This window comes from Caloenas nicobarica, chromosome 6 (genome assembly GCF_036013445.1).
Source record: "Caloenas nicobarica isolate bCalNic1 chromosome 6, bCalNic1.hap1, whole genome shotgun sequence".
NCBI classification, from domain to species: domain Eukaryota; kingdom Metazoa; phylum Chordata; class Aves; order Columbiformes; family Columbidae; genus Caloenas; species Caloenas nicobarica.
This window is the reverse complement of record NC_088250.1, coordinates 42,743,344-42,813,907: the sequence shown is the minus strand read 5'-3', so window position 1 is coordinate 42,813,907 and position 70,564 is coordinate 42,743,344. Positions and strand designations below refer to the sequence as shown.

The 70,564-nt window shown below is 54.6% G+C and overlaps 2 long non-coding RNA genes across 2 annotated transcripts; both read right to left on the bottom strand.

Moving 5' to 3' along the window:
• Positions 1-30,032: 30,032 nt before the first annotated feature.
• Positions 30,033-33,784, bottom strand: LOC135990497 (uncharacterized). The gene is made up of 3 exons (XR_010606419.1): positions 33,522-33,784; positions 32,551-33,001; positions 30,033-30,177 (listed from the first exon to the last, which is right to left on the bottom strand). It is a non-coding gene; the product is annotated as an uncharacterized LOC135990497 (long non-coding RNA).
• A 9,310-nt stretch (positions 33,785-43,094) lies between these two features.
• LOC135990498 (uncharacterized) lies at positions 43,095-46,846 on the bottom strand. Its single transcript, XR_010606420.1, has 3 exons — positions 46,584-46,846; positions 45,613-46,063; positions 43,095-43,239 (listed from the first exon to the last, which is right to left on the bottom strand). It is a non-coding gene; the product is annotated as an uncharacterized LOC135990498 (long non-coding RNA).
• Between the last annotated feature and the right edge of the window lie 23,718 nt (positions 46,847-70,564).

Below are 70,564 nucleotides of genomic sequence, written 5' to 3'. Positions count from 1 at the left end.
TCCCCAGGCCTCCCCATTCCTCCCCGGGGCTCACCAAAACATGTCTTGGTTACCCAGGGCTCCCCAAAACGTGTCTTGGTGCCTCAGGGCTCCCCATTCCTACCCAGGGCTCCCCAAAACGTGTCTTGGTTCCCCAGAGCTCCCCATTGCTCCCGAGGGCTCCCCAAAACATGTCTTCGTTCCTGAGGGCTCCCCATTCCTCCCCAGGGCTCCCCAAAACGTGTCTTGGTGCCTCAGGGCTCCCCATTCCTCCCCAGGGCTCCCCAAAACGTATCTTGGTTCCCGAGGGCTCCCCAAAACGTGTCTTGGTTCCCCGGGCCTCCCCATTCCTCCCCGGGGCTCACCAAAACGTGTCTTGGTTTCTCGGGGCTCCCCATTCCTCCCCAGGGCTCTCGAGAACGTGTCTTGGTTTCTCGGGGCTCCCCATTCCTCCCCAGGGCTCCTCAGTACGTGTCTTAATTCCCTAGGGCTCTCCAAAACGTGTCTTGGTTTCTTGGGGTTCCCCATTCTTCCCTAGGGCTCCCCAGAACGTGTCTTGTTTCCTCAGGGCTCCCCATTCCTCCGCCGGGCTCCCCAAAACGTGTCTTGGTACCTTAGGGCTCCCCATTCCTCCCGAAGGCTCCCCAAAACGTGTCTTAGTTCCCTCGAGCTCCCCAAAACGTGTCTTAGTTGCCAGGGCTCCCCAGAAGTTGTCTTGGTTGCAAGGGCTCTCCAAAACATGTCTTGCTTCCCCAAGGCTCCGAAAAACGGGTCTTGGTTCCACAGGGCTCCCCAAAATGTGTCTTGATTCCTTGGGGCTCCCCATTCCACCCCAGGGCTGCCCAAGGAGTGTCTTGGTTCCCCTGGGCTCCCCGATCCTCCCCAAGGCTCCCCAAAACATGTCTTGGTTCCCCAAGGTAGAGTTTGCTATTAGTTCCCTTTCCATCGTTCCGATGGCTCTTGAGCATAGTGAGCTGTTCTTCCACAGCTTTCCAATCGTGGCAATTACCACAGGCTCATTCCTCCGACAATCTGGACCTCTAACTCGCCCTGTGCCTCCATCAGTAATCGGGGACAGCGCCTGCCATCCTGCCGCCATCGGTTGGTGTCGGATGAGTGACTCAGGCACCGCTGGCCGAGAGCGGTTTTAGATCGCTTACCATGCGACGTTAGAGTGATGGCAAGGGGGACTATTACTGCTTTGACAAAATATGCCGGGCATATTCAGGTGAGACTCGATTCAGAGCGATCTCTACCTGGACAGGAAATGCCGAAAGCTAAAGGGGGGCGCTCCTGTTGAGTCAAAGTTCAGATGGGACCTCGTCGCTTACTAAACTCCTGCTCAGAGAGGAGTCTAAGTGCAGCAGGGTCCAAACTTAGCCCCAGGCTGGATCTACTCTTTGTGTCTGTCATAAGGCTCAGAAAGGACCCCCTTGCTTTCTAAACTCTTCCTCAGAGAAGAGTCTAGGTGCGGCTGGATCCAAACTTAGCCCCAGATGGATCTACAGCTCATGTCTACGAGACACAGAGCGTAGGGGAAACACCTAAGGGATTACATTTATATATGGCCAAAGGATTGTATGTGCTCACTCAACCCCTTATACCACTTAGCTGGAATTTCAGAGTTTCATCATTCTGCACCTCGAGGTCCTTACCTCCCCTCCAGGGGCCTGGGGTCTGGTGGATTGCGGTTCGGATCCTTGGTCTCTTGAGGCAAACTCTCAGGCAAAGTCCATGAAAACAAGTAGCCGAACAGAGTGGTACGGCATGAGGGCTGACTCGAACTGCTGCCTTTGCTGAGGTCCCACTCGAGTGTAGAAATTCCTGGGTATTTATACCCTTACAGACTATTTACCCACCCCTCACACCATGATAGCAACAATAGCAACAGTTGAGTCTGGAGTCTTCTTGCTTCTTAGTGGATCCTTTGCACTGACCTCAGACAGGCCTTTGCTTTGTGCAGCTGTAGATAAGGTTTACGGTCCATAGGCACTTCATGCCAGCCTTGAATGTAGTGTTTTCCGTGAATGAATCCTATTTGTTCAAAGAAGTGCAATGCGGGCCTGATCTCACAGGTAGCGATCGTAGTCTGTAGCTGCTTTTGTTGCCGTGAAGCAAAGGTCATAATGACAAGTGATATACTCTTAAGAGGCATTTTCTTTAGCTAAAAAGACTCATATTGACAACACGGTCACCTACAAAGAAAAAAAATTAGTTAAGACACCGTCTGTGAAATAACAGCACGCTAGTCAACAATGATCTTTGGTATCAACTGTAAAACACAAGTGAAGGGACTGTCCACTCCCCCTGCCCATGGATACTCTATCGTGGATGATGGTACAAATTTTGCCTACAGACTTGAATGTGTCAATAGATTAACCATGGACGCCTGGGGCTCGGTCCACCCACACCTGACTCCCCGTGCCTCCGGGCAGAGCAGCTCCAAGACAAACACGCACATGTGCAGACTGACGCTGCACAGAACGCTACAAACACCTCTACTCCAACAGCACCAAAAACGTTCAACAAGGCGAACAACTCCAACAACAGAGACGGCACCAAAACAAACTACAGGGAGGCAGTGGTGAGGCAAGGAGCCTCTACTGCAACCCCAAAACAAAAAGGAGCTGAACATCACAGCTCCTTACGAGACGGCGCCACTGGCACGACAAACAAACGGAGACGGCGGCACTGGCACAAACAAATAGAGACGGCGCAAGTGCAAGTAACTCCTGCAAAACCTAAAGACTTCAGGATGCTGGGAAGAAGTGCCAGTCCCTTAGACTGGATGGGTAGAGAGCAGAGCTGCCCACGCAGCCCAGAACTACACTATAAAACACAACTGACCAGAAATGTCCAAGATGCAGGAACCATCCACGCTTTCAGCTGCTGATACAAGAAAACTGGCACCCAAGTGGCAACAGGCCAATCGGCACTGGCATTCCAGACCCCGGGACGGCGCCTGAGATGTCTGTCATGCCCCTCGGGCACGACGAGACCCCCAGGATCGTCTGAACGGCACAAGGCAGGCTTTCCAAAGTGCAGGGCAACGCAGACACAGGCTGGAGCTGCCCTGCCCGAGCTGGCATCGTACTGTAAGGTTCCCTGCGCCCCTTACCCACCCAAAGGGGACTGTTCCTGGACGGCCCTTTCCCCTCTGAGACCTTTAGCCCCCCCCACCCCGCAATTCCCAGCCCCTCCCCAGGCCCCGTGCCTCCACTTAGCTTTCAGAGGGCCGAGGGACAGGATCCATCCATGGAGGAAAACACCACATGGGCTCACGGGGATCTTCCTGCATTGCCGGGTTCCTCATCAACATCTGCAACAACACAAGTTAACACACACTCACTAAGCAGTGCCAGCACTAAATATCATGTGCATCAACACCAACGACATCCACAGCACCCACCTCCCCCGAAGTTCCCAGGCGTTCCTTTCAGCCTCTCGTGCCATGGGCGCAGGCAGAAACCCTCATCACTCATGGCACCTAAGACAGCAGAAAAAGAGCTCTAGTGCTTGGGACAAGTCCCCAGCCCCACACTCCTCCTCACCCCTACCCCTGCTCACTGCAAACGGTCCTCTGAGTCCAAAGGAGTCCACAAAGCCCATGCAAAACAAGAAGGAAACGCTGAACCGAGTCACCAGGCAATACTGTGCTCCTGAACACCAGCCACCGCCTCACCTGCTTGGCTGCTGGTCGGCGTGCGGCTTCGCCCCTCCGAGCTTGCCTGTAGCGCCTGCTAAAACAAAGGCGCATGCTCAGATACTGCCCAGAAGCACAGCCTGCCCGCAGACGGTCCCATGTCCCGCCCCTTTACCTGGGCTGCTCGCCCACCTGGCCTCCGTCACCTTCACCTGCCACGCTGTTGACCGCGTTGAGGCCCAGCTACCACCTGTAAAACACAAGCAAAGGATGCTCATACCTGCACCAGAAACACAAGACCTGAAATGAGACGCTGCTTCGGCCCAGCGCTCCTTGCTCACCTTGCCCGAGGAGCTGCGGTGCCGATACCCGGCTTTCCTCCTCGCTTCACACCTATAAAATAGAGAAACAACCAAACTTACATAGAGGCACACGGCACACCTTCCCTCTGAGACCTCGCACCGGCCCACCTGCTTACGGCGCTTGGCTTGCCTCTTCCGTCGCTCTTTTGGGCCAAGTTTTCCCTCTGCATCTGAAATCAAGGTATTCAACAGGTCACCCAGATGCTGATCAACAGCTTGACCATTCCATAGGTCTGCTTTCTATTCACAAATAACACCAGAAGCTCTAATCGAGCCCCCAAAACCCTGGTGAAGGGACTGCCCACTGCCCCTGCCCACAGCTGCTCCGTCCTAGATGACTGAACAACCTCTGCCCACACTATTAGATACGTCAAGAGATTAACCATGGACTCCTAAAGCTCAGTCCCCCCACCCATGACTCTACGTCTCCAGGCAGAGCAGCTCCGAGCCAAACGCACACATGCAAAGACTGACGCTCCACAGAACGCTACAAACAGCACACCTGCAACAGCACCAAAAACACACAACAATGAGAATGACTCCAAGACCAGAGACTGCATCAATCAAAAGAACCTGTGGGGAGGCAGAAGAGAGGCGAGAAGCCTCTACTGCAACCCCAAAACAAAAAGGAGCCGAACATCACGGCCCCTTACGAGACGGCGGCACTGGCACAAACCAACCAACCAACCGAGACGGCGGCACTGGCACAAACCAACCAACCAACCGAGACGGCGGCACTGGCACAAACCAACCAACCAACCGAGACGGCGGCACTGGCACAAACCAACCAACCAACCGAGACGGCGGCACTGGCAAAACGCTCCCGCAAGACCTAAGAACTTCTTCCCAGCATCCTCGAAGTGCCAGTCCATTAGACTGGATGGGTAGAGAGCAGAGCTGCCCACGCAGCCCAGAACTACACCATAAAACAACTGACCAGAAACGTCCGAGGCGCAAGAACCATCCACGCTTTCAGCTGCTGATACAGGAAAACCGGCACCCAATTGGCACTAGGCCAATCGGCACCCGCATTCCAGACCCCGGGATGGCACCTGAGGTGCCTGTCGTGCCCCTTGGGCACGACGAGACCCCAGGATTGTCTGAACGGCGCAAGGCAGGCTTCCCGAAGTGCACGACAACGCAGACACAGGCTGGAGCTGCCCTGCCCGAGCTGGCATCGCGCTGTAAGGTTCCCTGCACCCTTTGCCCACCCAAAGGGGACTGTTCCTGGTTGGTCCTTTCCCCTCTGAGAACTTTAACTCCCCCCTGCCCCCGCAGTTCCCAGCCCCTGTGTCTCCCCTTAGCTTTCAGAGGGCCAAGGGACTGAATTCATCCTCAACATAGGAAAACACCACATGGGCTCACAGGGATCTTCCTACAGTTGCCACTTTCCCCTCCATCACCTGCAATAAGAAAAAAACATACATGCAGACTATTGACCACCAGGGTAATATTTACCAGTACTAGTCTAATAGCCACTGCTCACCTTGGCTGAGTTCTGGGAAATACATTTGAGTGATCCACCAGGGGCCACCGCCCGCTGCAAGGGTTCTGAGGACAAGACGGTTTTCTGTGGGTGATGAGGGAGGCGATGAGCCACCCCAGAGCCAGAAAGACACTCCGCCTTATGGCCCCACTGCTTCCTTCAGAAGTGCTAGAACTCCAACTACAGATACAAGATGCTCACTCTAACCCCCGCTAGATAAACTGAGCGTCAGTCCTAGAAGGAGAGATTGTATCAGCAGCTTGTTATGCAGCACTGCAAACCAAAGAACAACACTCCATTTTCATTGCAGTCAGGAGTTCTGGGAAAATGCAAAGCACCTAGAATTGAATCAATAAATTAAGCATAGTTACAAACACACTTTCTGCGACAGCTGCTGTTGAACCTTCGCTGCTCCTGAAGCTCTTACCTCAAGTAGTCACCTCCACTTCTCCAAACACATCCGTCCACATAGATTAAACAGCTCAAAAGCTGCCCACTGCTGAAGGAGCAGCAGAGAACCAGCACCAAAGCAGCCCTGGAGCAGAATGAGCTCCTGCCCAGGGGCTTGGGCTCAAATACCCCGGGCCCCACCCACCCCCTTCCCACAATCCCCTGGGGAAGGGGAGGGGTCAATCGGCCCTGGCCCCGCCCACCACCCTGACCAAACCACCTGGGGAAGGGGAGGGGTCGATAATTAATATGGTAATAAATAGATTCTACGAGAATCTCTTCTAAAAAGCAACGCAGGGCTTGCTTTGCCTCCGCAGGACTCCGAAGGTCTCCCCAGGACCCCCCTCATCCTCCAGGGCTCCCCGGACCCTCCCCAGCTATCGCCTCGTCTCCCTGGGGCTCCCCTGAGATCCACCGTCCTCCCCAGGGTTCACATCGATTCCCCGAGGCTGCCAAGTTCTCCCCAGGGCTCATCTTGGTTCCTCAGGGCTCCCCAAAAAGTGTCTTGGTTCCTCAGGGCTCCCCAAAACGTGTCTGGTTTCCCAGGGCTCCCCAATCCTTCCCAGGGCTCCCCAAAACGTGTCTTGGTTCCTCACGGCTATCCCAAAACATGTCTTGGTTCCTCAGAGCTCCCCATTCTTTCCCAGGGCTCCCCAAAACATGTCTTGGTTCCCAGGGCTCCCCATTCCTCCCCAGGGGTCCCCAAAACGTGTCTTGGTTCCTCAGGGCTCCCCAAAACGTGTCTTGGTTCCCCAGGTCTCCCCATTGCTCCTCAGAGCTCCCCAAAACGTGTCTTGGTTCCTCAGGGCTCCCCATTGCTCCCCAGAGCTCCCCAAAACGTGTCTTGGTTGCCCAGGGCTCCCCATTCCTCCTCAGAGCTCCCCAAACCTGTCTTGGTTGCCCAGGGCTCCCCATTCCTCCTCAGGGCTCCCCATTGCTCCCCAGGGCTCCCCAACATGTGTCTTGGTTCTTCAGGGCTCCCCAAAACGTGTCTTGGTTCCTCAGGGCTCCCCATTCCTCCCCAGGGCTCCCCAAAATGTGTCTTGGTTCCCCATGGCTCCCCAAAACGTGTCTTGGTTTCCAGGGCTCCACAAAACATGTCTTGGTTCCCCAAAGCTCCCAAAAAACGTGTCTTGGTTCCCCAGGTCCCCAAAACGTGTCTTGGTGCCTCAGGGCTCCCCATTCCTCCCCAGGGCTCCCCAAAACGTGTCTTGGTTCTTCAGGACTCCCCAAAACATCTCTTGGTTCCTCGGGGCTCCCCAAAACGTGTCTTGGTTCCCCAGAGCTCCCCATTCCTCCCCAGGGCTCCCCAAAACGTGTCTTGGTTCCTCACGGCTATCCCAAAACGTGTCTTGGTTCCTCAGGGCTCCCCATTCCTCCCCAGGGCTCCCCAAAACGTGTCTTGGTTCTTCAGGACTCCCCAAAACATCTCTTGATTCCTCGGGGCTCCCCAAAACGTGTCTTGGTTCCCCAGAGCTCCCCATTCCTCCCCAGGGCTCCCCAAAACGTGTCTTGGTTCCTCACGGCTATCCCAAAACGTGTCTTGGTTCCTCAGAGCTCCCTATTCTTTCCCAGGGCTCCCCAAAACATGTCTTGGTTCCCAGGGCTCCCCATTCCTCCCCAGGGGTCCCCAAAACGTGTCTTGGTTCCCCAGAGGTCCCCATTCCTCCCCAGGGCTCCCCAAAACGTGTCTTGGTTCCTCAGGGCTCCCCAAAACGTGTCTTGGTTCCCCAGGTCTCCCCATTGCTCCTCAGAGCTCCCCAAAACGTGTCTTGGTTGCCCAGGGCTCCCCATTCCTCCTCAGAGCTCCCCAAACCTGTCTTGGTTGCCCAGGGCTCCCCATTCCTCCTCAGGGCTCCCCATCGCTCCCCAGGGCTCCCCAACATGTGTCTTGGTTCTTCAGGGCTCCCCAAAACGTGTCTTGGTTCCCCATGGCTCCCCAAAATGTGCCTTGGTTTCCAGGGCTCCCCAAAACATGTTTTGGTTCCCCAAAGCTCCCAAAAAACGTGTCTTGGTTCCCCAGGGCTCCCCAAAACGTGTCTTGGTGCCTCAGGGCTCCCCATTCCTCCCCAGGGCTCCCCAAAACGTGTCTTGGTTCTTCAGGACTCCCCAAAACATCTCTTGATTCCTCGGGGCTCCCCAAAACGTGTCTTGGTTCCCCAGAGCTCCCCATTCCTCCCCAGGGCTCCCCAAAACGTGTCTTGGTTCCTCACGGCTATCCCAAAACGTGCCTTGGTTCCTCAGGGCTCCCCATTCCTCCCCAGGGCTCCCCAAAACGTGTCTTGGTTCTTCAGGACTCCCCAAAACATCTCTTGGTTCCTCGGGGCTCCCCAAAACGTGTCTTGGTTCCCCAGAGCTCCCCATTCCTCCCCAGGGCTCCCCAAAACGTGTCTTGGTTCCTCACGGCTATCCCAAAACGTGTCTTGGTTCCTCAGAGCTCCCCATTCTTTCCCAGGGCTCCCCAAAACATGTCTTGGTTCCCAGGGTTCCCCATTCCTCCCCAGGGGTCCCCAAAACGTGTCTTCCTTCCCAGGGTTCCCCAAAACGTGTCTTGGTTCCTCGGGGCTCCCCATTCCTCCCCAGGGCTCCCCAAAATGTGCCTTGCATGTTCAGGGCTCCCCATTCTTTCTCTGGGCGCCCCATTCTTCCTCAGTGGTCCCCAAAACGTGCCTTGATTTCCCAGGGCTCCCCATTCCTCCCCAGGGCTCCGCATTCCTCCCCACGGCTCCCCAAAACGTGTCTTGGTTCCTCAGAGCTCCTCATTCCTCCCCAGGACTCCCAAAACAGTCTCTTGGTTCCCCGGAGCTCCCCAAAACGTGTCTTGGTTTCCCAGGACTCCCCAAAACATGTCTTGGTTCCCCAGGGCTCCCCATTCCGCCCCAGGGCTCCCCAAAACGTGTCTTGGTTCCCCAGGCCTCCCCATTGCTCCCCAGGGCACCCCAAAACATGTCTTGGTTCCCCAGGGCTCCCCATTCCTCCCCAGGGCTCCCCAAAATGTGTCTTGGTTCCTCAGAGCTCCCCATTCCTCCCCAGGGCTCCCCAAAACGTGTCATGGTTCCTCAGGGCTCCCCATTCCTCCTCGAGGTCTCCCCAAAACGTGTCTTGGTTTCTCGGGGCTCCCCATTCCTCCCCAGGTCTCCCCAAAACGTGTCTTGATTCCTCAGGGCTCCCCATTCCTCCCCAGGGCTCCCAAAACGTGTCTTGGTTCCTCAGGGTTCCCCATTCCTCCCCAGGGCTCCCCAAAACGTGTCTTGGTTCCTCAGGGCTCCCCATTCCTCCTTAGGGCTCCCCAAAACATGTCTTGGTTCCTCAGGGCTCCCCATTCCTCCCCAGAGCTCCCCAAAATGTGTCTTGGTTGCCCAGGGCTCCCCATTCCTCCTCAGGGCTCCCCATTGCTCCCTAGGGCTCCCCAACATGTGTCTTGGTTCTTCAGGGCTCCCCAAAACGTGTCTTGGTTCCTCAGGGTTCCCCATTCCTCCCCAGGGCTCCCCAAAATGTGTCTTGGTTCCCCACGGCTCCCCAAAACATGTCTTGGTTCCCAAACCTCCCAAAAAACGTGTCTTGGTTCCCCAGGGCTCCCCATTCCTCCCCAGGGCTCCCCAAAACGTGTCTTGGTTCTTCAGGACTCCCCAAAATATGTCTTGGTTCCTCGGGGCTCCCCAAACCATGTCTTGGTTCCTCGGGGCTCCTCAAAACGTGTCTTGGTTCCCCAGAGCTCCCCATTCCTCCCCAGAGCTCCCCAAAACGTGTCTTCATTCCCCAGGGCTCCCCATTCCTCCCCAGGGCGCCCCAAAACGTGTCTTCATTCCCCAGAGCTCCCCATTCCTCCCCAGGGCTCCCCAAAACGTGCCTTGCATGTTCAGGGCTCCCCATTCTTCCTCAGGGCACCCCATTCTTCCTCAGGGCTCCCCAAAACATGTCTTGGTTCCTCAGGGCTTCCCATTCCTCCCCAGGGCTCCCCAAAACGTGCCTTGATTCCCCAGGGCTCCCCATTCCTTCCCAGGGCTCCCCAAAACGTATCTTGGTTCGTCAGGGATCCCCATTCCTCCCCAGGGCTCCCGAAAACGTGTCTTGGTTCCCCAGGGCTCCCCAAAACGTGTCTTGGTTCCCCAAGGCTCCCTAAAACGTGTCTTGGTTCCCCAAGGCTCCGCAAAATGTGTCTTGGTTCCCCAGGGCTCCCCAAAACGTGTCTTGGATCCCAGGGCTCCCCATTCCTCCCCAAAACGTGTCTTGGTTCCTCAGGGCTCCCCAAAACGTGTCTTGGTTCCTCGCAGCTCCCCATTCCTCCCCAGGGGTCCCCAAAACGTGTCTTGGTTCCTGAGGGCTCCCCATTCCTCCCCAGGGCTCCCCAAAACGTGTCTTGGTTCCCCAGGTCTCCCCATTGCTCCTCAGGGCTCCCTAAAACGTGTCTTGGTTCCTCAGGGCTCCCCATTCCTCCCCAGAGCTCCCCAAAATGTGTCTTGGTTGCCCAGGGCTCCCCATTCCTCCTCAGAGCTCCCCAAAACGTGTCTTGGTTGCCCAGGGCTCCCCATTCCTCCTCAGGGCTCCCCATTGCTCCCTAGGGCTCCCCAACATGTGTCTTGGTTCTTCAGGGCTCCCCAAAACGTGTCTTGGTTCCTCAGGGCTCCCCATTCCTCCCCAGGGCTCCCCAAAATGTGTCTTGGTTCCCCACAGCTCCCCAAAACGTGTCTTGGTTCTCAGGGCTCCCCAAAACATGTCTTGGTTCCCCAAAGCTCCCAAAAAACGTGTCTTGGTTCCCCAGGGCTCCCCATTCCTCCCCAGGGCTCCCCAAAACGTGTCTTGGTTCTTCAGGACTCCCCAAAATATGTCTTGGTTCCTCGGGGCTCCCCAAACCATGTCTTGGTTCCTCGAGGCTCCCCAAAATATGTCTTGGTTCCCCAGAGCTCCCCATTCCGCCCCAGAGCTCCCCAAAACGTGTCTTCATTCCCCAGAGCTCCCCATTCCTCCCCAGGGCTCCCCAAAACGTGCCTTGCATGTTCAGGGCTCCCCATTCTTCCTCAGGGCACCCCATTCTTCCTCAGGGCTCCCCAAAACATGTCTTGGTTCCTCAGGGCTTCCCATTCCTCCCCAGGGCTCCCCAAAACGTGCCTTGATTCCCCAGGGCTCCCCATTCCTTCCCAGGGCTCCCCAAAACGTGCCTTGATTCCTCAAGGATCCCCAAAACATGTCTTGATTCCCACGGCTCTCCATTCCTCCCCAAGGCTCCCTAAAACGTGTCTTGGTTCCCCAAGGCTCCCCAAAATGTATCTTGGTTCCCCAGGGCTCCCCAAAACGTGTCTTGGTTCCTCGCAGCTCCCCATTCCTCCCCAGGGCTCCCCAGAACCTGTCTTGGTTCCTGAGGGCTCCCCAAAACGTGTCTTGGTTCCCCAGAGCTCCCCATTCCTCCCCAGGGGTCCTCAAAACGTGTCTGGGTTCTCTAGGGCTCCCCCAAAAGTGTCTTGGTTCCTCGGGGCTCCCCATTCCTCCCCAGGGCTCCCCAAAACATGTCTTGGTTCCCCAAGGTACACTTTGCTATTAATTCCCTTTCCATCTTTCCTATGGCTCTTGAGCATAGTGAGCTGTTCTTCCACAGCTTTCCAATCGTGGCAATTACCACAGGCTCATTCCTCCGAGAATCTGGACCTCTAACTCGCCCTGTGCCTCCATCAGTAATCGGGGACGGTGCCTGCGATCCTGCCGCCATCGGTTGGTGTCGGGTGAGTGACTCGGGGCGCCGCTGGCCGAGAGCGGTTTTAGATCGCTTACCGTGCGATGTTAGAGTGATGGTAAGAGGGACTATTACTGCTTTGACAAAATATGCCGGGCATATTCAGGTGAGACGCGATTCAGAGTGATCTCTACCTGGACGGGAAATGCCAAAGGCTAAAGGGGGGCACTCCTGTTGAGTCGAAGTTCAGATGGGACCCCCTTGCTTACTAAACTCCTGCTCAGAGAGGAGTCTAAGTGCAGCAGGGTCCAAACTTAGTCCCAGGCTGGATCTACGCTTTGTGTCTGTCATAAGGCTCAGAAAGGACCCCCTTGCTTTCTAAACTCTTCCTCAGAGAAGAGTCTAGGTGCGGCTGGATCCAAACTTAACAGATGGATATACAGCTCATGTCTAAGAGACACAAAGCATAGGGGAAACACCTAAGGGATTACATTTATATGTGGCCAAAGGATTGCGTGCTCTCTCAACCCCTTATATCACTTAGCTGGGATTTCAGAGTTTCATCATTCTGCACCTCGAGGTCCTTACCTCCCCTCCAGGGGCCTGGGGTCTGGTGGATTGCGGTTCGGATCCTTGGTCTCTTGAGGCAAACTCTCAGGCAAAGTCCATGAAAACAAGTAGCCGAACAGAGTGGTACGGCACGAGGGCTGACTCGAACTGCTGCCTTTGCTGAGGTCCCACCCGAGTGTAGAAATTCCTGGGTATTTATACCCTTACAGACTATTTACCCACTCCTCACACCGTGATTCAATCCCATAGCAACAGTTGAGTCTGGAGTCTTCTTGCTTCTTAGTGGATCCTTTGCACTGACCTCAGACAGGCCTTTGCTTTGTGCAGCTGTAGATAAGGTTTACGGTCCATAGGCACTTCATGCTGCCTTGAATGTAGTGTTTTCTGTAAATGAATCCCATTTGTTCAAAGAAGTGCGATGCGGGCCTCATCTCACAGGTGGCGATCGTAGTCTGTAGCTGCTTTTGTTGCCGTGAAGCAAAGGTCATAATGACAAGTGATATACTCTTAAGAGGCATTTTCTTTAGCTAAAAAGACTCATATTGACAACGTGGTCACCTACAAAGAAAAAAAATTATTTAAGACACTGTCTGTGAAATAACAGCACGCTAGTCAACAATGATCTTTGGTATCAACTGTAAAACACAAGTGAAGGGACTGTCCACTCCCCCTGCCCATGGATACTCTATCGTGGATGATGGTACAAATTTTGCCTACAGACTTGAATGTGTCAATAGATTAACCATGGACGCCTGGGGCTCGGTCCACCCACACCTGACTCCCCGTGCCTCCGGGCAGAGCAGCTCCAAGACAAACACGCACATGTGCAGACTGACGCTGCACAGAACGCTACAAACACCACCACTCCAACAGCACCAAAAACGTTCAACAAGGCGAACAACTCCAACAACAGAGACGGCACCAAAACAAACTACAGGGAGGCAGTGGTGAGGCGAGGAGCCTCTACTGCAACCCCAAAACAGAAAGGAGCCAAACATCACGGCCCCTTACGAGACGGCACCACTGGCACAACAAACAAACAGAGACGGCGCAAGTGCAAGTAACTCCTGCAAAACCTAAAGACTTCAGGATGCTGGGAAGAAGTGCCAGTCCCTTAGACTGGATGGGTAGAGAGCAGAGCTGCCCACACAGCCCAGAACTACACCATAAAACAACTGACCAGAAACGTCCGAGGCGCAAGAACCATCCACGCTTTCGGCTGGTGATACAAGAAAAGCAGCACCCAATTGGCACTAGGCCAATCGGCACCGGCATTCCAGACCCCGGGACGGCACCTGAGATGTCTGTCATGCCCCTCGGGCACGACGAGACCCCCAGGATCGTCTGAACGGCGCAAGGCAGGCTTCCCGAAGTACACGACAACGCAGACACAGGCTGGAGCTGCCCTGCCCGAGCTGGCATCACACTTTAAGGTTCCCTGCGCCCTTTACCCACCCAAAGGGGACTGTTCCTGGACGGCCCTTTCCCCTCTGAGACCTTTAGCCCCCCGCCCCTGCAGTTCCCAGCCCCTCCCCAGGCCCCGTGCCTCCACTTAGCTTTCAGAGGGCCGAGGGACAGGATCCATCCATGGAGGAAAACACCACATGGGCTCACGGGGATCTTCCTGCATTGCCGGGTTCCTCATCAACATCTGCAACAACACAAGTTAACACACACTCACTAAGCAGTGCCAGCACTAAATATCATGTGCATCAACACCAACGACATCCACAGCACCCACCTCCCCCGAAGTTCCCAGGCGTTCCATTCAGCCTCTCGTGCCATGGGCGCAGGCAGAAACCCTCACCACTCGTGGCACCTAAGACAGCAGGAAAACAGCTCTAGTGCTTGGGACAAGTCCCCAGCCCCACACTCCTCCTCACCCCTACCCCTGCTCACTGCAAATGGTCCTCTGAGTCCAAAGGGGTCCACAAAGCCCATGCAAAACAAGAAGGAAACGCTGAACCGAGTCACCAGGCAATACTGTGCTCCTGAACACCAGCCACCGCCTCACCTGCTTGGCTGCTGGTTGGCGTGCAGCTTCACCCCTCCGAGCTTGCCTGTAGCACCTGCTAAAACAAAGGCGCATGCTCAGATACTGCCCAGAAGCACAGCCTGCCCGCAGACGGTCCCATGTCCCGCCCCTTTACCTGGGCTGCTCGCCCACCTGGCCTCCGTCACCTTCACCTGCCACGCTGTTGACCGCATTGAGGCCCAGCTACCACCTGTAAAACACAAGCAAAGGATGCTCATACCTGCACCAGAAACACAAGACCTGAAATGAGACGCTGCTTCGGCCCAGCGCTCCTTGCTCACCTTGCCCGAGGAGCTGCGGTGCCGATACCCGGCTTTCCTCCTCGCTTCGCACCTATAAAATAGAGAAACAACCAAACTTACATAGAGGCACACGGCATACCTTCCCTCTGAGACCTCGCACCGGCCCACCTGCTTACGGCGCTTGGCTTGCCTCTTCCGTCGCTCTTTTGGGCCAAGTTTTCCCTCTGCATCTGAAATCAAGGTATTCAACAGGTCACCCAGATGCTGATCAACAGCTTGACCATTCCACAGGTCTGCTTTCTATTCACAAATAACACCAGAAGCTCTAATTGAGTTCCTAAAACCCTGGTGAAGGGACTGCCCACTGCCCCTGCCCACAGCTGCTCCATCCTAGATGACTGTACAACCTTTGCCCACACTATTAGATACATCAAGAGATTAACCATTGACTCCTAGGGCTCAGTCCACCCACCCATGACTCTACGTCTCCGGGCAGAGCAGCTCCGAGCCAAACGTGCACATGCGAAGACTGACGCTCCACAGAACGCTACAAACAGCACGCCTGCAACAGCACCAAAAACGCACAACAATGAGAATGACTCCAAGACCAGAGACTGCATCAATCAAAAGAACCTGTGGGGAGGCAGAAGAGAGGCGAGAAGCCTCTACTGCAACCCCAAAACAAAAAGGAGCCGAACGTCACGGCCCCTTATGAGACGGCGGCACTGGCACAAACCAACCAACCAACCAACCGAGACGGCGGCACTGGCACAAACCAACCAACCAACCGAGACGGCAGCACTGGCACAAACAAACCAACCAACCGAGACGGCGGCACTGGCAAAACGCTCCCGCAAGACCTAAGAACTTCTTCCCAGCATCCTGAAGTGCCAGTTCGTTAGACTGGATGGGTAGAGAGGAGAGCTGCCCACGCAGCCCTGAACACCACCATAAAACAACTGACCAGAAACGTCCGAGGCGCAAGAACCATCCACGCTTTCGGCTGCTGATACAAGAAAACTGGCACCCAATTGGCGATAGGCCAATCGGCACCCGCATTCCAGACCCCGGGATGGCATCTGACATGCCTGTCGTGCCCCTCGGGCACGACGAGACCCCCAGGATCGTCTGAACGGCGCAAGGCAGGCTTCCCAAAGTACACAACAACACAGACACAGGCTGGAGCTGCCCTGCCCAAGCTGGCATCGCACTGTAAGGTTCCCTGTGCCCTTTACCCACCCAAAGGGGACTGGTCCTGGACGGCCCTTTCCCCTCTGAGACCTTTAGCCCCCCGCCCCTGCAGTTCCCAGCCCCTTCCCAGCCCCCGTGCCTCCACTTAGCTTTCAGATGGCCAAGGGACTGAATCCATCCACGGAGGAAAACACCACATGGGCTCATGGGGATATTCCTGCTGTTGCCAGTTTCCCCTTCATCACCTGCAATAAGAAAAGAAAACAGACAGACACTATTGAGCACCAGGGTAATATTTACCAGTACTAGTCTAATAGCCACTGCTCACCTTGGCTGAGTTCTGGGAAGGACATTTGAATGATCCATCCACCAGGGGCCACCGCCCGCTGCAAGGGTTCTGGGGACAACACCCTGTTCTGTGGGTGATCAGGGAGGCGATGAGCCATCCCATAGCCAGAAAGACACTCTGCCTTATGGCCCCGCTGCTTCCTTCAGAAATGCTAGAACTCCATCTACAGATACAAGACGCTCACTCTAACCCCTGCTAGATAACCTGAGCATCAGTCCTAGGAGAAAAGATTATACCAGCAGCTTGGTATACGGCAGTAAAAACCAGAAAAACAATGCTCCATTTTCATTGCAGTCAGGGGTTCTGGGAAAACGTGAAGCACCTGAAATTGATTTAGTAAATTAAACATAGTTACAAACATACTTTCTGCTACAGCTGCTGTTGAACCTTTGCTGCTCCTGAAGCTCTTACCTCTAGCAGACACCTCCACTTCTCCAAACACGTCTGTCCATGCTGACTAAACAGCTCAAAAGCTGCCCACTGCTGAAGGAGCAGCAGAGAACCAGCACCAAAGCAGCCCTGGAGCAGAATGAGCTCCTGCCCAGGGGCTGCAGCTCAAATACCCCGGGCCCCGCCTACCCCCCCCCCCACCCCCCCAATCCCCTGGGGGAGGGGAGGGGTCAATTGGCCCAGGCCCCACCCACCACCCTTACCAAACCACCTGGGGAAGGGGCAGGGTCAATAATTAATATGGTAATAAATAGATTCCACAAGAATCTCTTCTAAAAAGTAACCCAGGGCTTTCTTTGCCTCCCCAGGACACCAAAGGTCTCCCCAGGACCCCCCTCATCCTCCAGGGCTCTCCGGACTCTCCCCAGCTATCGCCTCGTCTCCCTGGGGCTCCCCTGAGATCCACCGTCCTCCCCAGGGTTTGCATCGATTCCCCAAGGCTGCCAAGTTCTCCCCAGGGCTCGCCTTGGTTCCTCAGGGCTCCCCAAAATGTGTCTTGGCTCCTCAGGGCTCCACATTCCTCCCCAGAGCTCCCCAAAACATGTCTCGACTCCCCAGAGCTCCCCATTCCTCCCCAGGGCTCCCCTACAGGCCTCCGTCAGACTTTGTCAGATTCGGTCGGGCGCTGTCAGGCCCTGTCGAACCCTGCCAGGCCCTGTAAGGCTCCGTCGGGCTGTGTGAGGCCTTGGCAGGCTCCGTCACTCTTTGTCGGGCTTTGTCAGGCCCTGTCGCGCCTTGTTGGGATCTGTCAGGCCCTGCCGGGCTCTGTTGACCTCTGTCGGTCTTTATCGGGCTTTGACGGGCTCTGTCAGGCTCTGTTGGACTTCCTCGGGCTCTGTCAGATTTTGTTGGGATTTGACAGACTCTGTCAAGCTCTATCGGACTTTGTTGGGCTCTGTCGGGCTTTATCGGGCACTGTCAGGGTCTGTTGACTTTGGTCAGGTTCTGTGGGGCTCTATCGTGCTCTTTCAAGTTTTGTCGGGCCCTGTCAGGCCCCGTCGGCCCTTATCGGGCTCTGTCGTGCTCTGCCGGTTTCTGTCGGGCCCGGGGGCGTGGCCTCCAAGCCGGGGCTCGGTCCGGGTTCCCCCCTGGGTCCTAGCGCCCCCCCCAGCTCCAGGGACCAGGACAACCCTCAGGGGATGGGAAGGGGGAACCCACTTACTCCCATTTGGGGGTGCACAAAAAGCGGGGGCGGGTGATGGTCTGACACCAGCCCGGGGGCGTTGGGGCTCCTTGTGGGGGGCAAGGCAGCTCCTGGGTACTGGGGAAGGGGCCACAGGGGTGCCCACAGCATTTGGGGGGCTCTGGAGGTGACACCTCCACTGGGACCCAGGCGCCTTCGTGATTCCCAGGGGGGTCCGCTCGGCATCCCGGGGGAAGATCCCTGGGGGTCCCCTCAGTGTCCCCGTGGGGGTCCCCACTGTGTCCTTGGCTCCCATGGAGGGGGGTACCCACGACATCCTCGGGGTGTCCCGCTGCCCCTATAGACTCTTCCCATAGCCCCCCCGATCCCCCGCGTTCAGCACTGGGGGTGGAGCTGTGTCTCCAAATGGCGCCGCGCCCCGCCCCACCCCAGAGAGCAACGACAGCAGCAAAATCCATCACTTTAATGGAATGGGAGGCTCAAGGTTGACCCCTCCCCCAAGATAAAACCGTGGGCCCCACGGTCCCCCCAGTCCCATGCACCCCAGGGGGCCAACAGGACATAAATAACAGAGGAGGGGCCCAAGGGCAAAGGGGCGCGGGGGGGTTGGGGGTCACCAAGCACAGGGTGCCGGGGGGGGGTCAGGGGTCCCCAAGGTGCCACAGGGGTGGTTCGGGGGAGCTCATGGAGGCTCTTGATTGCCTGGAACTTGAGGCGCTGGGGGCGTCCAGAAGCAGCGGGGGCAGGGCAGGGATGGCCCCTGCCCCCCCCATGGCGCAGCATGTGCCACGTCAGGGACGCACGTTGGTGGCAGAACCCGCAGAGCTGACACCCAGGGGGGAACGGGGGTTGGGGTCCCACATGCCCCCCCGCCTCACTGCAGGGGGTTCTCCAGTGTCCCCACTCCCTCCACAGGGGTCTCTGTGTCCCCATGTCCACACTCACCCCATGGGCGTCTCTGTGTCCCCACGTTCCCTAACCCTCATGACCCTACCCCCTAACCCAGCAACAGCCCCATTGACTCCGCAGACCCCGGGACCCCCCACAACTGCCTCATAGACCCTTGTGACTGCCCCATAGTGGGCAGTGGAGGCGTGCTCAGGAGGGAAGGGTGGTGATGTGGACAGAGGTGTGGGGTGCTGTGGGGCAGAAACCTGGATCTATGGGGCAGAATGCAGAAGCTATGGGGTGGTACGCATCTCTAGGGTAGAGTGCAGCAGCTAAAGGGTGTTGTAGGGCAGCACTGTGGCTACAAGGGGCAGAGTAGAGGAGCCATGTGGTGCTGTGGGGCAGCACTGTGGGACTATGGGGCAGAGCGCAGCAGCCATGGGGTGCAGTAGGCCACTGCTGTAGATGTACGGGGCAGTGGAGGATGTATGGGGTGCTGTGGGGCAGCGCTGTGCATCTATTGGGCAGAGTAGAAGAGCTCTGGGGTGCTGTGGGGCAGCACTGTGGGACTATGGGGCAGAGTGGAGGAGCTCTGGGGTGCTGTGGGGCAGCACTGTGGGTCTTGAGGGCAGAGTGGAGGAGCTCTAGGGTGTTATGGGGCAGCACTGTGTATCTATGGCGCAGAGTGGAAGACGTATGAGGTACTGGGGGCACTGGTGTGAATGTATGGGGCAGAGCGGAGGAGCTATGAGGGTATGGGGCAGTGCTATGCATGCATGGGGCAGAGTGGAGGAAGCACGGGTGCTGTAGGGCAGTGCAGTGGATCTGTGGGGCTGAGTGGATGAGCTATGGGGTGCTGTGCAGCAGTGCTGTGGGTCTGTGAGGCAGAGGGAACAAGATATGGGGTGCTGTGGGGCAACAGTGTGGGTCTATGGGTCAGAGTGCAGGAGCAAGGGGGTGCTGTGGGGCAGTGCTGTGCCATCTATGGGGCAGAGTGAAGATTCTATGGGGTGCTGTGTGGCAGTGCTGTCCATCTATGAGGCAGAGTGAGAGCAGCTACAGAGTGCTGTTGACCTATGGGGCAGAGTAGAGGGGCTATGGGGTGCTTTGGATCTAGGGGGCAGAGTGGAGGAGCTATGGGGTGCTGCAGTTCTATGAGGCAAGAGTGAACAAGATACGGGGTGCTGTGGAGCAGCACTGTGGGTCTATGGGTCAGAGTGCAGGAGCCATGGGGTGCTGTGGGGCAGTGATGTAGATCTATGGGGCGGAGGGGGGGAAATACAGGGCGCTGTGGGTCTATGGGGCAGAGTGGAGAAGCTCTAGGGTGCTGTGGGTCAGCACTGTGGATCTATGGGGCAAAGCGGAAGAGCTATGGGGTGCTGTGGGGCAGTCCTGTGGATCTATGGGGCAGAGGGGGGAACTACAGGGTGCTGTGGGTCTATGGGGCAGAGTGGAGGAGCTCTAGGGTGCTGTGGGTCAACACTGTGGGGCTATGGGCCAGAGTGGAAGAGGTATGAGCTACTGTGGGGCACTGGTGTGGATCTATGGGGCAGAGAGGAAGAGCTATGGGGTGCTGTGGGGCTATGGGGTGCTGTGGGACTATGGGGCAGAGTAGAGGAGCTATGGGCTGCTGTGGGGCAGCGTGCAGGAGCCATGGGGTGCTGTAGGGCAGTGCTGTGGATCTATGGGGCAGATTGGAGGAGGTATGGGGTGTTGTGGGGCCACACTGTGGGTCTCAAGGCCAGAGTGGAGCTGCTCTAGGGTGTTATGGGGCAGCGCTGTGCATCTATGGGGCAGAGTGGAAGATGTATGAGCTACTGAGGGCACTGGTGTGAATGTATGAGGCAGAGTGGAGGAGCCATGACATTGTGGGGCAGTGCTATGTATGGGGCAGAGTGGAGGAAGCAGGGTGCTGCGGGGCACTGCAGTGGATCTATGGGGAAGAGTGGATGAGCTATGGGGTGCTGTGCAGCAGTGCTGTGGGTCTATGGGTCAGACTGCAGGAGCCATGGGGTGCTGTGGGGCAGTGCTTTGCCATCTATGGGGCAGAGTGAAGATTCTATGGGGTGCTGTGTGGCAGTGCTGTCCATCTATGGGGCAGAGGGAACAAGATATGGGGTGCTGTGAGGCAGTGCTGTCCATCTATGGGGCAGAGTGAAGATTCTATGGGGTGCTGTGTGGCAGTGCTGTCCATCTATGGGGCAGAGTGAGAGCAGCTACAGGGTGCTGTTGACCTATGGGGCAGAGTACAGGGGCTATGGGGTGCTATGGGTCACTGTGGGTCAGTGTGTGGGTCACTCACCTGCTGGGGGTTCAGCCTCTTCTGGGGTGTTTTGCCCCACAACAGCCCCATTGACCCCACAGCCCCCATGACTCCCCACACCCACCTCATAGACCCTTGTGCCCCCCCCCCCATAGTGGGCAGTGGAGGCGTGGTCAGAAAGGGTGGTCATGTGGACAGAGGTGTGGGGTGCTGTGGGGCAGAAACGTGGATCTGTGGGGGAAAATGTAGAAGCCATGAGGTGCTATGTATGTATAGGGCAGGGTGCAGCAGCTAAAGGGTGCTGCAGGGCAGCACTGTGGGCCTAAGGGGCAGAGTGCAGGAGCTATAGGGTGCTGTGGGGCAGCACTGTGGATCTATGGGGCAGAGTGGAGGAGCAATGACATGCTGTGGGTCTATGGGGCAGAGTGAACAAGATATGGGATGCTGTGGAGCTGCACTGTGGGTCTATGGGTCAGAGTGCAGGAGCCATGGGGTGCTGTGGGGCAGTGCTGTGGATCTATGGGGCAGAGGGGGGGAAGTACAGGGCGCTGTGGGTCTATGGGTTAGAGTGCAGGAGCTCTAGGGTGCTCTGGGGCAGCACTGTGGGTCTATGGGGCAGAGTGGGAGAGGTATGAGTTACTGTGGGGCACTGGTGTGCATCTATGGGGGAGAGTGGAAGAGCTATGGGGTGCTGTGGGTCTATGGGGCAGAGTAGAGGAGCTATGAGGTGCTGTGAATCTATGGGGCAGAGTGGAAGAACTACAGGGTGTGGGTCAGTGTGTAGGTCACTCACCTGCAGGGGGTTCAGCCTCTTGTGGGGTGTTTCACCCCACAACAGCCCCATTGACCCCACACCCCTGTGACCCCCCACAACCGCCCCATAGACCCTTGTGACTCCCCCCATAGTGGGCAGTGGGGGCGTGGCCAGCTGGAGAGGGGGGCGTGGCCAGGCGGGAGCAGATGGGGGGCGTGGCCAGGCTGCCTTCACTGTTCTCTGAGCAGGAGCTGCAGTTGTAAAAACAAAACAAAACAAAACAAAGACAACAAAAAAAAGGCGTTATTTGCTTCAAAATCCTGGGAAATAGCCCCAACCCCCCCTGCTTAAATATTAACTTAGTGAGCAAATTGATTGCCAAAAAAAAAAATAGATCTTAAAAGCTTCTTGGAGCACAAATTATCCTAAAAACAGCCCAAAAATATCAAAAACCCACCCAAATATGGTCCCTCCCAGCTTTATATAATAGAATAAGATATATATTAATGTATTAGATATATTATAGAGTAATTATATATTACTATATCAATACATATATCAATACATATATTAATATTAATGAATATTAACATATCATAAATATTGTTATAATACACTATACATCACATTATTATATTATGTTATTATATATTAATTAATAATAGGAATTGATGGTTAGTATATAATATACATTTTTATTATTCATCATATTATTATATAATTTATATTATATTGTTAATACACTAATATGTTAATTTTCTAGATCCGTATTATTTATATTCATATATTACCATATTAAATAATATAGTAATATTGAAATAATACAATTTAAAGAATTAGGTGGGTTTAGGGACGCGGCGACCAATCAGCACCTTCCTCCCCTGGGAGACAGCCGTGCGGGGCTGAGCCAATGGGAGGCTTTCCCGCCAGACGGCACCGGCCAATCAGCGGGCGTCTCCTCACCCCGCTCAGGGTGAGGGGGGAGACAAAATGGCGGCGGGTTAAAAAAGCCGAGTTTGTTCCCGCTTAAATATTAATTTAGTAAATTATCGATAAATAGATTTTAAAAGCACCAGATCTAGGACCCCGAACTTTAGATATGTTCGGTAAAGTGAATTCAGCCCCCAAATCGCCTCAAAAAGCAACAAAATGCCCCTCCCGACTTTAAATACAATAATTTACACAATTATTTAAACAATTAAATTATTTCAACAATTAGGCGGCTTTAGGAGCTTCACAACCGCCCAAAAAGCTAAAAAAACCCCTAAAAACCTCAATTAAAAAAAAACCTCATAAAGCCCCGTTTAAATATAATAATTTAAATTAATAAGCAGTTAAAATAAAAAGCCGAATTTGGACTCGTAATCCTGGGAAACAGCCCCAAATCTCCCCCTGCGCTTTAAATATTAATCTATTGAATAGATTCGTTATCAGTAAATAGATTCTAAAAGCTTTAAAGCCCCAAATCTGCCCCTCGAGCTTTAGAAGCATTAAACAAACCTTTAAAAAGCCGATTTAGACCCAAACATCCCCAAAACAGCTCCTCCCAGCTTTAAATAATTAAAACAATTCAGCGGCTCCAGGAGCCTTGAACCCCCCGAACCCGTAAAATAAAACCGCAAAAACCATTGAAGTGCAAGAGCCCAAATAAATCGGCCGGTTGGTAAAAACCCCAATTCGGCTCCAAACCCAGAAAACCCGAATCCCCGGGTTGAACTGCTCCATAAACCGATTCAAATGAACAGTTTTAAAAGCTTTAAAGTCACGAATCAGCCCCAAAGTGGGATCCGCAACTTTAAATACTTTTAAAATGCGATTTCGACCCAAATGGCCCCTCCCGACTTTAAATACAATAATTTCGACATTAACTTTAATAAATCGAACAATTAAATTTTAGGAGCCTCAAACCCGCCCAAAATGTTCCAAATAAAACCTCAAATAAACCTTTTAAACATATTTTAAAAAATAACATTTAAAAAAACCCCCTAATCTGGACTCAAACTCCTGGGAAAAAGCCCCAAACCTCCTCCCGAGCTTTAAACATTAATTCTCCTGATAAAATGACAATAAAGAGATTTTAAAGGTGCCTTTTAGCACAAATTGGCACCCAAAACCCCCCTAAAATATGTAAAAAAAACTTCCAGAAGCCGAACTAGACCCAAACCTCCCCGGACTCCCGAGAAAAGCCCCAAACCGGCTCCTCCCGCTTTGAACACAACGATTCGAACAGTTAAAGCGGCTGCGGGAGCCTCAGCCCCCACCCCAACAGCCACAAACCCGCGGCTTTTAAACCCCCAGTTTCGATCAAAGCCCCAAATACACCCAAGCCCGCAGGGGACTCGTCACCCCGCCGAGCCCCAATTAACACCCGCACGATAATTAACGCCCTGAACCCGCCCGTTAATCGGTTCCAGCCGCTGCTCCCGGTCCCTCGGGTCCCGCGGGGGAGGTGCGGATCAGCCTGTTCGGCAGCCCCGAGAATCACGCGCGGCCGCCGCCGCCACGTCCTTTATCACCTCGCTGTCCCGCCCGGTCCCGCCCTCCGCCCGCCCTCCGGCCAATGGACGAGACGCCCGCCTCAGCCGCGCTGGCCAATCAGCGCCTCGTTACTGTGGAAGAACGTCAGCGGGAAGACGGCGACCAATCAGCGCCTTTTTTACCTCAGAGGCACTAGCGAATCAGCGCGTGGCACGGGCTGGGCGAACCTCGGCGGGAAGGCAGTGACCAATCAGCGCCTTTCTCCCCTCAGCGACACAATCACCAATCAGCACCTTTCTCCCACCCCCTCGGAGAAGCCCGCGCGGGGATGAGCCAATGGGCGGCTTTCGCGCCGGGCGCCAACAGCCAATCAGCGGGCGCCCCCTCCTACCTCACTATAAAATAGCGGCGGCGAAAAGGAGGGGGGAGACAAGATGGCGGAAGAAGCAGGAAGCGGTTGCTCCTCCGGCGGCGGCGTTTGAGGCGGGGGGGGGAGTCAGGGCTGGGCGGAAAAGCGGCAGCTCCTGTGGCAGCGGCGGCAGCGGCAGCAACGGCGATCGGGGGGATGTGGGGGGGCGAAAAGCGGCGGCTCCTCCGGCCGCAGCGGCAACGGCGATCGGGGGATGTGGGGGGGCGAAAAGCGGCGGCTCCTCCGGCCGCAGCGGCAACGGCGATCGGGGGATGTGGGGGGGGCGAAAAGCGGCGGCTCCTCCGGCCGCAGCGGCAACGGCGATCGGGGGGATGTGGGGGGGCGAAAAGCGGCGGCTCCTCCGGCCGCAGCGACAACGGCGATCGGGGATGTGGGGGGGCGAAAAGCGGCGGCTCCTCCGGCCGCAGCGGCAACGGCGATCGGGGGATGTGGGGTGGCGAAAAGCGGCGGCTCCTCCGGCCGCAGCGGCAACGGCGATCGGGGGATGTGGGGGGGCGAATAGCGGCGACTCCTCCGGCCGCAGCGGCAACGGCGATCGGGGGATGTGGGGGGGCGAAAAGCGGCGGCTTCTCCGGCCGCAGCGGCAACGGCGATCGGGGGATGTGGGGGGGCGAAAAGCGGCGGCTCCTCCGGCCGCAGCAGCAACGGCGATCGGGGGATGTGGGGAGGGAAAAGCGGCGGCTCCTCCGGCCGCAGCGGCAACGGCGATCGGGGGATGTGGGGGGGCGAAAAGCGGCGGCTCCTCCGGCTGCAGCGGCAACGGCGATCGGGGATGTGGGGGGGGAAAAGCGGCGGCTCCTCCGGCCGCAGCCAGGACGTGGCTTCACCGGCACCGCGGCCGCGAGGCCGCGCGCTGTGGGGCTGCGGGGCGGGTGTGGGGCCGGGGGCTCCGGCGGTCCCGCAGCGGGGGCCGCGGGGTGGGATGGGACGGCTGTGGCGGTACCTGTGGGGCTGCTATAGGGGCTCTTCAGAGGCGTGTCTGGTGCACTTGGGGGCAGGTACAGGGCTGCTATAGCGGTACCTGTGGGGCTGCTATGGGGTTACTTATGGGGCACAGATGGGGGGGGCACAGGATGGGGAGACAGCTGGGGGTGGCACCGCATGCAGGGGGTGGGGTCAGTGCGGAGGGGCGGGGACTATGAGAGGACGCGCCCATGGGGAGCCCTGCCTGGGGAAGGGGGTGGAGCCTCCGTGTGTCACGCCCTGTGGGAGGAGCCCAGGGGTGGAGCCTGTGCAGGCGTCACCCCTTGGACAGCCCACTCGGGGGTGGGGTCAGCAGGGGATGTGCCCCAAGGGGGCGTGGCTTACCAAGGGAGGAGCTTTGGAGGGGTGGGGCCTTTACAGGACATGCTCTGGGGGGGGCGTGGCTTAGGGGAGGTGGTTGGGAGGAGTTGGGGGCGGGGCCTCAGTGCGTCATGCTCCTCGGGAGATGCGATGAAAGGGGTGGGGCCTGCATGGGACACGCCCCTTGGGGAGGGCACACACTGGCAGGGGCAGAGCTTTAAAGGGGATGGAGTTGGGGGCGTGACCTCTCGAGGACACGCCCCTGCAGGAGAAGCCCAGACTGGATATCACAGTGAAAAATTGAAATTAACTGTTGTTAATCAGATGTAGTTTGCTGTCTTTTTATTTTGACTCTGCTTAGAGGTAATTAATACCTGTGATGTTTTCACACACCTCCCAAAAAAGCTGTGTTTAAATATAGACAGTCATGACTCACTGTTTTCTAATTTTATTTTGCATCTAAATCTTTTAATGTTATGTTGGGAATCATTACTACCTGGGAGGATTTTTAATACCTCCATTTATAAACAGCCGGGGGCCATGTTGGGGTATTTTTAATTAAGGAAACTGCTGTTTCAACCCGCAAGTGAAAACAAACCACACGTACGAGGCTGGACACAGTCAAACAAACCCCGGCTGGTTCAGCAGCCGCTGCCAGCGCGTCCATTCACCGCCTGCCCAGCCCGACAGACCTGCTGGGCACATGTGTCTTGGTGAACTTGTACCAGCGCTGCATTCTGGGGAGAAATACATCCTGTAAGAATCCTCCTCTAAAACACTGCAGATCAACAAAAGTTTTAAGTCACAGAGACTCGTCGTTTTCTCGCTGATTCTCACAACAGTAATAAATAAATGCCAAAGGACAGAAAACACCAGGATAGGCTGGAAACAACAACAAACCCCACATGACAGAAACAGTACCAAGCACCTTAAGTAACACTTCAGCATCTCAAACGAAAATAAATGACAAAACCCTTCGGGAGAGGTCTAAAGAAAGACGAACGAGTCCACAGAGAGCGATACTAAAGCCCTCCTCCCGAGAGGACCATGTGGGGGACAGAGGCACTTGGAACGGACGTGGTTTGACGAGGCCACTTGCCACACACATTGATTCTGGTGCCTGGAAGGACAATGGAGGGGACATGAGGGGACAAGGGGCACACGAAGGGTACGGAGGGATGTGGGGAGCTGATGGGGGTGCCTGCGATGGCTCCAGGGCACGCGGCCCAAAGGAGAGGTCCCTCAGCAACTGGAGGCCACGTGAAGGGCTCTGGGTCAGAAGAAAGGCAAACAGAGGCCTCTGGGCTGCAAAATACACAAACAGGTCCCCAGGCAACAAGAACACAGGGGGATGCTACAAGGAAGGTAAATGGGGGCTCTCAGGTGCCCCAAAAGACAAGCTCAGCTGTCCTGAGAGGAGTAGGTGGAAATCAGAGGAGTTCTAAAGGGAGCGGAGGGGCAAACAGAGCGGTCTTGAGAGGGTACAAGAGGGAAAAATGAGGCCTCTGGGATGTGCCAAAAGCAAATGGGGAAGTTTTGAGGGGAAGAGAGAAAAAGAGGGGAATTTAATGAAGCAAAAGCTCAAACGGGCACCTTGATGCCACCAAAGAGCCTGCGGGCACGCAAAGGCAGGCGGGGCAATCACAGAGGAACTGGAAGGAAACGGGTTTCTGAGGGAACAAGGTGGCGAGTAAGCCTGTGAGAGGCCCAGAAGCAAATGGATGTGTCCTGAGGAGAGCAAATCGAAAGGTTCTTACCTCTGAGAAGTTCTCCTTGACTTTTGTTCCACCAGCAGCCGTCCTGTGGTCTCGGCACAGCCTGGGGATCCCTGACCTGCACCACCACAACCTTTAACAGGACATCCGGCAGTTCTAGAACCTGAATGACAAACAGCAAGTACTTCTCCAGGACAGCTTTGATGTAGGATTGTTTTATTTTGTTTTCCCTGCAGAGGACAGGGAGAAATTTCTCCTCCCCACAGTACCACTAAACACCCTACCCATGATCCTTCAGGCATTTTGGGGCTGTAACCCCCCCATCTCTCACTGGCCTGCTCCTCCAGTACCATCAGCACACCCCCCAGTAACATCATCATCACCCCCCCAAATCCCCCCTTCTTTTCTCTCCAAAAAAAGGTAGAAAAGGGAAATAGACCCCACGGGCAGCTCCTTGCTCTCATAATGCCATTTACATATGTACATACCACAACTCCTCAAAACAGGGGGCAGCGCCCCGAACAGTCGCAGCCCCCATCCCACAGGCCGGCAGCTGCCCCATGGCACGGTGGGGAGGGAAGATGTTGCCACGTCTCCCGCTTGGGCTCTGCTCCCGCACGTTCTGTTCCCCGCCTGGGCTGCGGGATCTGCTGACCATCAGGTGTTCATAGCTCCCCCTATGAAAAACAAAAATTCAAAATTAGAGTTCAGCATCTTAAGAAAATAGCACAGAAAGAAGCAGAGGAATTAGTCAGAATAAGGGATCGCCCAGCGGCAGCGCTTGTTGGCCGTGCGCTGCAGAAAAGAAAAAAAGAAAGAAAAGAAAACAAGAAAAGGAATGATCTCTTCCAGGCGGTTTCTCTAAACAGTCGAGAGATTATAAAATTGCACGTGTCTTTTCCAAGCAGAATGAGCCTGTGATTCCACGAAAAAGGAGGGCAAGGAGCAGGTCAGCTTGTCAGAGAAAGACAGGGACAGGGCGCAAGACAAGGCGACACAGAGAGAGAGGCAAAAGGGACAGGGAGGCAGGGCAAAGGGAAGGAGAGGCCAAGATCAGAGACAAGCAGCAGGACAGAGACGGTGGGGAAAACTCCTAGAATGGGCAGCGGGAGAGACAGACCAAGGAGAAACGGGTGCCGGGCCGCGGGACAGGGAGCGGGGCAGAGCGTCACGGAAACAAAAACAAAGAGGGAACGGGACAGAGAAACGAGGGGAAAGACAAGGAGAAGGGCAGAGAAACAGGAATGGGGGCGGGCAGGGAGCAGGACCGAGAGATGGAGCGAGGAAGGGAAAAAAGGACGGGGCAGAATGCAGGGAGAGAAACGACGACAGGGAGCGGGACAATAGCATGGGCTGCAGGATAGAGACGGAGGAATTGCAAAAACACAGACACGAGGAGCACCACAGAATGACAGCCAGGGGAAAGAGGCACAGAGAGCGGGACGGCGCCGGAGCGGAAAAAAACAAACCAAACCAACGGTGCTGGGCCGCTGGAGGGAGATACGCAGAAAGAAAAAAACACCCAGGAAGAGAGAAAAGAAAGAGGGGATGGCTGGCTGGGGGAGGGAGGGGAAAGCAGTTAGGAAGGGCGGGAGAAGGACCGCCACAGAACAACAGAAAAGCCAGCGAGGCCAGGCAGGGCAGGGGGGCCGTGACACTGCTTGTCTAGCAGTATAATCTGCGATCTGCCCATTTATTTCCAATTTCCTGATCACTGCTCCCTTTCGATGCCCTTTGCAACGCACGATGGCAACTTTTCTAGCAACGGCACAGCTTCCAACAACTGGAGTATCATATTTAATCTGTCTTCCTTCTGCTGTTAATCAACTTTGTTCTTTTCAAATGGCACGCACCATTCTAAAAACATACTTTGAAACAGTGCAAATATTAACCTTCTTCTCTTTGGGTAATTCTAAAGCTCGTGTGAGCGCAGCTTTCTGGGCAGAAGTCTCTGCAGGTAAAGGTTTAGTTTCGATTACCTTGTGGGTAGTTGTCACCGCACACCCGGCTTGACGTACTCCTCGCTTTACGCAGAGCTGCTTCCGACGGTGAACCAGGAGCCTTCAGCATCCTCCAGTGGCCGGCTGCTCCTTTAGATCCGGTCCGCTGGAGTAAACAGCTTCTGTTGTTTCCGAGCAATCGGACAGCACAGGCTCCGAAACAGATCCACTGAGGAGAGAAGCCGGATTGACAACGTCAGTAGTAGCAATATTTCCATCGTCTTGTTCCACCCACACGGCCTGGTATTTCAGGGGACGCTAATACAGTCATTTGCTGTCCCACAGTGAGCTTACGAGCTTCCCGTACGTCGAGCGCGACAGCTGCCACGGCTCAAAGACAGCCAGGCCAGCCTTTGCTCGCTTCGTCTGGTTGCTTAGGGAAGCAGACCGCGGCTCGCTTAGGAGACCTTAACCGCTGCGCCGGAACACCCAAAGCAATACTTTGCCTTTCGTGTGAGTACAACCAAAATGGTTTGGTGACACCTGGGAGGCCCAGGGCCGGAGCCCTCGCCAGTTCCTTTTTCAGTTGCGAAAAAGCCCTCCCGGCTTCTCCCGTCCAATTCAACTCGGAGCTGTTTTCTTTTAACAGTTCGTACAAAGGCTTCACTGAGAGTCCATCATTAGGAATCCAAAGCCCGCACCAACCTGTCCTTTCGAGAAACGTCCGCAGCCCTTTTACCGTCGCCGGTTCCGGCGTCCGGCAAACAGGTTCTTTCCGCTCTGTCCCCAGCTCTCGCCGTCCTCCGGAGATCTCCAGTCCCAGATAAGTCACTCGGTGCCGCATCAGCCGGGCCTTCTGTTGGGAAACCCGATGCTCACTTAATCGCAGAAAATCAGTCAGCTTACAGTCCATCGCACACAACCCTCTTCGGGTTTTGTGCCTATAAGGAGACAACAAAGTCCCGTTGCCCGGAAGAGCTTCCCAGGCGTCACGTTCTCGTGCTAACTGGTTTCCGAAAATCACAGGGCTGCTCCTGAATCCCCGGGGTGACACGACCCAGGTTAATTGGGTCTTTCTCCCAGTAAAGGGATTTTCCCACTCAAAAGCAAAAAGCTTCTGACTCTCTTTGGCTAATGCAAGACAGAAAAAGGCATCTTTGAAATCCAACACAGTAGACCATTTGTGATTATCTCGCCATTTATCTAACAATGTGTAAGGGTTAGCTACTACCGGGTGTCAATCTGCGGTAATTTTGTTTATTGCTCTCCAATCTTGCACTAACCTATAGCTTTTACTGTCTGGTTTCTTTACAGGCCGGATTGAAGTGTTCGCTTCTGACCCACCTTCTATCAGCAGCCTAAACTGCAAAAAGTTACCGGTCATTTCTTTTACCCCTTCTCTATCCTCTAATTTCAGAGGATATTGTCTAGTTCTGACTGGTCCAGCTCCAGCTTTCAAATTAATTTTCGCTGGTTCTGCATTCTTTGATTTACCAGGAACTGCCGAAGCCCATACCCCTGCAAATACTTGATCCAATATTTCCCGAGCTATTTGGCTTTGCTTGTCAGTTTGAATCATTGCCAATTAAAATCCCGGCTCTTTTATCTTGAATCTCACTTTCCCCCGTTTGAATGTTATGATTGCTTTCAATTGTTTTCATAGGTCTCGTCTTAGTAACAGTTTTGGAGACCTAGGCATATATAAGAAGTTATACATTCCGATTGGTTTTCCTAACTTATATTTGATTGGCCGTAAAAATAAAGCTTTCTTTTGCTGGCCAGTAGCTCCCGCTACAGGTACAAAATCTTTATCTAAGGGTATCGTTTCCTGGTTCAAAATAGAACAAGATACTCCAGTATCAATTAAAAACTCCATTCCTTTCCTGTGTTTCCCTGGCTTTACTAGGACCGGTGGATCTGCTCGGCTGGATTCCTCAGGTTCCCGTCAATCAACTTCTGCCACTGGCCATTACATGCCATCGAGGTTTCTCTATTCACGTTATCCCCAGGGGGCTCCCCAATCCTCCCGGTGAGCTAAAATACACCCTAGCGGGCTCTTTTTCGGCGTTTTTTCTGATTGGCTGCTTTCCACGCCACCGCGCCGTCCCATTGGCTGCTCCTCCCCGTGTTCCGCCCCCACGAACCCTCCTCGGGGCGCAGCCGCGCGAGGACCGCGCCATTTGCGCCCGTTTTCCCCACAAGCACGGCTCCCAGAGCCGACTCTCCGGGGCGGCGGAGCCGCAGCAGAGCCGGCCGGGCCGGGCACTCACCGGGGCCGCGCAGAAACGGCGACGAACGGCGGCGCGGCGGGACCGCTCCGGGCTCGAGCGGGGCGCGCACACGGCCGCCGAGAGCGCCGCCCGCGCTTGCCAGCGGCCATCTTTGCGCATGCGTACCGGGAAGCCCGCGGGACTCGCCCCCTCCTGCCCGCCCCTTCGCTTCCCTTCCCGCAACCCGATTGGCTGCCTATGCACGTCAATTTCCATTCTCCCCGCCTATCACCACCCCTCCCCGTTTGCCCCGCGCTGCGCTCCGCTCCGCCCCTCCAGCTTTCTCGCGCGTCCTGATTGGCCCGCTCTGCACCCCCCTTCGCGTTCTCTCCACCCACTCGCTGGAACCTCCAGGCGATTTGCATAGCCGGCGCGGCTTTCCCTTCTATTTAATTTCTGCTTCCATTTCCAGTTCTTTCTCGGTCCCTTAGAGCCCTCGGATGCTCCATCTGCATACATATATATATACACACATATATAAAATATACATATAGGTATCTCTCTATATAGCATCTATAGAAACTTAATTTCATATGTGTATATATACATATGCATAAATATATATGACTAGAAATAGAAATACAGCTTCCCAGGGAAAACAACTCCCATGGCGCTGGGCTGCAGAGCAGCGAGTGGGTGGGGAGGACAGAGCTACGGGGGGAGACAAGGGGCGCTTTGGGGCAGCGCAGGTGCCCCGGGGGTCCGCGAGCAACGGGGCGACGGGGGGGCAGTGTGGAACGGGGGGGCCGGAGAGGAGAGAGGAGGGAGCGGGGACACGTCTCACGGGGGAAAAAATGCCCGCGGGGCACGTTTGGAGAGAAATCGTTTGGGGAGGGGCAGAGACACGCGGGAGGCAGCGCAAGTAGAAAGGTGCGCGGGGCGGGGGGGGCACGGGACGTGTGTGGGGGTGACCTGCACCTGGGGGGTCCACCCGGGACCACCCACAGCAGACGACTCACCTGGGACAACCCGCAAAGGAGAATTCGCTCTGAAGAACTGACCCACGACAGAGACTCCACACCGGATCATCCCCAGCAATGCCCCTGCAACTGCTGGCGTTTCACTCCGTATTTGCCCCAAAACGGGGGTAGTGTGCCTGTCCGTAAGACAAGTTGGTTTTTTTTTTTTTTCCTTAACCTCTTCAAAAATGCCTAATTTTGAGAGGTTTGGGCACTTTTTCACAACATGCTTTTGGTTTAATGCACGAAAATATGGTTCATTTTGCTTTCCAGCTGCACGCAGCCAGGGAGAGTTCGCTTTCCCCAGGGCCTAAAATTGTTCTTTTTCTTATTATTTTCCCCATTGCACATGCAGACTCGGGGTGTTCGGCGTGTTTCGCAGCTGCTGTGGCGGTTCATGCTCTCTGTGCGCAGCCCCAGAAGGGGGCATCAGGCGTTCACAGCTCCCCCTCTGAAAAACAAAAGCTCCAAATTAGAGTTCAGCGTCTGAAAAAAAATAGCGCAGAAGAAAGCAGAGGAATTCAGTCGGAATAAGGGAGAGGAGAGCAGCTGAGCTAACGGAGGATTTGGGGGAAATGAGCCACCTTGAAACACAAGGCATCTTTTAAAAGACAGAGCGAGTTGAGCAATTCGAGACAACATTAAGACAAACTGACACCATTTGGGACACACTCAGCGGACAAGGAAACGCTCTCGCTGACGCTAGAAAGCGTCTCGCCCCTTCCCTCCGGCACCGCCGCAGGAGACAACCCCAGCGAGGCCGCGGGACGGGCTCGCGCCGCCAGCGGGATCTGCGCTCACGGATCCGCCGCCACAGCTCCGGCCCTCGCGACGCTGCTGCTGCTGCTGCTGCGCATCTGGCTCAGTCAGTAAAGCTGAAAGCGTGCAGCTCCAGAGAGCGACGCTAAAAAGTAAAGAACCAACCGCGGTCATTCACTTTATACTAAAAAGGCGTGCGGATGGTTACTTACACCAGAAAAAACCCTTCTCTTCCATTTTCCTTTGGCGTTTCCTTTGGCACGGGCGCCTGCGCCATCGCCCAGCGGCAGCGCTTGCTGGCCGTGCGCTGCAGTACCCGAGTTTCGCCACACGACGGCAGCACCGAGGCGCGCCGCGGCACCGCATTGGGGCGGCCGCCTGCAGTACCGCGCTTTGCCCACAGGGCGGCAGCACTGAGACCCGGCGCGGCAGCCCCGGGCGAGCAGGCGGGCCGCGTTCCGCGGGAATCCCGCAAAAAAACCCAAACCAAAACAAACCAAAAAAACCAGAGAGCCGCGGCAGGAAAGCGCCCCTGTCGCAGGGACGGCCGCAAGTCCCAAAAACGAACACCGCCGCCCGCCAGCCCGGTGCCGGAAGGCTAACGCGCCCCGCTTGCTCTGCTGGCCGACGGCACCCGGAGGCAGCGCCTCTGAGTCCCGACCCCAGCAGTCCCCGGCCCGCGGCAGCATGCAAGCACGCGATCGGCCCGCTCTGCACTTGAATTGCCATTCCCTCCGCCCATCGCCTCCCCGCCCGAAGCGCAAAGCCACGTGCATATTGGGCGCGAGGTCTTGCGCTGTCTTTTTGTGTGTGCGTTTTCTTTTTCTTTCTCTTGTGCCACGTTGTCCAGAAAGGGGAAGCTGAGCGCGTGGGTGCCACGGCTCCACGGGGCTCCTCTCCACGGGGAGGGCGCTCGGGCCGGGAAGGACCCTGAGCCTGGCGTGGGTGGACACATCCCATCACACGTACAGACACAGAACCCGCCGGGCCTCGCCCTGAGCTTCCGCACTTCCGCCAAAGCGGCAACCCGCTCGCCACGCCGCCGAACCTGCAACCGCACCTTAGCTCTGTTTTTAAACATCCCCCTGACAAAAGGGGGCTGCGCCGCTCCCGGAGAGACTGCAATACCGGGAACGGGCGCTGCACCGGAGACACGGCTCCAGGCCGCAGACCTTTAGCCCACCTGCCCTAAGAGTCACATGCCTCTCACCAGCTTCGCGAGCTCGGCCATGAGGGCAGGAGGGGGAAACCTAACTAAACACCTCCCCACCGCACTGGCCCATCCCGTTCCTCCTGTTCCAACGTCACGGTCACCCTCGCCACGCCCGCACTCACCTGCCGCCTATTTCGCCGCTCCGTTCCCCTCGCTCCCTCCCACCGTCCCGCCGCGCTCAGCGGGCACCGACACCCGGCGGGAGGTTCCCGCCTGTCACCTCATGCCCCTCTGCCGGCTCCGGGGACCTCACCAAGGACTGCCCTGCCCTGAACCGCCTGCCTCCAGATCCCCGGGAGCCGGCCGCAGCGAGAGCTCCGCAGCCTCCCGTCCCTCGCCCCGACGCCCGTCCCGTTCATTCCCGGTACCCCCCCGAGACACCACGGACACGCTTGCCAGGGAGCTAGCTATTCCAACTGGATTGAGTCGGCGCGCTCTCATTGGCTGCTTTCCACTCCACCGCGCTGTCCTCCTATTGGATGCTCCTTCCCGCGCTCCGCCCCCACAAGCCCGCGCCTGCGCCGGACCTGACTGAGGACTGCGCCCATTTGGGCATGCGCAGTAGGGACTTCACAAGCACCGCCCCTCCCGCAACCTCATTGGCTGCCTACGCACGTCAATCGCCATTCTCTCCGCCTATCAGCGCTCCGCCCCTCAACCTTGCTCGCGCCGTCTGATTGGCCCGCTCTGCATCCTCACTCGCCTGCTCGCCGCCCTGCGGGGACCCCGAGCCCATTTGGCCGTGCAGCTTCAAAGACGGAAACTAAAAAGCAAAGAACAAACCGCGGTCATTCGCTTATCCTAAAAAGGTGTGCGGATGCCTACCCACACCACAAAAAGCCCTTAGCTTTCATTTTCCTCCGGCACTACAATTGCATAGGTGTGAACTCGTAAAATTAAACCATCCATCTCCCAGACACACGCTTCGAACTTGACTACGGTGGGTTTCTGTTTGTCTTACACCAACGGACTTGCACATTTCTGAGCAAACACATTCCTTTTGAAGCACAGCCCCTCCCGGGGGAAAAACACGTCTTAGTCATTGAAAAAAATAAAATCCGACTTGGAGCTCCCAAACATTAGGGAGCGGCGGGGAAACAAACGAAAGCGAAGACCAACAGCAGCATCGTAAAGTAGTATTCAGCTTCAATTCTGATCACGTACTTAAAAGCCTCTCTCAGCCCTACGAACGATTAGTCCTTTTCTGGAAGGACACATTTTTTCACCTGAATGTCCTCAATTGAAGACTCCACTAAACAGAACGGGGATCGAGCCGCAGGACAACATGCCATCGACATATTAACAAGGAAAAAAAACCCACAAGTAAACCCCAGGTTCGATTACTAGTTTCCATCCCGTTGCATTCCTTACATTTCAACTGGCACCCAGGTGCTCCAAAATTAACTATACCCATGCCACTTCTCACTAAAAATTCAGTTCTACGTTTAAACATTCAAGGCTATTTCCAGTGTGCCCATAAATTCACTGTGAACAAAGACAAGAGAAACGCTCGACCCTAAGGAGCGCCAGCCGGCAGGTTTCTCCCCCCTCTGCCCGGGACCGAGAAGACGCCGCCGCCGCTGCCGCCTCCTGCCGCCTCCTCGCCCGTGCCCACTCGCAGCGGGGCTGCCCCACGACAGCCGGGGGCCTCTTTTTTTTTCCCGGCGGCCGGTCCGACCGCTGCCCCCCCGCTTTCTGACGGCCACGGCCACGACCCCGCCCGCAGCGGCAGCGCCCCCCTCGCCCCCGCCCCGGCACGGGCACAGGGCGCCGCTTCCCAGCTGCAGTACCGGCCTGTGGCCACCAGACGGCAGCACCGAGCGCGGTCGCGCCGCGCACCCCGCGCCGCCGCAGCGCGCCCGCTTCTTTTCAGACCCCTGGCCCTTCTTCTTGACCCGTGGGCAGCTTCAGCTGCCCTGGAACGCGCTTTCCCAGAGCCGCGCGGATGACAGACACGCATACCCACGTACACTTCCCCAAGCCTAAGCGTAGCCAGGATTCCCTTCCTCGCCCTCAACGTTTTTGTTCAAGAGTCCAGCAGCTCACCTGTCCTCGCGAGCTGCCTCGCTGCAAACAAACGAACAGAAAAGGAAAAAAAAAGAAAAGAAAACAAGAAAAGGAATGATCTCTTCCAGGCAGTTTCTCGAAAGAGTCGAGAGATTATAAAATTGCACGTGTCTTTTCCAAGCAGAATGAGCCTGTGATTCCACGAAAAAGGAGGGCAAGGAGCAGGTCAGCTTGTCAGAGAAAGACAGGGACAGGGCGCAAGACAAGGCGACACAGAGAGAGAGGCAAAAGGGACAGAGAGGCAGGGCAAAGGGAAGGAGAGGCCAAGATCAGAGACAAGCAGCAGGACAGAGACGGTGGGGAAAACTCCTAGAATGGGCAGCAGGAGAGACAGACCAAGGAGAAACGGGCGCCGGGCCGCGGGACAGGGAGCGGGGCAGAGGGTCACGGAAACAAAAACAAAGAGGGAACGGGACAGAGAAACGAGGCGAAAGACAAGGAGAAGGGCAGAGAAACAGGAATGGGGGCGGGCAGGGAGCAGGACCGAGAGATGGAGCGAGGAAGGGAAAAAAGGACGGGGGCAGAATGCAGGGAGAGAAACGACGACAGGGAGCGGGACAATAGCATGGGCTGCAGGACAGAGACGGAGGAATTGCAAAAACACAGACACGAGGAGCACCACAGAATGACAGCCAGGGGAAAGAGGCACAGAGAGCGGGGCGGCGCCGGAGCGGAAAAAAACAAACCAAACCAACGGTGCTGGGCCGCTGGAGGGAGATACGCAGAAAGAAAAAAACACCCAGGAAGAGAGAAAAGAAAGAGGGGATGGCTGGCTGGGGGAGGGAGGGGAAAGCAGTTAGGAAGGGCGGGAGAAGGACCGCCACAGAACAACAGAAAAGCCAGCGAGGCCAGGCAGGGCAGGGGGGCCGTGACACTGCTTGTCTAGCAGTATAATCTGCGATCTGCCCATTTATTTCCAATTTCCTGATCACTGCTCCCTTTCGATGCCCTTTGCAACGCACGATGGCAACTTTTCTAGCATCGGCACAGCTTCCAACAACTGGAGTATCATATTTAATCTGTCTTCCTTCTGCTGTTAATCAACTTTGTTCTTTTCAAATGGCACGCACCATTCTAAAAACATACTTTGAAACAGTGCAAATATTAACCTTCTTCTCTTTGGGTAATTCTAAAGCTCGTGTGAGCGCAGCTTTCTGGGCAGAAGTCTCTGCAGGTAAAGGTTTAGTTTCGATTACCTTGTGGGTAGTTGTCACCGCACACCCGGCTTGACGTACTCCTCGCTTTACGCAGAGCTGCTTCCGACGGTGAACCAGGAGCCTTCGGCATCCTCCAGTGGCCGGCTGCTCCTTTAGATCCGGTCCGCTGGAGTAAACAGCTTCTGTTGTTTCCGAGCAATCGGACACCACAGGCTCCGAAACAGATCCACTGAGGAGAGAAGCCGGATTGACAATGTCAGTAGTAGCAATATTTCCATCATCTTGTTCCACCCACACGGCCTGGTATTTCAGGGGACGCTAATACAGTCATTTGCTGTCCCACAGTGAGCTTACGAGCTTCCCGCACGTCGAGCGCGACAGCTGCCACGGCTCAAAGACAGCCAGGCCAGCCTTTGCTCGCTTCGTCTGGTTGCTTAGGGAAGCAGACCACGGCTCGCTCAGGAGACCTTAACCGCTGCGCCGGAACACCCAAAGCAATACTTTGCCTTTCGTGTGAGTGCAACCAAAATGGTTTGGTGACACCCGGGAGGCCCAGGGCCGGAGCCCTCGCCAGTTCCTTTTTCAGTTGCGAAAAAGCCCTCCCGGCTTCTCCCGTCCAATTCAACTCGGAGCTGTTTTCTTTTAACAGTTCGTACAAAGGCTTCACTGAGAGTCCATCATTAGGAATCCAAAGCCCGCACCAACCTGTCCTTTCAAGAAACGTCCGCAGCCCTTTTACCGTCGCCGGTTCCGGCGTCCGGCAAGCAGGTTCTTTCCGCTCTGTCCCCAGCTCTCGCCGTCCTCCGGAGATCTCCAATCCCAGATAAGTCACTCGGTGCCGCATCAGCCGGGCCTTCTGTTGGGAAACCCGATGCTCACTTAATCGCAGAAAATCAGTCAGCTTACAGTCCATCGCACACAACCCTCTTCGGGTTCTGTGCCTATAAGGAGACAACAAAGTCCCGTTGCCCGGAAGAGCTTCCCAGGCGTCACGTTCTCGTGCTAACTGGTTTCCGAAAATCACAGGGCTGCTCCTGAATCCCCGGGGTGACACGACCCAGGTTAATTGGGTCTTTCTCCCACTTAAAGGGATTTTCCCACTCAAAAGCAAAAAGCTTCTGACTCTCTTTGGCTAATGCAAGACAGAAAAAGGCATCTTTGAAATCCAACACAGTAGACCATTTGTGATTATCTCACCATTTATCTAACAATGTGTAAGGGTTAGCTACTACCGGGTGTCAATCTGCGGTAATTTTGTTTATTGCTCTCCAATCTTGCACTAACCTATAGCTTTTACTGTCTGGTTTCTTTACAGGCCGGATTGAAGTGTTCGCTTCTGACCCACCTTCTATCAGCAGCCTAAACTGCAAAAAGTTACCGGTCATTTCTTTTACCCCTTCTCTATCCTCTAATTTCAGAGGATATTGTCTAGTTCTGACTGGTCCAGCTCCAGCTTTCAAATTAATTTTCGCTGGTTCTGCATTCTTTGATTTACCAGGAACTGCCGAAGCCCATACCCCTGCAAATACTTGATCCAATATTTCCCGAGCTATTTGGCTTTGCTTGTCAGTTTGAATCATTGCCAATTAAAATCCCGGCTCTTTTATCTTGAATCTCACTTTCCCCCGTTTGAATGTTATGATTGCTTTCAATTGTTTTCATAGGTCTCGTCTTAGTAACAGTTTTGGAGACCTAGGCGTATATAAGAACTTATACATTCCGATTGGTTTTCCTAACTTATATTTGATTGGCCGTAAAAATAAAGCTTTCTCTTGTTGGCCCGTAGCTCCCACTACAGTTACAAAATCTTTATCTAAGGGTATCGTTTCCTGGTTCAAAATAGAACAAGATACTCCAGTATCAATTAAAAACTCCATTTCTTTTCTGTGTTTCCCTGGCTTTACTATGACCGGTGGATCTGCTCGGCTGGATTCCTCAGGTTCCCGTCAATCAACTTCTGCCACTGACCACTACATCTCATCGAGGTTTCTCTATTCACGTTATCCCCAGGTGGCTCCCCAATCCTCCCGGTGAGCTAAAATACACCCTAGCGGGCTCTTTTTCGGCGTTTTTTCTGATTGGCTGCTTTCCACGCCACCGCGCCGTCCCATTGGCTGCTCCTCCCCGTGTTCCGCCCCCACGAACCCTCCTCGGGGCGCAGCCGCGCGAGGACCGCGCCATTTGCGCCCGTTTTCCCCACAAGCACGGCTCCCAGAGCCGACTCTCCGGGGCGGCGGAGCCGCAGCGGAGCCGGCCGGGCCGGGCACTCACCGGGGCCGCGCAGAAACGGCGACGAACGGCGGCGCGGCGGGACCGCTCCGGGCTCCAGCGGGGCGCGCACACGGAAGGTAAATGGGGGCTCTCAGGTAACCAAAAGACAAGCTCAGCTGTCCTGAGAGGAGTAGGTGGAAATCAGAGGAGTTCTAAAGGGAGCGGAGGGGCAAACAGAGCGGTCTTGAGAGGGTACAAGAGGGAAAAATGAGGCCTCTGGGATGTGCCAAAAGCAAATGGGGAAGTTTTGAGGGGAAGAGAGAAAAAGAGGGGAATTTAATGAAGCAAAAGCTCAAACGGGCACCTTGATGCCACCAAAGAGCCTGCGGGCACGCAAAGGCAGGCGGGGCAATCACAGAGGAACTGGAAGGAAACGGGTTTCTGAGGGAACAAGGTGGCGAGTAAGCCTGTGAGAGGCCCAGAAGCAAATGGATGTGTCCTGAGGAGAGCAAATCGAAAGGTTCTTACCTCTGAGAAGTTCTCCTTGACTTTTGTTCCACCAGCAGCCGTCCTGTGGTCTCGGCACAGCCTGGGGATCCCTGACCTGCACCACCACAACCTTTAACAGGACATCCGGCAGTTCTAGAACCTGAATGACAAACAGCAAGTACTTCTCCAGGACAGCTTTGATGTAGGATTGTTTTATTTTGTTTTCCCTGCAGAGGACAGGGAGAAATTTCTCCTCCCCACAGTACCACTAAACACCCTACCCATGATCCTTCAGGCATTTTGGGGCTGTAACCCCCCCATCTCTCACTGGCCTGCTCCTCCAGTACCATCAGCACACCCCCCAGTAACATCATCATCACCCCCCCAAATCCCCCCTTCTTTTCTCTCCAAAAAAAGGTAGAAAAGGGAAATAGACCCCACGGGCAGCTCCTTGCTCTCATAATGCCATTTACATATGTACATACCACAACTCCTCAAAACAGGGGGCAGCGCCCCGAACAGTCGCAGCCCCCATCCCACAGGCCGGCAGCTGCCCCATGGCACGGTGGGGAGGGAAGATGTTGCCACGTCTCCCGCTTGGGCTCTGCTCCCGCACGTTCTGTTCCCCGCCTGGGCTGCGGGATCTGCTGACCATCAGGTGTTCATAGCTCCCCCTATGAAAAACAAAAATTCAAAATTAGAGTTCAGCATCTTAAGAAAATAGCACAGAAAGAAGCAGAGGAATTAGTCAGAATAAGGGATCGCCCAGCGGCAGCGCTTGTTGGCCGTGCGCTGCAGAAAAGAAAAAAAGAAAGAAAAGAAAACAAGAAAAGGAATGATCTCTTCCAGGCGGTTTCTCTAAACAGTCGAGAGATTATAAAATTGCACGTGTCTTTTCCAAGCAGAATGAGCCTGTGATTCCACGAAAAAGGAGGGCAAGGAGCAGGTCAGCTTGTCAGAGAAAGACAGGGACAGGGCGCAAGACAAGGCGACACAGAGAGAGAGGCAAAAGGGACAGGGAGGCAGGGCAAAGGGAAGGAGAGGCCAAGATCAGAGACAAGCAGCAGGACAGAGACGGTGGGGAAAACTCCTAGAATGGGCAGCGGGAGAGACAGACCAAGGAGAAACGGGTGCCGGGCCGCGGGACAGGGAGCGGGGCAGAGCGTCACGGAAACAAAAACAAAGAGGGAACGGGACAGAGAAACGAGGGGAAAGACAAGGAGAAGGGCAGAGAAACAGGAATGGGGGCGGGCAGGGAGCAGGACCGAGAGATGGAGCGAGGAAGGGAAAAAAGGACGGGGCAGAATGCAGGGAGAGAAACGACGACAGGGAGCGGGACAATAGCATGGGCTGCAGGATAGAGACGGAGGAATTGCAAAAACACAGACACGAGGAGCACCACAGAATGACAGCCAGGGGAAAGAGGCACAGAGAGCGGGACGGCGCCGGAGCGGAAAAAAACAAACCAAACCAACGGTGCTGGGCCGCTGGAGGGAGATACGCAGAAAGAAAAAAACACCCAGGAAGAGAGAAAAGAAAGAGGGGATGGCTGGCTGGGGGAGGGAGGGGAAAGCAGTTAGGAAGGGCGGGAGAAGGACCGCCACAGAACAACAGAAAAGCCAGCGAGGCCAGGCAGGGCAGGGGGGCCGTGACACTGCTTGTCTAGCAGTATAATCTGCGATCTGCCCATTTATTTCCAATTTCCTGATCACTGCTCCCTTTCGATGCCCTTTGCAACGCACGATGGCAACTTTTCTAGCAACGGCACAGCTTCCAACAACTGGAGTATCATATTTAATCTGTCTTCCTTCTGCTGTTAATCAACTTTGTTCTTTTCAAATGGCACGCACCATTCTAAAAACATACTTTGAAACAGTGCAAATATTAACCTTCTTCTCTTTGGGTAATTCTAAAGCTCGTGTGAGCGCAGCTTTCTGGGCAGAAGTCTCTGCAGGTAAAGGTTTAGTTTCGATTACCTTGTGGGTAGTTGTCACCGCACACCCGGCTTGACGTACTCCTCGCTTTACGCAGAGCTGCTTCCGACGGTGAACCAGGAGCCTTCAGCATCCTCCAGTGGCCGGCTGCTCCTTTAGATCCGGTCCGCTGGAGTAAACAGCTTCTGTTGTTTCCGAGCAATCGGACAGCACAGGCTCCGAAACAGATCCACTGAGGAGAGAAGCCGGATTGACAACGTCAGTAGTAGCAATATTTCCATCGTCTTGTTCCACCCACACGGCCTGGTATTTCAGGGGACGCTAATACAGTCATTTGCTGTCCCACAGTGAGCTTACGAGCTTCCCGTACGTCGAGCGCGACAGCTGCCACGGCTCAAAGACAGCCAGGCCAGCCTTTGCTCGCTTCGTCTGGTTGCTTAGGGAAGCAGACCGCGGCTCGCTTAGGAGACCTTAACCGCTGCGCCGGAACACCCAAAGCAATACTTTGCCTTTCGTGTGAGTACAACCAAAATGGTTTGGTGACACCTGGGAGGCCCAGGGCCGGAGCCCTCGCCAGTTCCTTTTTCAGTTGCGAAAAAGCCCTCCCGGCTTCTCCCGTCCAATTCAACTCGGAGCTGTTTTCTTTTAACAGTTCGTACAAAGGCTTCACTGAGAGTCCATCATTAGGAATCCAAAGCCCGCACCAACCTGTCCTTTCGAGAAACGTCCGCAGCCCTTTTACCGTCGCCGGTTCCGGCGTCCGGCAAACAGGTTCTTTCCGCTCTGTCCCCAGCTCTCGCCGTCCTCCGGAGATCTCCAGTCCCAGATAAGTCACTCGGTGCCGCATCAGCCGGGCCTTCTGTTGGGAAACCCGATGCTCACTTAATCGCAGAAAATCAGTCAGCTTACAGTCCATCGCACACAACCCTCTTCGGGTTTTGTGCCTATAAGGAGACAACAAAGTCCCGTTGCCCGGAAGAGCTTCCCAGGCGTCACGTTCTCGTGCTAACTGGTTTCCGAAAATCACAGGGCTGCTCCTGAATCCCCGGGGTGACACGACCCAGGTTAATTGGGTCTTTCTCCCAGTAAAGGGATTTTCCCACTCAAAAGCAAAAAGCTTCTGACTCTCTTTGGCTAATGCAAGACAGAAAAAGGCATCTTTGAAATCCAACACAGTAGACCATTTGTGATTATCTCGCCATTTATCTAACAATGTGTAAGGGTTAGCTACTACCGGGTGTCAATCTGCGGTAATTTTGTTTATTGCTCTCCAATCTTGCACTAACCTATAGCTTTTACTGTCTGGTTTCTTTACAGGCCGGATTGAAGTGTTCGCTTCTGACCCACCTTCTATCAGCAGCCTAAACTGCAAAAAGTTACCGGTCATTTCTTTTACCCCTTCTCTATCCTCTAATTTCAGAGGATATTGTCTAGTTCTGACTGGTCCAGCTCCAGCTTTCAAATTAATTTTCGCTGGTTCTGCATTCTTTGATTTACCAGGAACTGCCGAAGCCCATACCCCTGCAAATACTTGATCCAATATTTCCCGAGCTATTTGGCTTTGCTTGTCAGTTTGAATCATTGCCAATTAAAATCCCGGCTCTTTTATCTTGAATCTCACTTTCCCCCGTTTGAATGTTATGATTGCTTTCAATTGTTTTCATAGGTCTCGTCTTAGTAACAGTTTTGGAGACCTAGGCATATATAAGAAGTTATACATTCCGATTGGTTTTCCTAACTTATATTTGATTGGCCGTAAAAATAAAGCTTTCTTTTGCTGGCCAGTAGCTCCCGCTACAGGTACAAAATCTTTATCTAAGGGTATCGTTTCCTGGTTCAAAATAGAACAAGATACTCCAGTATCAATTAAAAACTCCATTCCTTTCCTGTGTTTCCCTGGCTTTACTAGGACCGGTGGATCTGCTCGGCTGGATTCCTCAGGTTCCCGTCAATCAACTTCTGCCACTGGCCATTACATGCCATCGAGGTTTCTCTATTCACGTTATCCCCAGGGGGCTCCCCAATCCTCCCGGTGAGCTAAAATACACCCTAGCGGGCTCTTTTTCGGCGTTTTTTCTGATTGGCTGCTTTCCACGCCACCGCGCCGTCCCATTGGCTGCTCCTCCCCGTGTTCCGCCCCCACGAACCCTCCTCGGGGCGCAGCCGCGCGAGGACCGCGCCATTTGCGCCCGTTTTCCCCACAAGCACGGCTCCCAGAGCCGACTCTCCGGGGCGGCGGAGCCGCAGCGGAGCCGGCCGGGCCGGGCACTCACCGGGGCCGCGCAGAAACGGCGACGAACGGCGGCGCGGCGGGACCGCTCCGGGCTCGAGCGGGGCGCGCACACGGCCGCCGAGAGCGCCGCCCGCGCTTGCCAGCGGCCATCTTTGCGCATGCGTACCGGGAAGCCCGCGGGACTCGCCCCCTCCTGCCCGCCCCTTCGCTTCCCTTCCCGCAACCCGATTGGCTGCCTATGCACGTCAATTTCCATTCTCCCCGCCTATCACCACCCCTCCCCGTTTGCCCCGCGCTGCGCTCCGCTCCGCCCCTCCAGCTTTCTCGCGCGTCCTGATTGGCCCGCTCTGCACCCCCCTTCGCGTTCTCTCCACCCACTCGCTGGAACCTCCAGGCGATTTGCATAGCCGGCGCGGCTTTCCCTTCTATTTAATTTCTGCTTCCATTTCCAGTTCTTTCTCGGTCCCTTAGAGCCCTCGGATGCTCCATCTGCATACATATATATATACACACATATATAAAATATACATATAGGTATCTCTCTATATAGCATCTATAGAAACTTAATTTCATATGTGTATATATACATATGCATAAATATATATGACTAGAAATAGAAATACAGCTTCCCAGGGAAAACAACTCCCATGGCGCTGGGCTGCAGAGCAGCGAGTGGGTGGGGAGGACAGAGCTACGGGGGGAGACAAGGGGCGCTTTGGGGCAGCGCAGGTGCCCCGGGGGTCCGCGAGCAACGGGGCGACGGGGGGGCAGTGTGGAACGGGGGGGCCGGAGAGGAGAGAGGAGGGAGCGGGGACACGTCTCACGGGGGAAAAAATGCCCGCGGGGCACGTTTGGAGAGAAATCGTTTGGGGAGGGGCAGAGACACGCGGGAGGCAGCGCAAGTAGAAAGGTGCGCGGGGCGGGGGGGGCACGGGACGTGTGTGGGGGTGACCTGCACCTGGGGGGTCCACCCGGGACCACCCACAGCAGACGACTCACCTGGGACAACCCGCAAAGGAGAATTCGCTCTGAAGAACTGACCCACGACAGAGACTCCACACCGGATCATCCCCAGCAATGCCCCTGCAACTGCTGGCGTTTCACTCCGTATTTGCCCCAAAACGGGGGTAGTGTGCCTGTCCGTAAGACAAGTTGGTTTTTTTTTTTTTTCCTTAACCTCTTCAAAAATGCCTAATTTTGAGAGGTTTGGGCACTTTTTCACAACATGCTTTTGGTTTAATGCACGAAAATATGGTTCATTTTGCTTTCCAGCTGCACGCAGCCAGGGAGAGTTCGCTTTCCCCAGGGCCTAAAATTGTTCTTTTTCTTATTATTTTCCCCATTGCACATGCAGACTCGGGGTGTTCGGCGTGTTTCGCAGCTGCTGTGGCGGTTCATGCTCTCTGTGCGCAGCCCCAGAAGGGGGCATCAGGCGTTCACAGCTCCCCCTCTGAAAAACAAAAGCTCCAAATTAGAGTTCAGCGTCTGAAAAAAAATAGCGCAGAAGAAAGCAGAGGAATTCAGTCGGAATAAGGGAGAGGAGAGCAGCTGAGCTAACGGAGGATTTGGGGGAAATGAGCCACCTTGAAACACAAGGCATCTTTTAAAAGACAGAGCGAGTTGAGCAATTCGAGACAACATTAAGACAAACTGACACCATTTGGGACACACTCAGCGGACAAGGAAACGCTCTCGCTGACGCTAGAAAGCGTCTCGCCCCTTCCCTCCGGCACCGCCGCAGGAGACAACCCCAGCGAGGCCGCGGGACGGGCTCGCGCCGCCAGCGGGATCTGCGCTCACGGATCCGCCGCCACAGCTCCGGCCCTCGCGACGCTGCTGCTGCTGCTGCTGCGCATCTGGCTCAGTCAGTAAAGCTGAAAGCGTGCAGCTCCAGAGAGCGACGCTAAAAAGTAAAGAACCAACCGCGGTCATTCACTTTATACTAAAAAGGCGTGCGGATGGTTACTTACACCAGAAAAAACCCTTCTCTTCCATTTTCCTTTGGCGTTTCCTTTGGCACGGGCGCCTGCGCCATCGCCCAGCGGCAGCGCTTGCTGGCCGTGCGCTGCAGTACCCGAGTTTCGCCACACGACGGCAGCACCGAGGCGCGCCGCGGCACCGCATTGGGGCGGCCGCCTGCAGTACCGCGCTTTGCCCACAGGGCGGCAGCACTGAGACCCGGCGCGGCAGCCCCGGGCGAGCAGGCGGGCCGCGTTCCGCGGGAATCCCGCAAAAAAACCCAAACCAAAACAAACCAAAAAAACCAGAGAGCCGCGGCAGGAAAGCGCCCCTGTCGCAGGGACGGCCGCAAGTCCCAAAAACGAACACCGCCGCCCGCCAGCCCGGTGCCGGAAGGCTAACGCGCCCCGCTTGCTCTGCTGGCCGACGGCACCCGGAGGCAGCGCCTCTGAGTCCCGACCCCAGCAGTCCCCGGCCCGCGGCAGCATGCAAGCACGCGATCGGCCCGCTCTGCACTTGAATTGCCATTCCCTCCGCCCATCGCCTCCCCGCCCGAAGCGCAAAGCCACGTGCATATTGGGCGCGAGGTCTTGCGCTGTCTTTTTGTGTGTGCGTTTTCTTTTTCTTTCTCTTGTGCCACGTTGTCCAGAAAGGGGAAGCTGAGCGCGTGGGTGCCACGGCTCCACGGGGCTCCTCTCCACGGGGAGGGCGCTCGGGCCGGGAAGGACCCTGAGCCTGGCGTGGGTGGACACATCCCATCACACGTACAGACACAGAACCCGCCGGGCCTCGCCCTGAGCTTCCGCACTTCCGCCAAAGCGGCAACCCGCTCGCCACGCCGCCGAACCTGCAACCGCACCTTAGCTCTGTTTTTAAACATCCCCCTGACAAAAGGGGGCTGCGCCGCTCCCGGAGAGACTGCAATACCGGGAACGGGCGCTGCACCGGAGACACGGCTCCAGGCCGCAGACCTTTAGCCCACCTGCCCTAAGAGTCACATGCCTCTCACCAGCTTCGCGAGCTCGGCCATGAGGGCAGGAGGGGGAAACCTAACTAAACACCTCCCCACCGCACTGGCCCATCCCGTTCCTCCTGTTCCAACGTCACGGTCACCCTCGCCACGCCCGCACTCACCTGCCGCCTATTTCGCCGCTCCGTTCCCCTCGCTCCCTCCCACCGTCCCGCCGCGCTCAGCGGGCACCGACACCCGGCGGGAGGTTCCCGCCTGTCACCTCATGCCCCTCTGCCGGCTCCGGGGACCTCACCAAGGACTGCCCTGCCCTGAACCGCCTGCCTCCAGATCCCCGGGAGCCGGCCGCAGCGAGAGCTCCGCAGCCTCCCGTCCCTCGCCCCGACGCCCGTCCCGTTCATTCCCGGTACCCCCCCGAGACACCACGGACACGCTTGCCAGGGAGCTAGCTATTCCAACTGGATTGAGTCGGCGCGCTCTCATTGGCTGCTTTCCACTCCACCGCGCTGTCCTCCTATTGGATGCTCCTTCCCGCGCTCCGCCCCCACAAGCCCGCGCCTGCGCCGGACCTGACTGAGGACTGCGCCCATTTGGGCATGCGCAGTAGGGACTTCACAAGCACCGCCCCTCCCGCAACCTCATTGGCTGCCTACGCACGTCAATCGCCATTCTCTCCGCCTATCAGCGCTCCGCCCCTCAACCTTGCTCGCGCCGTCTGATTGGCCCGCTCTGCATCCTCACTCGCCTGCTCGCCGCCCTGCGGGGACCCCGAGCCCATTTGGCCGTGCAGCTTCAAAGACGGAAACTAAAAAGCAAAGAACAAACCGCGGTCATTCGCTTATCCTAAAAAGGTGTGCGGATGCCTACCCACACCACAAAAAGCCCTTAGCTTTCATTTTCCTCCGGCACTACAATTGCATAGGTGTGAACTCGTAAAATTAAACCATCCATCTCCCAGACACACGCTTCGAACTTGACTACGGTGGGTTTCTGTTTGTCTTACACCAACGGACTTGCACATTTCTGAGCAAACACATTCCTTTTGAAGCACAGCCCCTCCCGGGGGAAAAACACGTCTTAGTCATTGAAAAAAATAAAATCCGACTTGGAGCTCCCAAACATTAGGGAGCGGCGGGGAAACAAACGAAAGCGAAGACCAACAGCAGCATCGTAAAGTAGTATTCAGCTTCAATTCTGATCACGTACTTAAAAGCCTCTCTCAGCCCTACGAACGATTAGTCCTTTTCTGGAAGGACACATTTTTTCACCTGAATGTCCTCAATTGAAGACTCCACTAAACAGAACGGGGATCGAGCCGCAGGACAACATGCCATCGACATATTAACAAGGAAAAAAAACCCACAAGTAAACCCCAGGTTCGATTACTAGTTTCCATCCCGTTGCATTCCTTACATTTCAACTGGCACCCAGGTGCTCCAAAATTAACTATACCCATGCCACTTCTCACTAAAAATTCAGTTCTACGTTTAAACATTCAAGGCTATTTCCAGTGTGCCCATAAATTCACTGTGAACAAAGACAAGAGAAACGCTCGACCCTAAGGAGCGCCAGCCGGCAGGTTTCTCCCCCCTCTGCCCGGGACCGAGAAGACGCCGCCGCCGCTGCCGCCTCCTGCCGCCTCCTCGCCCGTGCCCACTCGCAGCGGGGCTGCCCCACGACAGCCGGGGGCCTCTTTTTTTTTCCCGGCGGCCGGTCCGACCGCTGCCCCCCCGCTTTCTGACGGCCACGGCCACGACCCCGCCCGCAGCGGCAGCGCCCCCCTCGCCCCCGCCCCGGCACGGGCACAGGGCGCCGCTTCCCAGCTGCAGTACCGGCCTGTGGCCACCAGACGGCAGCACCGAGCGCGGTCGCGCCGCGCACCCCGCGCCGCCGCAGCGCGCCCGCTTCTTTTCAGACCCCTGGCCCTTCTTCTTGACCCGTGGGCAGCTTCAGCTGCCCTGGAACGCGCTTTCCCAGAGCCGCGCGGATGACAGACACGCATACCCACGTACACTTCCCCAAGCCTAAGCGTAGCCAGGATTCCCTTCCTCGCCCTCAACGTTTTTGTTCAAGAGTCCAGCAGCTCACCTGTCCTCGCGAGCTGCCTCGCTGCAAACAAACGAACAGAAAAGGAAAAAAAAAGAAAAGAAAACAAGAAAAGGAATGATCTCTTCCAGGCAGTTTCTCGAAAGAGTCGAGAGATTATAAAATTGCACGTGTCTTTTCCAAGCAGAATGAGCCTGTGATTCCACGAAAAAGGAGGGCAAGGAGCAGGTCAGCTTGTCAGAGAAAGACAGGGACAGGGCGCAAGACAAGGCGACACAGAGAGAGAGGCAAAAGGGACAGAGAGGCAGGGCAAAGGGAAGGAGAGGCCAAGATCAGAGACAAGCAGCAGGACAGAGACGGTGGGGAAAACTCCTAGAATGGGCAGCAGGAGAGACAGACCAAGGAGAAACGGGCGCCGGGCCGCGGGACAGGGAGCGGGGCAGAGGGTCACGGAAACAAAAACAAAGAGGGAACGGGACAGAGAAACGAGGCGAAAGACAAGGAGAAGGGCAGAGAAACAGGAATGGGGGCGGGCAGGGAGCAGGACCGAGAGATGGAGCGAGGAAGGGAAAAAAGGACGGGGGCAGAATGCAGGGAGAGAAACGACGACAGGGAGCGGGACAATAGCATGGGCTGCAGGACAGAGACGGAGGAATTGCAAAAACACAGACACGAGGAGCACCACAGAATGACAGCCAGGGGAAAGAGGCACAGAGAGCGGGGCGGCGCCGGAGCGGAAAAAAACAAACCAAACCAACGGTGCTGGGCCGCTGGAGGGAGATACGCAGAAAGAAAAAAACACCCAGGAAGAGAGAAAAGAAAGAGGGGATGGCTGGCTGGGGGAGGGAGGGGAAAGCAGTTAGGAAGGGCGGGAGAAGGACCGCCACAGAACAACAGAAAAGCCAGCGAGGCCAGGCAGGGCAGGGGGGCCGTGACACTGCTTGTCTAGCAGTATAATCTGCGATCTGCCCATTTATTTCCAATTTCCTGATCACTGCTCCCTTTCGATGCCCTTTGCAACGCACGATGGCAACTTTTCTAGCATCGGCACAGCTTCCAACAACTGGAGTATCATATTTAATCTGTCTTCCTTCTGCTGTTAATCAACTTTGTTCTTTTCAAATGGCACGCACCATTCTAAAAACATACTTTGAAACAGTGCAAATATTAACCTTCTTCTCTTTGGGTAATTCTAAAGCTCGTGTGAGCGCAGCTTTCTGGGCAGAAGTCTCTGCAGGTAAAGGTTTAGTTTCGATTACCTTGTGGGTAGTTGTCACCGCACACCCGGCTTGACGTACTCCTCGCTTTACGCAGAGCTGCTTCCGACGGTGAACCAGGAGCCTTCGGCATCCTCCAGTGGCCGGCTGCTCCTTTAGATCCGGTCCGCTGGAGTAAACAGCTTCTGTTGTTTCCGAGCAATCGGACACCACAGGCTCCGAAACAGATCCACTGAGGAGAGAAGCCGGATTGACAATGTCAGTAGTAGCAATATTTCCATCATCTTGTTCCACCCACACGGCCTGGTATTTCAGGGGACGCTAATACAGTCATTTGCTGTCCCACAGTGAGCTTACGAGCTTCCCGCACGTCGAGCGCGACAGCTGCCACGGCTCAAAGACAGCCAGGCCAGCCTTTGCTCGCTTCGTCTGGTTGCTTAGGGAAGCAGACCACGGCTCGCTCAGGAGACCTTAACCGCTGCGCCGGAACACCCAAAGCAATACTTTGCCTTTCGTGTGAGTGCAACCAAAATGGTTTGGTGACACCCGGGAGGCCCAGGGCCGGAGCCCTCGCCAGTTCCTTTTTCAGTTGCGAAAAAGCCCTCCCGGCTTCTCCCGTCCAATTCAACTCGGAGCTGTTTTCTTTTAACAGTTCGTACAAAGGCTTCACTGAGAGTCCATCATTAGGAATCCAAAGCCCGCACCAACCTGTCCTTTCAAGAAACGTCCGCAGCCCTTTTACCGTCGCCGGTTCCGGCGTCCGGCAAGCAGGTTCTTTCCGCTCTGTCCCCAGCTCTCGCCGTCCTCCGGAGATCTCCAATCCCAGATAAGTCACTCGGTGCCGCATCAGCCGGGCCTTCTGTTGGGAAACCCGATGCTCACTTAATCGCAGAAAATCAGTCAGCTTACAGTCCATCGCACACAACCCTCTTCGGGTTCTGTGCCTATAAGGAGACAACAAAGTCCCGTTGCCCGGAAGAGCTTCCCAGGCGTCACGTTCTCGTGCTAACTGGTTTCCGAAAATCACAGGGCTGCTCCTGAATCCCCGGGGTGACACGACCCAGGTTAATTGGGTCTTTCTCCCACTTAAAGGGATTTTCCCACTCAAAAGCAAAAAGCTTCTGACTCTCTTTGGCTAATGCAAGACAGAAAAAGGCATCTTTGAAATCCAACACAGTAGACCATTTGTGATTATCTCACCATTTATCTAACAATGTGTAAGGGTTAGCTACTACCGGGTGTCAATCTGCGGTAATTTTGTTTATTGCTCTCCAATCTTGCACTAACCTATAGCTTTTACTGTCTGGTTTCTTTACAGGCCGGATTGAAGTGTTCGCTTCTGACCCACCTTCTATCAGCAGCCTAAACTGCAAAAAGTTACCGGTCATTTCTTTTACCCCTTCTCTATCCTCTAATTTCAGAGGATATTGTCTAGTTCTGACTGGTCCAGCTCCAGCTTTCAAATTAATTTTCGCTGGTTCTGCATTCTTTGATTTACCAGGAACTGCCGAAGCCCATACCCCTGCAAATACTTGATCCAATATTTCCCGAGCTATTTGGCTTTGCTTGTCAGTTTGAATCATTGCCAATTAAAATCCCGGCTCTTTTATCTTGAATCTCACTTTCCCCCGTTTGAATGTTATGATTGCTTTCAATTGTTTTCATAGGTCTCGTCTTAGTAACAGTTTTGGAGACCTAGGCGTATATAAGAACTTATACATTCCGATTGGTTTTCCTAACTTATATTTGATTGGCCGTAAAAATAAAGCTTTCTCTTGTTGGCCCGTAGCTCCCACTACAGTTACAAAATCTTTATCTAAGGGTATCGTTTCCTGGTTCAAAATAGAACAAGATACTCCAGTATCAATTAAAAACTCCATTTCTTTTCTGTGTTTCCCTGGCTTTACTATGACCGGTGGATCTGCTCGGCTGGATTCCTCAGGTTCCCGTCAATCAACTTCTGCCACTGACCACTACATCTCATCGAGGTTTCTCTATTCACGTTATCCCCAGGTGGCTCCCCAATCCTCCCGGTGAGCTAAAATACACCCTAGCGGGCTCTTTTTCGGCGTTTTTTCTGATTGGCTGCTTTCCACGCCACCGCGCCGTCCCATTGGCTGCTCCTCCCCGTGTTCCGCCCCCACGAACCCTCCTCGGGGCGCAGCCGCGCGAGGACCGCGCCATTTGCGCCCGTTTTCCCCACAAGCACGGCTCCCAGAGCCGACTCTCCGGGGCGGCGGAGCCGCAGCGGAGCCGGCCGGGCCGGGCACTCACCGGGGCCGCGCAGAAACGGCGACGAACGGCGGCGCGGCGGGACCGCTCCGGGCTCCAGCGGGGCGCGCACACGGAAGGTAAATGGGGGCTCTCAGGTAACCAAAAGACAAGCTCAGCTGTCCTGAGAGGAGCAGGTAGAAATCAGAGGAGTTCTAAAGGGAGCGGAGGGGCAAACAGAGCGGTCTTGAGAGGGTACAAGAGGGAAAAATGAGGCCTCTGGGATGTGCCAAAAGCAAATGGGGAAGTTTTGAGGGGAAGAGAGAAAAAGAGGGGAATTTAATGAAGCAAAAGCTCAAACGGGCACCTTGATGCCACCAAAGAGCCTGCGGGCACGCAAAGGCAGGCGGGGCAATCACAGAGGAACTGGAAGGAAACGGGTTTCTGAGGGAACAAGGTGGCGAGTAAGCCTGTGAGAGGCCCAGAAGCAAATGGATGTGTCCTGAGGAGAGCAAATCGAAAGGTTCTTACCTCTGAGAAGTTCTCCTTGACTTTTGTTCCACCAGCAGCCGTCCTGTGGTCTCGGCACAGCCTGGGGATCCCTGACCTGCACCACCACAACCTTTAACAGGACATCCGGCAGTTCTAGAACCTGAATGACAAACAGCAAGTACTTCTCCAGGACAGCTTTGATGTAGGATTGTTTTATTTTGTTTTCCCTGCAGAGGACAGGGAGAAATTTCTCCTCCCCACAGTACCACTAAACACCCTACCCATGATCCTTCAGGCATTTTGGGGCTGTAACCCCCCCATCTCTCACTGGCCTGCTCCTCCAGTACCATCAGCACACCCCCCAGTAACATCATCATCACCCCCTCAAATCCCCCCTTCTTTTCTCTCCAAAAAAAGGTAGAAAAGGGAAATAGACCCCACAGGGCAGCTCCTTGCTCTCATAATGCCATTTACATATGTACATACCACAACTCCTCAAAACAGGGGGCAGCGCCCCGAACAGTCGCAGCCCCCATCCCACAGGCCGGCAGCTGCCCCATGGCACGGTGGGGAGGGAAGATGTTGCCACGTCTCCCGCTTGGGCTCTGCTCCCCCACGTTCTGTTCCCCGCCTGGGCTGCGGGATCTGCTGACCATCAGGTGTTCATAGCTCCCCCTATGAAAAACAAAAATTCAAAATTAGAGTTCAGCATCTTAAGAAAATAGCACAGAAAGAAGCAGAGGAATTAGTCAGAATAAGGGATCGCCCAGCGGCAGCGCTTGTTGGCCGTGCGCTGCAGAAAAGAAAAAAAGAAAGAAAAGAAAACAAGAAAAGGAATGATCTCTTCCAGGCGGTTTCTCTAAACAGTCGAGAGATTATAAAATTGCACGTGTCTTTTCCAAGCAGAATGAGCCTGTGATTCCACGAAAAAGGAGGGCAAGGAGCAGGTCAGCTTCTCAGAGAAAGACAGGGACAGGGCGCAAGACAAGGCGACACAGAGAGAGAGGCAAAAGGGACAGGGAGGCAGGGCAAAGGGAAGGAGAGGCCAAGATCAGAGACAAGCAGCAGGACACAGACGGTGGGGAAAACTCCTAGAATGGGCAGCGGGAGAGACAGACCAAGGAGAAACGGGCGCCGGGCCGCGGGACAGGGAGCGGGGCAGAGCGTCACGGAAACAAAAACAAAGAGGGAACGGGACAGAGAAACGAGGGGAAAGACAAGGAGAAGGGCAGAGAAACAGGAATGGGGGCGGGCAGGGAGCAGGACCGAGAGATGGAGCGAGGAAGGGAAAAAAGGACGGGGGCAGAATGCAGGGAGAGAAACGACGACAGGGAGCGGGACAATAGCATGGGCTGCAGGACAGAGACGGAGGAATTGCAAAAACACAGACACGAGGAGCACCACAGAATGACAGCCAGGGGAAAGAGGCACAGAGAGCGGGGCGGCGCCGGAGCGGAAAAAAACAAACCAAACCAACGGTGCTGGGCCGCTGGAGGGAGATACGCAGAAAGAAAAAAACACCCAGGAAGAGAGAAAAGAAAGAGGGGATGGCTGGCTGGGGGAGGGAGGGGAAAGCAGTTAGGAAGGGCGGGAGAAGGACCGCCACAGAACAACAGAAAAGCCAGCGAGGCCAGGCAGGGCAGGGGGGCCGTGACACTGCTTGTCTAGCAGTATAATCTGCGATCTGCCCATTTATTTCCAATTTCCTGATCACTGCTCCCTTTCGATGCCCTTTGCAACGCACGATGGCAACTTTTCTAGCAACGGCACAGCTTCCAACAACTGGAGTATCATATTTAATCTGTCTTCCTTCTGCTGTTAATCAACTTTGTTCTTTTCAAATGGCACGCACCATTCTAAAAACATACTTTGAAACAGTGCAAATATTAACCTTCTTCTCTTTGGGTAATTCTAAAGCTCGTGTGAGCGCAGCTTTCTGGGCAGAAGTCTCTGCAGGTAAAGGTTTAGTTTCGATTACCTTGTGGGTAGTTGTCACCGCACACCCGGCTTGACGTACTCCTCGCTTTACGCAGAGCTGCTTCCGACGGTGAACCAGGAGCCTTCGGCATCCTCCAGTGGCCGGCTGCTCCTTTAGATCCGGTCCGCTGGAGTAAACAGCTTCTGTTGTTTCCGAGCAATCGGACAGCACAGGCTCCGAAACAGATCCACTGAGGAGAGAAGCCGGATTGACAATGTCAGTAGTAGCAATATTTCCATCATCTTGTTCCACCCACACGGCCTGGTATTTCAGGGGACGCTAATACAGTCATTTGCTGTCCCACAGTGAGCTTACGAGCTTCCCGCACGTCGAGCGCGACAGCTGCCACGGCTCAAAGACAGCCAGGCCAGCCTTTGCTCGCTTCGTCTGGTTGCTTAGGGAAGCAGACCACGGCTCGCTCAGGAGACCTTAACCGCTGCGCCGGAACACCCAAAGCAATACTTTGCCTTTCGTGTGAGTGCAACCAAAATGGTTTGGTGACACCTGGGAGGCCCAGGGCCGGAGCCCTCGCCAGTTCCTTTTTCAGTTGCGAAAAAGCCCTCCCGGCTTCTCCCGTCCAATTCAACTCGGAGCTGTTTTCTTTTAACAGTTCGTACAAAGGCTTCACTGAGAGTCCATCATTAGGAATCCAAAGCCCGCACCAACCTGTCCTTTCGAGAAACGTCCGCAGCCCTTTTACCGTCGCCGGTTCCGGCGTCCGGCAAGCAGGTTCTTTCCGCTCTGTCCCCAGCTCTCGCCGTCCTCCGGAGATCTCCAATCCCAGATAAGTCACTCGGTGCCGCATCAGCCGGGCCTTCTGTTGGGAAACCCGATGCTCACTTAATCGCAGAAAATCAGTCAGCTTACAGTCCATCGCACACAACCCTCTTCGGGTTCTGTGCCTATAAGGAGACAACAAAGTCCCGTTGCCCGGAAGAGCTTCCCAGGCGTCACGTTCTCGTGCTAACTGGTTTCCGAAAATCACAGGGCTGCTCCTGAATCCCCGGGGTGACACGACCCAGGTTAATTGGGTCTTTCTCCCACTTAAAGGGATTTTCCCACTCAAAAGCAAAAAGCTTCTGACTCTCTTTGGCTAATGCAAGACAGAAAAAGGCATCTTTGAAATCCAACACAGTAGACCATTTGTGATTATCTCGCCATTTATCTAACAATGTGTAAGGGTTAGCTACTACCGGGTGTCAATCTGCGGTAATTTTGTTTATTGCTCTCCAATCTTGCACTAACCTATAGCTTTTACTGTCTGGTTTCTTTACAGGCCGGACTGAAGTGTTCGCTTCTGACCCACCTTCTATCAGCAGCCTAAACTGCAAAAAGTTACCGGTCATTTCTTTTACCCCTTCTCTATCCTCTAATTTCAGAGGATATTGTCTAGTTCTGACTGGTCCAGCTCCAGCTTTCAAATTGATTTTCGCTGGTTCTGCATTCTTTGATTTACCAGGAACTGCCGAAGCCCATACCCCTGCAAATACTTGATCCAATATTTCCCGAGCTATTTGGCTTTGCTTGTCAGTTTGAATCATTGCCAATTAAAATCCCGGCTCTTTTATCTTGAATCTCACTTTCCCCCGTTTGAATGTTATGATTGCTTTCAATTGTTTTCATAGGTCTCGTCTTAGTAACAGTTTTGGAGACCTAGGCGTATATAAGAACTTATACATTCCGATTGGTTTTCCTAACTTATATTTGATTGGCCGTAAAAATAAAGCTTTCTCTTGTTGGCCCGTAGCTCCCACTACAGTTACAAAATCTTTATCTAAGGGTATCGTTTCCTGGTTCAAAATAGAACAAGATACTCCAGTATCAATTAAAAACTCCATTTCTTTTCTGTGTTTCCCTGGCTTTACTATGACCGGTGGATCTGCTCGGCTGGATTCCTCAGGTTCCCGTCAATCAACTTCTGCCACTGACCACTACATCTCATCGAGGTTTCTCTATTCACGTTATCCCCAGGTGGCTCCCCAATCCTCCCGGTGAGCTAAAATACACCCTAGCGGGCTCTTTTTCGGCGTTTTTTCTGATTGGCTGCTTTCCACGCCACCGCGCCGTCCCATTGGCTGCTCCTCCCCGTGTTCCGCCCCCACGAACCCTCCTCGGGGCGCAGCCGCGCGAGGACCGCGCCATTTGCGCCCGTTTTCCCCACAAGCACGGCTCCCAGAGCCGACTCTCCGGGGCGGCGGAGCCGCAGCGGAGCCGGCCGGGCCGGGCACTCACCGGGGCCGCGCAGAAACGGCGACGAACGGCGGCGCGGCGGGACCGCTCCGGGCTCCAGCGGGGCGCGCACACGGAAGGTAAATGGGGGCTCTCAGGTAACCAAAAGACAAGCTCAGCTGTCCTGAGAGGAGCAGGTAGAAATCAGAGGAGTTCTAAAGGGAGCGGAGGGGCAAACAGAGCGGTCTTGAGAGGGTACAAGAGGGAAAAATGAGGCCTCTGGGATGTGCCAAAAGCAAATGGGGAAGTTTTGAGGGGAAGAGAGAAAAAGAGGGGAATTTAATGAAGCAAAAGCTCAAACGGGCACCTTGATGCCACCAAAGAGCCTGCGGGCACGCAAAGGCAGGCGGGGCAATCACAGAGGAACTGGAAGGAAACGGGTTTCTGAGGGAACAAGGTGGCGAGTAAGCCTGTGAGAGGCCCAGAAGCAAATGGATGTGTCCTGAGGAGAGCAAATCGAAAGGTTCTTACCTCTGAGAAGTTCTCCTTGACTTTTGTTCCACCAGCAGCCGTCCTGTGGTCTCGGCACAGCCTGGGGATCCCTGACCTGCACCACCACAACCTTTAACAGGACATCCGGCAGTTCTAGAACCTGAATGACAAACAGCAAGTACTTCTCCAGGACAGCTTTGATGTAGGATTGTTTTATTTTGTTTTCCCTGCAGAGGACAGGGAGAAATTTCTCCTCCCCACAGTACCACTAAACACCCTACCCATGATCCTTCAGGCATTTTGGGGCTGTAACCCCCCCATCTCTCACTGGCCTGCTCCTCCAGTACCATCAGCACACCCCCCAGTAACATCATCATCACCCCCTCAAATCCCCCCTTCTTTTCTCTCCAAAAAAAGGTAGAAAAGGGAAATAGACCCCACAGGGCAGCTCCTTGCTCTCATAATGCCATTTACATATGTACATACCACAACTCCTCAAAACAGGGGGCAGCGCCCCGAACAGTCGCAGCCCCCATCCCACAGGCCGGCAGCTGCCCCATGGCACGGTGGGGAGGGAAGATGTTGCCACGTCTCCCGCTTGGGCTCTGCTCCCCCACGTTCTGTTCCCCGCCTGGGCTGCGGGATCTGCTGACCATCAGGTGTTCATAGCTCCCCCTATGAAAAACAAAAATTCAAAATTAGAGTTCAGCATCTTAAGAAAATAGCACAGAAAGAAGCAGAGGAATTAGTCAGAATAAGGGATCGCCCAGCGGCAGCGCTTGTTGGCCGTGCGCTGCAGAAAAGAAAAAAAGAAAGAAAAGAAAACAAGAAAAGGAATGATCTCTTCCAGGCGGTTTCTCTAAACAGTCGAGAGATTATAAAATTGCACGTGTCTTTTCCAAGCAGAATGAGCCTGTGATTCCACGAAAAAGGAGGGCAAGGAGCAGGTCAGCTTCTCAGAGAAAGACAGGGACAGGGCGCAAGACAAGGCGACACAGAGAGAGAGGCAAAAGGGACAGGGAGGCAGGGCAAAGGGAAGGAGAGGCCAAGATCAGAGACAAGCAGCAGGACACAGACGGTGGGGAAAACTCCTAGAATGGGCAGCGGGAGAGACAGACCAAGGAGAAACGGGCGCCGGGCCGCGGGACAGGGAGCGGGGCAGAGCGTCACGGAAACAAAAACAAAGAGGGAACGGGACAGAGAAACGAGGGGAAAGACAAGGAGAAGGGCAGAGAAACAGGAATGGGGGCGGGCAGGGAGCAGGACCGAGAGATGGAGCGAGGAAGGGAAAAAAGGACGGGGGCAGAATGCAGGGAGAGAAACGACGACAGGGAGCGGGACAATAGCATGGGCTGCAGGACAGAGACGGAGGAATTGCAAAAACACAGACACGAGGAGCACCACAGAATGACAGCCAGGGGAAAGAGGCACAGAGAGCGGGACGGCGCCGGAGCGGAAAAAAACAAACCAAACCAACGGTGCTGGGCCGCTGGAGGGAGATACGCAGAAAGAAAAAAACACCCAGGAAGAGAGAAAAGAAAGAGGGGATGGCTGGCTGGGGGAGGGAGGGGAAAGCAGTTAGGAAGGGCGGGAGAAGGACCGCCACAGAACAACAGAAAAGCCAGCGAGGCCAGGCAGGGCAGGGGGGCCGTGACACTGCTTGTCTAGCAGTATAATCTGCGATCTGCCCATTTATTTCCAATTTCCTGATCACTGCTCCCTTTCGATGCCCTTTGCAACGCACGATGGCAACTTTTCTAGCAACGGCACAGCTTCCAACAACTGGAGTATCATATTTAATCTGTCTTCCTTCTGCTGTTAATCAACTTTGTTCTTTTCAAATGGCACGCACCATTCTAAAAACATACTTTGAAACAGTGCAAATATTAACCTTCTTCTCTTTGGGTAATTCTAAAGCTCGTGTGAGCGCAGCTTTCTGGGCAGAAGTCTCTGCAGGTAAAGGTTTAGTTTCGATTACCTTGTGGGTAGTTGTCACCGCACACCCGGCTTGACGTACTCCTCGCTTTACGCAGAGCTGCTTCCGACGGTGAACCAGGAGCCTTCGGCATCCTCCAGTGGCCGGCTGCTCCTTTAGATCCGGTCCGCTGGAGTAAACAGCTTCTGTTGTTTCCGAGCAATCGGACACCACAGGCTCCGAAACAGATCCACTGAGGAGAGAAGCCGGATTGACAATGTCAGTAGTAGCAATATTTCCATCATCTTGTTCCACCCACACGGCCTGGTATTTCAGGGGACGCTAATACAGTCATTTGCTGTCCCACAGTGAGCTTACGAGCTTCCCGCACGTCGAGCGCGACAGCTGCCACGGCTCAAAGACAGCCAGGCCAGCCTCTGCTCGCTTCGTCTGGTTGCTTAGGGAAGCAGACCACGGCTCGCTCAGGAGACCTTAACCGCTGCGCCGGAACACCCAAAGCAATACTTTGCCTTTCGTGTGAGTGCAACCAAAATGGTTTGGTGACACCCGGGAGGCCCAGGGCCGGAGCCCTCGCCAGTTCCTTTTTCAGTTGCGAAAAAGCCCTCCCGGCTTCTCCCGTCCAATTCAACTCGGAGCTGTTTTCTTTTAACAGTTCGTACAAAGGCTTCACTGAGAGTCCATCATTAGGAATCCAAAGCCCGCACCAACCTGTCCTTTCGAGAAACGTCCGCAGCCCTTTTACCGTCGCCGGTTCCGGCGTCCGGCAAGCAGGTTCTTTCCGCTCTGTCCCCAGCTCTCGCCGTCCTCCGGAGATCTCCAATCCCAGATAAGTCACTCGGTGCCGCATCAGCCGGGCCTTCTGTTGGGAAACCCGATGCTCACTTAATCGCAGAAAATCAGTCAGCTTACAGTCCATCGCACACAACCCTCTTCGGGTTCTGTGCCTATAAGGAGACAACAAAGTCCCGTTGCCCGGAAGAGCTTCCCAGGCGTCACGTTCTCGTGCTAACTGGTTTCCGAAAATCACAGGGCTGCTCCTGAATCCCCGGGGTGACACGACCCAGGTTAATTGGGTCTTTCTCCCACTTAAAGGGATTTTCCCACTCAAAAGCAAAAAGCTTCTGACTCTCTTTGGCTAATGCAAGACAGAAAAAGGCATCTTTGAAATCCAACACAGTAGACCATTTGTGATTATCTCGCCATTTATCTAACAATGTCTAAGGGTTAGCTACTACCGGGTGTCAATCTGCGGTAATTTTGTTTATTGCTCTCCAATCTTGCACTAACCTATAGCTTTTACTGTCTGGTTTCTTTACAGGCCGGACTGAAGTGTTCGCTTCTGACCCACCTTCTATCAGCAGCCTAAACTGCAAAAAGTTACCGGTCATTTCTTTTACCCCTTCTCTATCCTCTAATTTCAGAGGATATTGTCTAGTTCTGACTGGTCCAGCTCCAGCTTTCAAATTGATTTTCGCTGGTTCTGCATTCTTTGATTTACCAGGAACTGCCGAAGCCCATACCCCTGCAAATACTTGATCCAATATTTCCCGAGCTATTTGGCTTTGCTTGTCAGTTTGAATCATTGCCAATTAAAATCCCGGCTCTTTTATCTTGAATCTCACTTTCCCCCGTTTGAATGTTATGATTGCTTTCAATTGTTTTCATAGGTCTCGTCTTAGTAACAGTTTTGGAGACCTAGGCGTATATAAGAACTTATACATTCCGATTGGTTTTCCTAACTTATATTTGATTGGCCGTAAAAATAAAGCTTTCTCTTGTTGGCCCGTAGCTCCCACTACAGTTACAAAATCTTTATCTAAGGGTATCGTTTCCTGGTTCAAAATAGAACAAGATACTCCAGTATCAATTAAAAACTCCATTTCTTTTCTGTGTTTCCCTGGCTTTACTATGACCGGTGGATCTGCTCGGCTGGATTCCTCAGGTTCCCGTCAATCAACTTCTGCCACTGACCACTACATCTCATCGAGGTTTCTCTATTCACGTTATCCCCAGGTGGCTCCCCAATCCTCCCGGTGAGCTAAAATACACCCTAGCGGGCTCTTTTTCGGCGTTTTTTCTGATTGGCTGCTTTCCACGCCACCGCGCCGTCCCATTGGCTGCTCCTCCCCGTGTTCCGCCCCCACGAACCCTCCTCGGGGCGCAGCCGCGCGAGGACCGCGCCATTTGCGCCCGTTTTCCCCACAAGCACGGCTCCCAGAGCCGACTCTCCGGGGCGGCGGAGCCGCAGCGGAGCCGGCCGGGCCGGGCACTCACCGGGGCCGCGCAGAAACGGCGACGAACGGCGGCGCGGCGGGACCGCTCCGGGCTCCAGCGGGGCGCGCACACGGAAGGTAAATGGGGGCTCTCAGGTAACCAAAAGACAAGCTCAGCTGTCCTGAGAGGAGCAGGTAGAAATCAGAGGAGTTCTAAAGGGAGCGGAGGGGCAAACAGAGCGGTCTTGAGAGGGTACAAGAGGGAAAAATGAGGCCTCTGGGATGTGCCAAAAGCAAATGGGGAAGTTTTGAGGGGAAGAGAGAAAAAGAGGGGAATTTAATGAAGCAAAAGCTCAAACGGGCACCTTGATGCCACCAAAGAGCCTGCGGGCACGCAAAGGCAGGCGGGGCAATCACAGAGGAACTGGAAGGAAACGGGTTTCTGAGGGAACAAGGTGGCGAGTAAGCCTGTGAGAGGCCCAGAAGCAAATGGATGTGTCCTGAGGAGAGCAAATCGAAAGGTTCTTACCTCTGAGAAGTTCTCCTTGACTTTTGTTCCACCAGCAGCCGTCCTGTGGTCTCGGCACAGCCTGGGGATCCCTGACCTGCACCACCACAACCTTTAACAGGACATCCGGCAGTTCTAGAACCTGAATGACAAACAGCAAGTACTTCTCCAGGACAGCTTTGATGTAGGATTGTTTTATTTTGTTTTCCCTGCAGAGGACAGGGAGAAATTTCTCCTCCCCACAGTACCACTAAACACCCTACCCATGATCCTTCAGGCATTTTGGGGCTGTAACCCCCCCATCTCTCACTGGCCTGCTCCTCCAGTACCATCAGCACACCCCCCAGTAACATCATCATCACCCCCTCAAATCCCCCCTTCTTTTCTCTCCAAAAAAAGGTAGAAAAGGGAAATAGACCCCACAGGGCAGCTCCTTGCTCTCATAATGCCATTTACATATGTACATACCACAACTCCTCAAAACAGGGGGCAGCGCCCCGAACAGTCGCAGCCCCCATCCCACAGGCCGGCAGCTGCCCCATGGCACGGTGGGGAGGGAAGATGTTGCCACGTCTCCCGCTTGGGCTCTGCTCCCCCACGTTCTGTTCCCCGCCTGGGCTGCGGGATCTGCTGACCATCAGGTGTTCATAGCTCCCCCTATGAAAAACAAAAATTCAAAATTAGAGTTCAGCATCTTAAGAAAATAGCACAGAAAGAAGCAGAGGAATTAGTCAGAATAAGGGATCGCCCAGCGGCAGCGCTTGTTGGCCGTGCGCTGCAGAAAAGAAAAAAAGAAAGAAAAGAAAACAAGAAAAGGAATGATCTCTTCCAGGCGGTTTCTCTAAACAGTCGAGAGATTATAAAATTGCACGTGTCTTTTCCAAGCAGAATGAGCCTGTGATTCCACGAAAAAGGAGGGCAAGGAGCAGGTCAGCTTGTCAGAGAAAGACAGGGACAGGGCGCAAGACAAGGCGACACAGAGAGAGAGGCAAAAGGGACAGGGAGGCAGGGCAAAGGGAAGGAGAGGCCAAGATCAGAGACAAGCAGCAGGACAGAGACGGTGGGGAAAACTCCTAGAATGGGCAGCGGGAGAGACAGACCAAGGAGAAACGGGCGCCGGGCCGCGGGACAGGGAGCGGGGCAGAGCGTCACGGAAACAAAAACAAAGAGGGAACGGGACAGAGAAACGAGAGGAAAGACAAGGAGAAGGGCAGAGAAACAGGAATGGGGGCGGGCAGGGAGCAGGACCGAGAGATGGAGCGAGGAAGGGAAAAAAGGACGGGGGCAGAATGCAGGGAGAGAAACGACGACAGGGAGCAGGACAATAGCATGGGCTGCAGGACAGAGACGGAGGAATTGCAAAAACACAGACACGAGGAGCACCACAGAATGACAGCCAGGGGAAAGAGGCACAGAGAGCGGGACGGCGCCGGAGCGGAAAAAAACAAACCAAACCAACGGTGCTGGGCCGCTGGAGGGAGATACGCAGAAAGAAAAAAACACCCAGGAAGAGAGAAAAGAAAGAGGGGATGGCTGGCTGGGGGAGGGAGGGGAAAGCAGTTAGGAAGGGCGGGAGAAGGACCGCCACAGAACAACAGAAAAGCCAGCGAGGCCAGGCAGGGCAGGGGGGCCGTGACACTGCTTGTCTAGCAGTATAATCTGCGATCTGCCCATTTATTTCCAATTTCCTGATCACTGCTCCCTTTCGATGCCCTTTGCAACGCACGATGGCAACTTTTCTAGCAACGGCACAGCTTCCAACAACTGGAGTATCATATTTAATCTGTCTTCCTTCTGCTGTTAATCAACTTTGTTCTTTTCAAATGGCACGCACCATTCTAAAAACATACTTTGAAACAGTGCAAATATTAACCTTCTTCTCTTTGGGTAATTCTAAAGCTCGTGTGAGCGCAGCTTTCTGGGCAGAAGTCTCTGCAGGTAAAGGTTTAGTTTCGATTACCTTGTGGGTAGTTGTCACCGCACACCCGGCTTGACGTACTCCTCGCTTTACGCAGAGCTGCTTCCGACGGTGAACCAGGAGCCTTCGGCATCCTCCAGTGGCCGGCTGCTCCTTTAGATCCGGTCCGCTGGAGTAAACAGCTTCTGTTGTTTCCGAGCAATCGGACAGCACAGGCTCCGAAACAGATCCACTGAGGAGAGAAGCCGGATTGACAATGTCAGTAGTAGCAATATTTCCATCATCTTGTTCCACCCACACGGCCTGGTATTTCAGGGGACGCTAATACAGTCATTTGCTGTCCCACAGTGAGCTTACGAGCTTCCCGCACGTCGAGCGCGACAGCTGCCACGGCTCAAAGACAGCCAGGCCAGCCTTTGCTCGCTTCGTCTGGTTGCTTAGGGAAGCAGACCACGGCTCGCTCAGGAGACCTTAACCGCTGCGCCGGAACACCCAAAGCAATACTTTGCCTTTCGTGTGAGTGCAACCAAAATGGTTTGGTGACACCTGGGAGGCCCAGGGCCGGAGCCCTCGCCAGTTCCTTTTTCAGTTGCGAAAAAGCCCTCCCGGCTTCTCCCGTCCAATTCAACTCGGAGCTGTTTTCTTTTAACAGTTCGTACAAAGGCTTCACTGAGAGTCCATCATTAGGAATCCAAAGCCCGCACCAACCTGTCCTTTCGAGAAATGTCCGCAGCCCTTTTACCGTCGCCGGTTCCGGCGTCCGGCAAGCAGGTTCTTTCCGCTCTGTCCCCAGCTCTCGCCGTCCTCCGGAGATCTCCAATCCCAGATAAGTCACTCGGTGCCGCATCAGCCGGGCCTTCTGTTGGGAAACCCGATGCTCACTTAATCGCAGAAAATCAGTCAGCTTACAGTCCATCGCACACAACCCTCTTCGGGTTCTGTGCCTATAAGGAGACAACAAAGTCCCGTTGCCCGGAAGAGCTTCCCAGGCGTCACGTTCTCGTGCTAACTGGTTTCCGAAAATCACAGGGCTGCTCCTGAATCCCCGGGGTGACACGACCCAGGTTAATTGGGTCTTTCTCCCACTTAAAGGGATTTTCCCACTCAAAAGCAAAAAGCTTCTGACTCTCTTTGGCTAATGCAAGACAGAAAAAGGCATCTTTGAAATCCAACACAGTAGACCATTTGTGATTATCTCGCCATTTATCTAACAATGTGTAAGGGTTAGCTACTACCGGGTGTCAATCTGCGGTAATTTTGTTTATTGCTCTCCAATCTTGCACTAACCTATAGCTTTTACTGTCTGGTTTCTTTACAGGCCGGACTGAAGTGTTCGCTTCTGACCCACCTTCTATCAGCAGCCTAAACTGCAAAAAGTTACCGGTCATTTCTTTTACCCCTTCTCTATCCTCTAATTTCAGAGGATATTGTCTAGTTCTGACTGGTCCAGCTCCAGCTTTCAAATTGATTTTCGCTGGTTCTGCATTCTTTGATTTACCAGGAACTGCCGAAGCCCATACCCCTGCAAATACTTGATCCAATATTTCCCGAGCTATTTGGCTTTGCTTGTCAGTTTGAATCATTGCCAATTAAAATCCCGGCTCTTTTATCTTGAATCTCACTTTCCCCCGTTTGAATGTTATGATTGCTTTCAATTGTTTTCATAGGTCTCGTCTTAGTAACAGTTTTGGAGACCTAGGCGTATATAAGAACTTATACATTCCGATTGGTTTTCCTAACTTATATTTGATTGGCCGTAAAAATAAAGCTTTCTCTTGTTGGCCCGTAGCTCCCACTACAGTTACAAAATCTTTATCTAAGGGTATCGTTTCCTGGTTCAAAATAGAACAAGATACTCCAGTATCAATTAAAAACTCCATTTCTTTTCTGTGTTTCCCTGGCTTTACTATGACCGGTGGATCTGCTCGGCTGGATTCCTCAGGTTCCCGTCAATCAACTTCTGCCACTGACCACTACATCTCATCGAGGTTTCTCTATTCACGTTATCCCCAGGTGGCTCCCCAATCCTCCCGGTGAGCTAAAATACACCCTAGCGGGCTCTTTTTCGGCGTTTTTTCTGATTGGCTGCTTTCCACGCCACCGCGCCGTCCCATTGGCTGCTCCTCCCCGTGTTCCGCCCCCACGAACCCTCCTCGGGGCGCAGCCGCGCGAGGACCGCGCCATTTGCGCCCGTTTTCCCCACAAGCACGGCTCCCAGAGCCGACTCTCCGGGGCGGCGGAGCCGCAGCGGAGCCGGCCGGGCCGGGCACTCACCGGGGCCGCGCAGAAACGGCGACGAACGGCGGCGCGGCGGGACCGCTCCGGGCTCCAGCGGGGCGCGCACACGGAAGGTAAATGGGGGCTCTCAGGTAACCAAAAGACAAGCTCAGCTGTCCTGAGAGGAGCAGGTAGAAATCAGAGGAGTTCTAAAGGGAGCGGAGGGGCAAACAGAGCGGTCTTGAGAGGGTACAAGAGGGAAAAATGAGGCCTCTGGGATGTGCCAAAAGCAAATGGGGAAGTTTTGAGGGGAAGAGAGAAAAAGAGGGGAATTTAATGAAGCAAAAGCTCAAACGGGCACCTTGATGCCACCAAAGAGCCTGCGGGCACGCAAAGGCAGGCGGGGCAATCACAGAGGAACTGGAAGGAAACGGGTTTCTGAGGGAACAAGGTGGCGAGTAAGCCTGTGAGAGGCCCAGAAGCAAATGGATGTGTCCTGAGGAGAGCAAATCGAAAGGTTCTTACCTCTGAGAAGTTCTCCTTGACTTTTGTTCCACCAGCAGCCGTCCTGTGGTCTCGGCACAGCCTGGGGATCCCTGACCTGCACCACCACAACCTTTAACAGGACATCCGGCAGTTCTAGAACCTGAATGACAAACAGCAAGTACTTCTCCAGGACAGCTTTGATGTAGGATTGTTTTATTTTGTTTTCCCTGCAGAGGACAGGGAGAAATTTCTCCTCCCCACAGTACCACTAAACACCCTACCCATGATCCTTCAGGCATTTTGGGGCTGTAACCCCCCCATCTCTCACTGGCCTGCTCCTCCAGTACCATCAGCACACCCCCCAGTAACATCATCATCACCCCCTCAAATCCCCCCTTCTTTTCTCTCCAAAAAAAGGTAGAAAAGGGAAATAGACCCCACAGGGCAGCTCCTTGCTCTCATAATGCCATTTACATATGTACATACCACAACTCCTCAAAACAGGGGGCAGCGCCCCGAACAGTCGCAGCCCCCATCCCACAGGCCGGCAGCTGCCCCATGGCACGGTGGGGAGGGAAGATGTTGCCACGTCTCCCGCTTGGGCTCTGCTCCCCCACGTTCTGTTCCCCGCCTGGGCTGCGGGATCTGCTGACCATCAGGTGTTCATAGCTCCCCCTATGAAAAACAAAAATTCAAAATTAGAGTTCAGCATCTTAAGAAAATAGCACAGAAAGAAGCAGAGGAATTAGTCAGAATAAGGGATCGCCCAGCGGCAGCGCTTGTTGGCCGTGCGCTGCAGAAAAGAAAAAAAGAAAGAAAAGAAAACAAGAAAAGGAATGATCTCTTCCAGGCGGTTTCTCTAAACAGTCGAGAGATTATAAAATTGCACGTGTCTTTTCCAAGCAGAATGAGCCTGTGATTCCACGAAAAAGGAGGGCAAGGAGCAGGTCAGCTTCTCAGAGAAAGACAGGGACAGGGCGCAAGACAAGGCGACACAGAGAGAGAGGCAAAAGGGACAGGGAGGCAGGGCAAAGGGAAGGAGAGGCCAAGATCAGAGACAAGCAGCAGGACAGAGACGGTGGGGAAAACTCCTAGAATGGGCAGCGGGAGAGACAGACCAAGGAGAAACGGGCGCCGGGCCGCGGGACAGGGAGCGGGGCAGAGCGTCACGGAAACAAAAACAAAGAGGGAACGGGACAGAGAAACGAGGGGAAAGACAAGGAGAAGGGCAGAGAAACAGGAATGGGGGCGGGCAGGGAGCAGGACCGAGAGATGGAGCGAGGAAGGGAAAAAAGGACGGGGGCAGAATGCAGGGAGAGAAACGACGACAGGGAGCGGGACAATAGCATGGGCTGCAGGACAGAGACGGAGGAATTGCAAAAACACAGACACGAGGAGCACCACAGAATGACAGCCAGGGGAAAGAGGCACAGAGAGCGGGGCGGCGCCGGAGCGGAAAAAAACAAACCAAACCAACGGTGCTGGGCCGCTGGAGGGAGATACGCAGAAAGAAAAAAACACCCAGGAAGAGAGAAAAGAAAGAGGGGATGGCTGGCTGGGGGAGGGAGGGGAAAGCAGTTAGGAAGGGCGGGAGAAGGACCGCCACAGAACAACAGAAAAGCCAGCGAGGCCAGGCAGGGCAGGGGGGCCGTGACACTGCTTGTCTAGCAGTATAATCTGCGATCTGCCCATTTATTTCCAATTTCCTGATCACTGCTCCCTTTCGATGCCCTTTGCAACGCACGATGGCAACTTTTCTAGCAACGGCACAGCTTCCAACAACTGGAGTATCATATTTAATCTGTCTTCCTTCTGCTGTTAATCAACTTTGTTCTTTTCAAATGGCACGCACCATTCTAAAAACATACTTTGAAACAGTGCAAATATTAACCTTCTTCTCTTTGGGTAATTCTAAAGCTCGTGTGAGCGCAGCTTTCTGGGCAGAAGTCTCTGCAGGTAAAGGTTTAGTTTCGATTACCTTGTGGGTAGTTGTCACCGCACACCCGGCTTGACGTACTCCTCGCTTTACGCAGAGCTGCTTCCGACGGTGAACCAGGAGCCTTCGGCATCCTCCAGTGGCCGGCTGCTCCTTTAGATCCGGTCCGCTGGAGTAAACAGCTTCTGTTGTTTCCGAGCAATCGGACAGCACAGGCTCCGAAACAGATCCACTGAGGAGAGAAGCCGGATTGACAATGTCAGTAGTAGCAATATTTCCATCATCTTGTTCCACCCACACGGCCTGGTATTTCAGGGGACGCTAATACAGTCATTTGCTGTCCCACAGTGAGCTTACGAGCTTCCCGCACGTCGAGCGCGACAGCTGCCACGGCTCAAAGACAGCCAGGCCAGCCTCTGCTCGCTTCGTCTGGTTGCTTAGGGAAGCAGACCACGGCTCGCTCAGGAGACCTTAACCGCTGCGCCGGAACACCCAAAGCAATACTTTGCCTTTCGTGTGAGTGCAACCAAAATGGTTTGGTGACACCTGGGAGGCCCAGGGCCGGAGCCCTCGCCAGTTCCTTTTTCAGTTGCGAAAAAGCCCTCCCGGCTTCTCCCGTCCAATTCAACTCGGAGCTGTTTTCTTTTAACAGTTCGTACAAAGGCTTCACTGAGAGTCCATCATTAGGAATCCAAAGCCCGCACCAACCTGTCCTTTCGAGAAACGTCCGCAGCCCTTTTACCGTCGCCGGTTCCGGCGTCCGGCAAGCAGGTTCTTTCCGCTCTGTCCCCAGCTCTCGCCGTCCTCCGGAGATCTCCAATCCCAGATAAGTCACTCGGTGCCGCATCAGCCGGGCCTTCTGTTGGGAAACCCGATGCTCACTTAATCGCAGAAAATCAGTCAGCTTACAGTCCATCGCACACAACCCTCTTCGGGTTCTGTGCCTATAAGGAGACAACAAAGTCCCGTTGCCCGGAAGAGCTTCCCAGGCGTCACGTTCTCGTGCTAACTGGTTTCCGAAAATCACAGGGCTGCTCCTGAATCCCCGGGGTGACACGACCCAGGTTAATTGGGTCTTTCTCCCACTTAAAGGGATTTTCCCACTCAAAAGCAAAAAGCTTCTGACTCTCTTTGGCTAATGCAAGACAGAAAAAGGCATCTTTGAAATCCAACACAGTAGACCATTTGTGATTATCTCGCCAT